This window comes from Diospyros lotus, chromosome 12, assembly GCF_014633365.1.
Source record: "Diospyros lotus cultivar Yz01 chromosome 12, ASM1463336v1, whole genome shotgun sequence".
NCBI lineage: Eukaryota > Viridiplantae > Streptophyta > Magnoliopsida > Ericales > Ebenaceae > Diospyros > Diospyros lotus.
In genome coordinates, this window is record NC_068349.1 from 35,074,722 (window position 1) to 35,135,669 (window position 60,948).

A 60,948-nucleotide genomic window follows, 5' to 3' on the forward strand; every position below is an offset into this window, starting at 1 on the left:
CAACGTCGAGGATCCCTCGGATGAAAGTATCCTAACGGCGATCTCCGCCGGCCTCCGAAAAGACGGAAAGCTCTACGAGAGCATCTACCGAACCCCGGTCAAAGACCTGGGGGAATTCTATGAACGAGCTTCCAAGGAAATCCGATGGGAAGACGCCTTCGGGACGAAGAAGCCCGTCGGGTCGAGAGAAGAAGTTGGGGGCTCCAGCCAGAGTAAGAAAAGGCACAACGGAGACGCCGGAAGAGAAGCTCGGGGGGAGCGCTCGAGCAATGAACTGTTCAAGCGAGCTCGGAAGGCAGAGGGAGATGAGCGACCTCATAGATCACAGCGCTTTGACAGCTACTGTGCCCTGTCAGACCCCCAAGAAAGGATCTTCGCCATCGAAAGGAACAAAGAGGAATTCGGGAAGCCCAACCCGTTAAGAACCCCAAATAAATTCCGAAACAAAGAAAAATTTTGCGCGTACCACAACGAGGCGGGTCACAACACCTCGGAATGCTGGGCCCTAAGGGACGCCATCGAAGATCTGATAAGAAGAGGTCGCTTGAAAGATTACGTGGTGCGGCCGACTAATCAACCAAGCCAGCCGCCGGTACAGCAGCAGCCTCCCACCGACGACGACCAAGCACCGGCTGTACGAACCATCTACACGATCCATGGCGGGCCCCACCTCGCTGGTTCCTCCCACAAATCCCGCGACAAATACATACGAGAGGCCAACCATGTCTTGCTAGCGAGATCGGGCGAACAGCCGGTTCCCGCGAAGCGGCCTAGGGGTAACCCAATCCCAGAGAAGATGTTTTTCTCGGAAGAAGACGCCAGAGACGTCCATTGGCCGCACAATGACGCACTCGTTATACGAGCCCAGGTCGGCAACTCCGAAGTGCGGAGGATAATGGTGGATACGGGCAGCTCGGTAAATGTAATGTACAGAGCATGCTTCGATCAGATGGGTTTGGGACCGGAACAGTTGGGTTCGTCCCCAGAGCCACTCTATGGGTTCACGGGAGACGCAGTGATTCCCGTCGGTCGGATCAGCCTTCCCCTCACCATCGGGGATGCGAACCGCCAGGCCACTACTTTGGCAGAATTCCTCATAATTGACTGCCCCTCAGCATACAACGTCGTACTCGGAAGGCCGGCGATGAACGACCTGGATCTAGTGACCTCAACCAGGTCGCTTACGGTGAAATTCCCGACCCCCGACGGTGTAGGGTGTGTACGAGGCGAGCAGCACCTCGCAAGACGTTGCTATGAGGACGCCCTGAAAATGGGAGCAAAGGGAAAGAAAGTAAATATCATCGCAAAAGTCGGCCCGCGATCAACCGGCCGATGGGAGGACCTGGATCCACGCGAGGTCGACTGCGAAAAGCCCACCGGTCCCATGGAAGAGCTCGAAGATATCTCAGTCGGCGAGGCAGACGAGGAAAGGCACCTCAAGCTAGGCAAGAGTCTAGCCCCCGAGGTAAAATCCCAACTTACAGATTTCCTTAAAGCTAACCTTGATGTATTCGCATGGAACCACGAAGATATGGTGGGAATCGCCCCAGAAGTCATGTCACACAGGCTCAACGTAGATCCAGGCTACAGGCCAGTACGCCAGAAGAGGAGGCCAATGACTCCGGAGCGTTATACCGCTCTTAAAGAAGAAGTGGACAAACTCTTGGCGAATAATTTCATCAAGGAAGCCCACTATCCGCTCTGGGTGGCCAACCCGGTCCTAGTAAAAAAGAAAAACGGGAAGTGGAGGACCTGCATCGACTTCACCGACCTGAACAAGGCCTGTCCTAAAGACAGCTTTCCCCTCCCCAGAATCGATCAACTCGTAGATGCAACGGCTGGTCACCGCCTCCTCAGTTTCATGGATGCCTATTCAGGCTACAACCAAATCCCCATGAACCCAACGGACCAAGAGCACACCTCGTTCATAACCGACCGGGGGCTCTATTGTTACAAGGTCATGCCCTTTGGATTGAAGAATGCTGGCGCGACCTACCAGAGGCTGGTCAATACGATGTTCGAAACACTGATCGGAAAAACCATGGAAGTATACGTTGACGACATGCTGGTAAAATCCGAGCAAGTGACGGACCACGTTTCCGATCTAAGAGAAACGTTTGGAGTCCTCAGGAAATATCAGATGAAGCTCAACCCGCTCAAGTGCGCCTTCGGTGTAGCCTCTGGAAAATTTCTTGGGTTTATGGTAAACAACAGAGGCATTGAAGCCAACCCAGACAAAATTAAGGCTCTGCTCGACATGAGGTCGCCTATAAGAAAGAAGGAGGTGCAAAGCCTCAATGGTCAGGTCGCGGCTCTGAGCCGTTTCATTTCAAAGGCAACTGACAAGTGTGCCCCTTTCTTCGAGCTTCTAAAAAAGGAGAAAGACTTCAGATGGACAGAAGAATGCGAGTTCGCATTCCAACAACTAAAGGAGTACATGGGACGGGCCCCGCTGCTCGCCAAACCTAAGGAGGGAGAGAGGTTGACCTTGTACTTAGGAGTATCCCAACAGGCTCTCAGCGCGGCCCTCGTTCGGGGGGAAGAAGGGGTGCAGCACCCCATTTATTACGTCTCCAAAAGCCTAATCGATGCAGAAACAAGGTACGCACCAATCGAAAAATTAGCTTACTGTCTAATAGTGGCGTCGAGGAAGCTGCGACCCTATTTTCAAGCTCATGAGATCGAAGTCCTGACCAAATACCCATTGAAACAAATCCTCCAAAAACCGGATACCTCAGGTCGTTTACTAAAATGGTCTATTGAGCTCGCTCAGTTCGACATAAAGTACAAACCAAGGACGGCGATAAAGGGTCAAGCGTTGGCAGACTTCATTGCCGAGTTTACTGGGCCAATTGACGAAGAGCCGGAAAACCTGAAAGGACCGTCCTGGGAATTATACGTCGATGGATCATCGAACGAACAAGGAGCGGGAGCCGGGGTTATGCTAATAAGCCCCGAAGGTCACAAAATCCTCTGCGCCCTGAGGTTCGGTTTTTTAGCCACCAATAATGAATCCGAGTATGAAGCCTTACTAGCAGGACTCCGCCTGGCAAAGGAAATACGAGCTGAATTCTTGGAGATTTTCAGCGACTCTCAACTAGTTGTCAACCAGGTGCGGGGAGAATACCAGGCCAGAGACACGAAGATGGCAGCATACTTACAGAAGGCACGCGAACTTTTAGCCACTTTCGAAAAATATGAAATGCATCAAATCCCCCGTTCCCAGAACTCTCATGCGGACGCTCTGGCTCGCCTAGCAACTGCCCGGGACGCAGAATTCTTGGGGGACATACCTGTCGATTTTTTGGCCACCCCGAGCACAGAACAACGAGATGAAACGCTACTGATCACGGTGCCCCAAAACTCATGGATGACCCCCATCTTGGAATATCTGCAAGACGGGAAACTACCGGAAGACAAGCTGGAAGCACGTCGCCTGCGAGCTCAAGCCGCCCGATATTGCATCTACGATGAAAGACTGTACAAGAGGGGATTCTCAGCCCCACTCCTGAGGTGCATTGACGGCACCGATTGCCAGTCTGTGCTAGAAGAAATTCATGCAGGCCACTGCGGTAATCATGCAGGGGCACTCTCTCTGGCACAAAAGGCCCTCCGACAAGGGTTTTATTGGCCCACCGTGAAGCAAGATGCCATAGAGACGGTCAAAAAATGCGACAAGTGCCAAAGGTTCGCCAAGGTTCCGCGAGCTCCGCCGGCCTACCTGCAGCAGATGAGCAGCCCTTGGCCCTTTGCCATTTGGGGCATGGATCTAATCGGGCCGCTGCCCACGGCTCGCGGAGGATGCAAACATGCCATAGTGGCAGTTGACTACTTCACCAAATGGGCAGAGGCCAAAGAACTCGCACAGATCACCAGTGCGAAGACACAAGCTTTTACATGGGATAACATAATCTGCAGATTTGGAGTGCCACAGCAAATAGTAACGGACAACGGAACCCAATTTACCAGCGAGCAATTCATCCAATTCTGCGAGTCAATGGGGATTCAAAAGAGTTTCACCGCCGTTGATCACCCCCAGGCCAATGGGCAGGTCGAAGCAGTCAACAAAATAATCAAGCAGACCCTGAAGACAAAGCTTGAGGCTAGAAAGGGAGCCTGGGTGGATGAACTGCAAACAGTGCTATGGACCTATCGAACAACAGCCCGAAGCAGCACTGGAGAAACCCCATTCTCAATGGCGTATGGGTCGGAGGCTATGATCCCCGCTGAGAATAAAGTGGCCAGCCACCGAAGGGCCACCTTCAGCTCAGATCGCAATAACGAGCTACTGGCGGCTAATCTGGACCTGCTCGAGGAATCAAGAGATGTAGCTCGCGTGAGGATCGCAATTTATCAACAAAGAGTGGCACGATACTATAACAGGAAGGTCCGAATCCGACGTTACAACGTCGGAGATCCGGTACTACGCCTAGTACTACCAGGAGCACGGGCGGCAAGCGATGGCACCTTAGGGCCTAACTGGGAAGGTCCATTTATCATCAAAGAAAATTTGAATAACGGAGCATACCATCTGGCAAACATGGACGGTCTCCCTCTCCCACGAGCTTGGAACGCAGAACATCTTCGTCCTTACTTCAGATAAATGTAATCGTTCTTGCCTATGCTCCGTCTTTTTCATTACGAATGACTTTCATGATTCTGGTCAGAATTTATGAACTTTCATTACACTTTATTCTTATTGGTATTCGATTGAATGCCCCCGTAACGAGGGGTCGAGAAGCCATGGTTTGCGAGCTGATGCCTAAATAACCTAGCCACGGCGCTACGGTCAACGGCTTAACCGAGCATTTACCTCGGTCCCTCCATCAGGTCGTGGTTTGCGAGCTGAGAACCAGTCATCTTGACTTTATGTCATGGTTCGGAACCTACTGAGCAACCACTTCCACAAGTAACCCCGAGCTTGGGTTCGCTAGCCGAGGTCCTTTTATCTTGGCTTAAAGCCATGGTCTGCGACCTACCTGGGTGTTCCCTCTCAGTTCAAATAAAACTTGTAAAAGCCACTGGGTGTTAGCTGAGGACGTAACGCGACCTACCTGGACACATATCCCGGCCGTACAAGTCAAACGAAATAACAAGCCATGGTGTGTTAGCTGGGGTCACTCTATGACCCGCCTGAACATATAACTTGGTGCTACAGGCTGCGCTTTCACTAGCTGGGGTCCTCCTATCTTGGCTTAAAGCCATGGTCTGCGACCTACCTGAGTGTTCGCTCCCAATTTATTGAAAACTTATTAAAGCCTCAACATGCCGGCCGAGGCCATGGCATAAGCTCATACCCTAGCAAACTTTGCGTATTGGACCCTATCAGCTGAGGTCCGTCTTAACTTGGCTAAAAATAAAGCATTCGCGACCTATCAGGCACACGCCCTATAACGAGCTTCTCAGCCACCGCATGTTAGACAAGATCACAAGGCCGTCCGACTTTACATATATCTCGGGAAGGCTCTCGTTATTTCGTCAAAACATGCCGAACGGGGTTTCCTGGAAACTGCCTAGGTATGAGTGTTCGCGCTGATTATTACAACTATCATCAACGAGCTGGTTAAAGAGCGTTAGTTTACGAGCTGATAAAACTCCGGATCTACCTGGACCTATTTTCGAACAGTTTATTATCAAGTTACATACTCAAAAGTTCCTTATCAGTGGACCTTTCAAAAATACGGGGGCTTTGTTGAAGAAATTTCAAGTTATACCGTGAAGAAGTTACTTTCAAGTCATGATTCGAGAATCGTCATCAGAGATAACTTGAATTCGCGAGGAAATCTGAGGCAACGTGCACAAAATGCCAATTTTTTATTATGAGATGAAGGTCACATTACAAAAAAAAAAAAAAAAAAAAAAAAATACATGTGGGAATCCTAGCTAAGAGGGGCGTTTGGTTCTGCAGAATCAACCTCGACAGGGCGAGCTTCAGTAGGTATGGTCGGCTGGAGATCGACCTCGACAATCCCGGCTGGGAAAACCTCGGCAACCTCCACAGGAGGCTCCTTGGCAGTCTCACCAGGTTGAGCCGCGGCGACCCCGGATAGCTCGGCCCCGACCTGAGGAGCTTGCGCTGCGATCAAAAACGAGTCAAGGGTATTGGCATCATCAGCATCTTCCGCGGCCTCGGCAGCATACCGAGCCACCTCCTCGACAGCCTGCGCACCGAAAAAGGAGAAATCCATCTCAGGATGGTTCACCCAAAGGGTGTACAGAAATGCCGAGCAGGTGTCAGATCTGGTCTCCCTACGAGCCGCGTCTATCCGCTCTCCGACCTCCGCCCTTATATCGTCAATGGTCCTCTTGGCAAGCTCCTCGCATCGGACGACACGATCATCCGCCCGTGTCCGCTCCTCCTTCGCCTCCTTAAGCTCGGCCTCGGTTGATCTGAGTCGCTCCTCAGCCCTCCGCAACTCCGCCTTCGCTCCATTTAGCTCGCCGGTGAGCCCGGAGTTGGCTTGCTCCCACATGTTCTTCGATCTGCGAAGCTCCTCGTCGAGATCTTTATTCTTCTGGATCTCCATCCTCAGACGCGTCAAGCAACCCTCCACCTCCTTTTGAGTGGCAAGAAGCTCGACCTGGAGATCTTTCTTCTCGTCCGAGAGCTTCGTTATTTCGGCCTTTTGGGCGTTCTTCTCGTCCTCAAGCTTCGCGATTTCGGCCTGACGGGACGTGCTCACCGACTGAAGCTGCTCCTCAAAATCTTTGTACTGAGCTCGGAGCTTCACGGCAGCAAGAGAAGTCTGCAAAAGAAGAAATGTTAGCTCATTAAAAAACCAAAGGGGTAGGTTAAGAAACCAAGGCACGAAGAATTCCTACTTACCACCAGGCTGTGACGGGCGACAAAATCACAAAGGGGGATTCCCTTTAACTTCGGGTCGTCAAGGGGCTTGGAGTTCGGACCCAGGAAATCGGGCACGGAATCCAGGAGGGGACCAACAAAGACCCCTCCTGGCAGGGCCTCCACGGCCAGCTCCTTCTCACGGACCCTGACCCGTTTGGCCCTGATATCCTCCCCCTGTTGCAGCTGGTCCGATCTCCGTTTCGAGCTGGCAGCAGGAGCGTCTCGAACCTCCACCGCAACCTCCTTCCCACGGGCTCCACTCGAACCATGGTCTCGGGAGGCAGGTGGCCGATGCCCCAACTGCAGATGAGCTTGCTTTGATTGTTGGGGCTGACGGGGCAGTGTTCTTTGCCGCTGCTCCTGCTGCCCCCCCCCGCGACTGCTGGGTTTGCTGCTGCTGGGGGCGTGACTGCGGCTGCGGCTGCTCCGACCTGCCATCCCGCGAGCTATAGCTCGGGGTTATGGAAGACGTAGTGTTCGACCTCGCCCTATGACGCTTCGGTTGGAGGAGCTCGAGATCAACCATATTATCGTCCTGGTCGGCTTCCCCTCTTGAACTGTTCGTCTCAGCGAACTGTAAGCCGGAAGAGAGAACCTCCGCACCCAAGTCCCTGAAATGATCTCCCTCGACAGTCTCGGTGCCAAGAGGAGGGGCGAGCTCGTATTCGCGAAGTAGCTCGTCCGAAAGCTCAAGAATCTCCGAGCTCGACTCCGCAGCCACAAGTTTGCCAAGGATATCAGTCTCCTCGGCCGATAAAATCGGTTTCTTCCCCCCAAAATCTGCATCAAAACATGAGCAAGTTAAAACAAGCACTCTCGGAACAAAGGAAAGATTCGTGAGAGCTCATCTTCTCTTACCAGGGGTCAGTGCGAAGCTACAATTCCTAAGTAGAGAAAGGGAAGGGCAAGACACGAAGAACCAACTGGACTTGTAATCGCCCACGTTGGACTTCCCCTTTGCTTTACCCTGAGGAAGGGCGGCCTTGTACGGAGAAGGACGGGCCGCCAGGTAATACAGCCCGTCCTTGGCATTTTTGAAAGAAAATAAAAATCTTATCAGTTTTGGGGAAGGGAGAGGAAGTTTGTTTATAAGGAATAAAACGGCCAAAGAAGTAAGTTGGGCATACGAATTCGGTGTTAGTTGGAAGGGGGCGAGCTTGACGTCGTTCAAGAGGGCGATAAGGTACGGGGCTATTGGGAACCTAAAGCCAGACTCGAGGTGTTGGGGGCTAATAGCTACGAAATTGGCTGGCGGGTAGGCTGCATGGGAGCTCGATGCAGGGATGTATACTCGGCAGGTCCTGGGGAGACGAAACTCCTGAGCACAAGTCATCACCTCGTGAAGCTTGGCCTTGGACGAGAATCTCTTGAAGACCGCAAGATCAGCAGCGATCTGATCTTGAACCTTCAGCTCGGTTTCCCGAGAGGTCGGGACGGCGACCTTCCTGCACCCCGAGCTCGCACCCCCAAGATTTTGGCCCTCCATAATGAGACAATCTTCGGAGCTCGAAGTGTCGTTTTCTCCTACGATATAATTGCAGCGCTTTTGACCTGAATTTCCACGGTGTTGGTCGGACATCTACAAAGGAAAAGAGAGAACAGTCAGGTCGCAAGTCGCGAACCAGACCTCAAGAAACTAGAAGAAAAACCCTAAAACGTCTCCTAGGTCTTCCAGGCCGAGCGCTTCGCAAAAAGGGGTACCGCCTAGGGCGGAGGGGCTGCAGCCGCGAGCCCGGTGTTCCATGAAAAGCTAATCCTAAGGTCATTGGACCCAAAGGCCCAGCAAACGACAAACCGAATCGTGCCGTTTCTCCAAAAATGAGAACGACATCGATCGACGAAGCCAGAGAAACCACCGACGGCTAACCAACGGTGGACGGCCTCACTAAAAGAAGAAGAAAAGACACGACAAACTTACCTAAAAGCTGCGCTTGACGACTGAATGGGGACTCGTACCAAGCACCGGACGAGAACGGCAGACGTCTGAAAGCACGGCGATAACGGAGGCCTCGAGAGAGAAAAAACAAGAAAGCAGGGAGGCAAAAGTTTGAGGGAGTTTCAAAATAGCGTGAAAGAAGAAGCGGGTGGACACTCCCCACTATTTATACTGACGGCCTGATCCATCCCAACCGTCGGATCAAATGACGACTTATCACATGCTCGGCATCCAGCGGCCGCACAACAGCTTGTGGGTCCCACGAGTTTAATCATGCGCAGAAATGGGGAGGGGGCGCGCATTAAATGCGCTGCCGACAAGGCGTGCTGCGTGGAACGACGAGACTTAAGGTGATTGGACAGAAGTTGGAGGGATGGAAGAACAGCTGGCACGCGTCAGTTCCCAGCACGAAGATCGTACCGCGAACTGGGGGGCTTATGTTATATGTATTTCCCGCATCTCCCCGCATGGGCCAGACTCGGTCCGATAGACCGGCCCAATCACCCAAGGCCAAGAAGGCCCGGACGACCTCGTCAAGGAAGGTCCAGCCTCCATCAAAGACCCGGAACTCGTAAAGCGAGCGTACGGCGAGCTCCCGGTAATCCCCCAACGAGCTCGGAGCAATCGACTAACGAGCTCCTGAAATATCCTCCAGATCGCTGGGCCATCCAGGTCGCTCGCCTAAAATCTCCAGCTCGCATGAGCGGCAAAGCTGCTGAGAAGTCAGAGGTAGGGTCCGATCACTTTATCTGTAACAGCCCATGCCCCTCGTAATGAGGATCCCACTCCCGGTCTTACGAAGGCGGTAAGAACTATTTGTCCCCCATTATACAAACACTGTATTTTTATATATTATCTAGATTGTAAAAGTCCCTCAAGAAAAATGGAAATAAAGGGGGCCATGAGGAGCAAAGAGGAGGGACGGAAAAAGAATAATCAGATACCGCCACTCTGGGAGAATAATCAGAGGGCGGCCGTGGACTAGGCATCGTTCTGGCCGAACCACGTAAAAGATTCTGGTGTACACGCTTGGAACTTTGGGGGAGGGGGGGGGGTTTTTTCTTCCTTCCTTCTCGGTATTTTTTTTGGATTGACTCACCGCGACCCAAAACGAATCACGGTCGGCCGAAATCAAACGTCGACAACTCATAAGTTAAATAAATGATGATTATGACTACTAAAAAAATCATAATAATTTAAAAAAGAGATGCTTTAAGAAAAATATTTTCTGTCCATGTCAAATTTGCCCGACACAAGCATGTAAGGGGGAGGGGGCACGCCCCTCCCTAATTTTGCCCATGTTGGACAAATGTATGTTGTCTGACATGGATGACATAATAATTTTGAATTCTCTAATACATATTAATTAGTTTTTTGTTGAGAAATTATATTAATATTATTTTATTAGTAATAACGCTACTTTAAAGTTATAAGTCTCACCAATCTAATTTATTTACAATTTTTAGTATAAAACTATTAGTAATAAATTATTATCATTAAAATTATAATATTAACACTATCATGAATATTGTATTGATGATAATAATCTGAATATTAGTATTTTAATATTATTAACAACATAATAATGAATTATATAATTACAAGTGAAGACATTCTTCAGTTTGGTTTGGGAGACACAAAAATAATTTTAAATATTTAATAACTGAATGCCGATTTCATCCTTCCTGGTCCTGGGGATGTGGTCAGCCCCCCAAATTCAGACCCAGAATCACTGTCCAAAAAAAAAAAAGACAATTTATATTTTTGTTCTTATGGTTTTATGTTTTTTTTTTTGAATTTTTTGTTGTTTTAATTATTTGTATTTTCGAATCAATTTAACATCTATATTTTAATCTCTATTTTTTTTTTTTTTTGTGTGATAACTCGAACTTTTTATTGTTTTGATTATATCTCTGGACCTGTATTTTTTAATTAATTTAATTCCTGTATTTTGACATGAACAGAGTATAATGTAAACTTTATCATTTTACTTAATTTTTTTTTTTACACATAAAAGTATAGAGATTAAATTGATTCGAAAATAAAGATCTAGAGTATGATCGAAACAATGAAAAACTCGAGCTGTCACACGAAAAAAATATAAGTATAAGGATTAAATTGATTCAAAAAATAGATTTAAAGATATAATCAAAACAATAAAAAAATTTAAATGACGTCCGCACGAAAAAAATATGAAAGTATATAAAAATATGAATTTGACAAAATAAATAAATAAAAGTTTAGTAGTAAGTTAGGGAGGGTTAGAGGTTTGAAAGTTGGGAGATAGATGAGATACTGTAATGCTATTTTATAAGTAATTTGATCATCACTCATCACAATTCAATCTAACAATAGTGTATTTAATCTCTCTTCTCAACCATCTAGGTATTGATTCCTATTGCGCTCGGATAGGATGTTGCTAGGAAGATGGCGCTCACGATAACGTTGTCAATCTCTTGTAAGTTTGGAGTTTTTATCTTTTAGTATAAAGTCCAATACTTATATTAGTGATCGACAATAAAAGATCAAGTATAATAATGAGTAAATGAGTTAATGTGTACATGGTATAACCGCATAAAGGATGATTCGAACATAATTTTCATTGGACTCCCTATTTTAGACATAGTCGAGCCCGATACATATATTAGGGGCTCGAGTCATGCTCATTAATGGTCTCAATGGCAAGTAATGGAATTGGAAGCCTTCTGAGTGACATTTAGCTCAACTCACAAGAATTGCCCCCACATGTCAATCCCTCATTGATCCATTTTTTAGATATTTATTTTCAAGGAGAACAGTACAAGCGCTGGCAGCTTGGGTTTTCTCAAGCTACCACCTAAAAGAAGCTTTGGGTTGATTTTGAAATATTTGTTTGGTGTGGGCGAACTAAGCTCTCCACAATTTTATTATATAAAAAAAAAATTCATTAATGACAGAAACAGATTTAGCAACCGAAAAGCATAATAACTAAAAGAATTTTAGTAACGAATTTAGGGACGAAATTTTTTTATTTTTTATTTAAAGATAATTTTTTTGTCTCTTATTCAGAGACGAAATCAGAGACAATTTTTTGTCTTCGATTTTAATGATGAAAAATTTTTGTTGCTAAAATTTTTTATTGTCAGAGATGGAAAAAAAATTTCATCTTTGAATTTTTTTTTTTTTTCAAAGAGGGAAGACCCCTCTAGTTGTTATTGATATAAATGATATAATTTGAAATTTAAATAAAGTAATTTGAAATTTAAAATTTTCAAATGCTTATATTTTAAATTTAATTATTTAAAATGATATTGTTTAAAATTTATAAGGATTTAAAATTACTTATTTAATCATTATAATGTAATAAAGAAATCTGAAAATTATAATACGTACATATATATATATACATATACCTAAATGAACATATATGCTTTTATAAGGTAAAAACATTTGTTTGATCTTCAATTTTATACTTTTTAATAAATTAATACTTAGTACTTTAATTTATTTTATAATAATTATTAAAATTTTAATTTTATTACATTTTTTTCCTTGTTAAAAATGTTGTCAAGAAATTATAAGGTAATAGATATATAAATAAAAAAATATAAAATATAAAAGTAGCTATTATTAATGACAATTATTTGTAATCATTGTGTCCTATAGTGAAAGAGTCAATCACTAGTCTCCACCAGCATAACCTAGCAGTTGAGACCATACATGTGTTGGTCATAAAAAACTTTAGATTCTAGTCGCTATATAGTCGGTCACATGTCTCGTATTTGATTCTCACTGTTAGGTTCCGTGATTTACATTTCTTACAGAAATTATGGAATTAAGTCAGGGGGTCCTTAAAGTAAGAAATTTTACTTTTTTGGTCCCAAAAAGTCCATGACTAGGTTCTTTCTTCTTTATCGAAAATCGTTGGATTTTCTTCTAAGTCATTTTTCTTTAATTGCTCAAAAAATTCTCACCAAAATGAAAAAAATAAAATTCTATTTGTCTACTAAAAATTTTACTTCAAATATCGTGTGTGTGTATATATATATTTATATTTATACAAAATCTTTAATATGTTAAGCAACAATGACTAATAATTGTTGTTTCTTTGTTTTTATTTTTTATATTGACTCAAGAATACAGGTCAATATATAAATAAAAAATCTGAACTTCTGAGGTGGTGTTTTAGAATTATATTTAGAACATAAGCTTAAACTATGTTACTATCATGCTTTCTAGTGAGTGGCAATCAAATTTTATAAAACAATACTTGCATATGGGTGGGGCCTGCCCGACCCAGCACAAAATGGGTCCTCCAGCCTGACAAAGTCGTCAAGGTTCAATTTTTTTTAAAATAAATTAAAATTATAAATAAAAACGTAGTCATGTATAATTTATCACATGTATACATGTTTTAGAGCAAAATTTATAATTTTTTTTACCTAATAATTTATAAATTATAAGCTTGTATTGTATTATGCACTTTAAAACTTTTTTCCAACAATTTAAAATAATAAAAATAATTTGAAGCATTATTTAATATATATTAGAACGTATATTATATAATCTTAAATTTGAGTTTTCAATAAAACATTTTTATTTTATTGTTAAAAATATTTCTTTAATCTTTTTAAAGATTTCCAAGATAATGACACAGTCAGAGTCAGAGTCAGCCCATGTGGCACAACCCACTGGGTGTAGTGTAGGCTCAGCACCCCAACACAGCCCATTATACACCCTCCTAAGCAAACCCATAAACTTTTTCTTTTTCATTTAAAAAATCCAGTTATTTACTTTAAGTGAAATTACCAAAGAGAGCATCATTTTGTTGTGCAGTCATATGATTGCATTTGCATTGTATCTGTATCATAAAATGTAAATATAATATATAAAACATTAATTAATGTGCAGCAATTATTCGGAGGGAGACACAGACACTAAAAGTCAAAAAATCCATTATTTGTAGGAACCAAGTCGAAGAAAAATTCTCATTACAGTCCAGAGTCAAGAGAAGAAATAAACAACAGCCGGCAAGCAACGGAACTCACTCATCTTCAACCTTTTCACCGCGCTGATTAGGACTGGATTTACAGATCAGGCAAGCCCTTGCCAGTTTGAGGATCATACGTCTTTTCTAGCACCAAATCCATGGGAGTATCCTTGGGGCCAGCTGAAAAACCCCCCCCAAAAAAAAAAGAAAATAACCACTTAGATGCAACAAGAAAACACCAGCAAAAGAGTAGAACAAGCAAAATAACTAAAATTACACAAGGAGAGCACATGCATAAAAAGGAAAATATATATGCGGGTGTTAAGAATGGCCATACCAATTGTAGGTCTAGGTGTAGTCCTTATCTTTAGGATCTCAGGACGAGGAATTATAGACCCTGATGCTCCTATCCCTCGAGAAATTCTTACTTTGCTGCCATCTTCTAGATACCTAATTCCTACCTTACAAGGTGTCCTGCATGTTCAGCATCATTATGCTTTCATTCATTGAACAAATAAGTGAAACCAATGACCATAATACTTGTGGTTATTCATTTAAAATGTTGCATTGCATACATCCATACCCTGTAACCGGATCAAGAACTTGAACATTCGACACATGGAGGGGGGCTTCAACTGTAAAAATACCACCCTCGTGCCCCTGCCCTTGCTTGATATGTTTCTTTACCTATAAATGCAACAATCATTTATGTAAACGGCAGCAACATATCACTAACACCAGTGAAAATGCAAAACACAAAAAGGGCAGGCAAAAGTCGAAAACAAAACAGAAGGTTAGGTGATTCTCACCAGATTTTTTCCCTCAACAATCACACGGTTTTGCGAGCGAATGACCCGCTTAATAACTCCAGTCTCACCTTTATCTTTGCCCCTTGTTATCATCACCTGAAAAGTTAAGACAGAAACAATACTCATTTAACTTAAATTATAACATACAGAAAACAGACCCATACAAATATATTGAAAGGATATAATCTCTCCCTTGTCCTCACATTATCTCCTCTGAGAACCTTCCAGTGGTGTATGAGTTTCTGAGCTGCTTTCCAACCCATTTCAAATTAAAACTGCAAGAAAACTTTATCCAGGTAAGATCAATGTCAAGGTCACTTATTGCTTTAATCAAAATTTATTTAAATTTCCTACTTAGTGCAAATAGGGTTTTGCGTGTTATTGTGGTGTTGTAGAAAATATTCAAAATCACATAAACTTGAAAAATAATATTCAATTTAGCACCCGAAACATAAATCATACCTACCAAGCACAATAAAACACATTTGAATCAATGGCACTCATCTCTCTCTCTCTCTCTGTGGCACACATCTTTGCAAATAAGATGGAGGCAAGCACTGAACTGTCATATTCCCAAGGGAAATAGAGGGGCAATAATGTAATTGAGTTACAATTGTTTGTTAGGAGATATTTTTAATTCTGTTGAGAGCACATGGGTTCTGTTTCTAGAATCTGCTTTTGGTTAGACAGCCTATAAATAGGCTTATAGTGTGTAGAGAATGGTATGATGAAATGATATATTAAATTCAGACTTCTTTCCTTACATTTATCTTCCCCGATCTCCCCTGTTTTCCCTCTATTCTCTCTGTTTCTGCTCAGTCTCTCCCTCCAATTCTGCTCTCTCTCTCCCGAATTCTTCTCAATTTCCTTCCTAAACCTAGCCCAACCCTAGGTTGTGTCATGAACTAAACTATCAAACCCCAAACCTAGAATAAATAGGACAGTTTTATTTTGTAAAGGACATCCCGGTGCTTCAAAGAAGTTACTCTATTGTTTATCAAAAAAGGGATGATTCCTGCAATTTGTTAAATATCACACTACAAACTGAAAAGTCAAGGTTTTACCAAATCAATCAAACATCATGCACCAAATCAAAAGTTAGAACACCTTCATTCCACAACAATTTCAGCTCATCTCGAAGCAGCTGCAAATACACCAATTCTACTTTTCGAATTAGACAGACCAGGAATAATGAGGGTCAAGAACATTACTTCTCTTTCATGCACATCCAAAGAGAAAGATTGTAAGGAACAATGACAACAGACAAAAAAGAATAAATGCGGTTAGATAGGCCATATGGAGAAAAACCATCAGCACATAAGCCTAATCTCATATTTTGGGGGTCTTGTGCAAAATCAGGATAGGTTGAGTCGAAATATTTCTACGCTTCTCTATCAAATGGATGAGATAAAACGCCAGGCTCTCTTGGGTTCTCATGATGCCATCTCATGTGACTAGTTGTAGCCATTGAAGAATAAAGTGTTTGTAGCCTTGACACAAGTGGGAAGTACCACATCTTCCAGGGTGTGTCTTTAACCCTACCTGTTCTAGTGGTTAATTTAAAATGTTCCTTGTCACAAAATTTACAACTTCCCTCATTCTCATCATCTTGGTAAAATAACATGCAACCATTAAGACAATAATCAATCTTTATACACACAAGCCTAATTTTTCCATTGATTTTTTTGCACAGCATAAATTAGTAGACATACAATTACTACTCGCCAACGCATCACCCATAATTTGCACCATGCGAATAAAGCAACCCTTAGGCATATTGTAATCATTCTTGAGATTTAAAATATCAATTGCAATAGATAACTCTAAATAATTTTCACATCCATCCCACAACAGACCTTGTGCAATTGACAACATCTCAAAGAATTTCTTTTTGCATCCGGATTGGGATCTTCCGTCACATTATGTTCATACCCAAAACTCTCTTGCTCAATATCCTGACTGATGCTTGGTCCAACAGCATCCATAATCATTGAATTCTTCTCTTTGTCGACCATGCCCATAGTATGAATTTTCTACTACTAGTGATTGCATTGGGGGGGCATTGGTTCTCCATGATTAGTCCAATAATAGTAATTTTTCATAAACCCTTTCCTCCATCACCTCCTCAACCAATATGTATTTCTTACAATTGCATTTTAAACTAAGACATCTCAACTTTCCTATCCTCTCAAAATGATCTTAAGCACATGCAATTCTATAAATTCAATTATCCCCTTAACAAATTCATTGATCAAATGTCAATTAACACTCAACCTATTATCCATCCACTTCTGGAGCTCAGGGACTTGCAGGTCACCTAAAGATTTCACTTGAGACACTCTCACGCATAAAAAAAATCATTATTATATATTAACAACAACAGATTACTAGAAACGACTTCCATATTTTTTACAAGAGATGGCAAATATTCCATATCTAATTCCATCATTGCATTTACTAATATACATACTATCAGATCATACTTGAGATTTTGGGGCCCTAAGTCGAAATGTAAAAATGGGCCCCTAAATTGCAGTGTACATTTAAATTTTATTTTTTTTTATAATAAAACATAAAAAAAATAAATATATATTCATATCATGTCAAAGAATAAAATAAAAAATTTAACAATTTTAGCATGGATAATTCAAATATTCAATCACAATTAACACAATTCAGCCAGGACAATCCCTAACTAAATGAAGTGGTCAAATAACAATTAGTTAAAAGCCTAAAGTCATAATTCCTAAACTCATTATAGATGTTAAATTAGCCAAAACAAAATAAAAATACACATTAAATAGAATATAATCAAATAAATTAACTTACCTCTAGTCTCTTAGTCTCCAGAGTATGAAGGGATGCCCACTGGCCAGTGGCCACTGCCTACCTGCCAAGAACAAGAACACAACACCAAAGATTGAACCAAAAGATTTTTTTGTCACTGGTATTGAATTTGAACCCGAACAGAACACAACACCAAAGATTGAACCAAACCTCAAAAGATTGAACCAAAGTGTCCCAATGGCAATGCAGAGAGGCGAACGACCCAGTCACCCAGCGAGAGCAAGAGTTAGAGAGCCAGAGCCAGTAGCCATAGATGCGACCTCCCCAGCTACCGACTGAGAGGCGAGGGCAAGCTGCGAGCGAGAGAGCGAGGGCGAGGCAGCGAGCGAGAGGCGAGGGCGAGCCGCGAGAGAGCCAGAGAGGGAGTAGGGTTTGCAGAAGGCGGTGATTGGGGGTGGGCTTGGAAAAAATTTATGGCCCCCCAAAAATGACAAAATTTATGGGCCCCGAAACAACCGCATCATGGGCCTCACCTCACCATAGGTCCGGCCCCTGCGTATTATCTAGCTTTCTATGTGATTGTCCCAAATTTCGTCTCTAAAATTGCTCTCTAAATATATTTTTTTTTATAATGATGTCTTGTCTCTAAGTCTATCTCTATTTAAAAAATAATAATATTTAAATAATAAACAAAATTTCCCTTCTCCCCTCTCTAATCAAGGAGAAGAAAATCTTTTGTAAAAAAGAGACGGACGTCTCTATTGAAAAAAATAATAGTAAAATAGTATTTTTTTTTTTTTTATATTTTTTGCATTTAGGGATGGAAGTAGTCCCCTCAATGTCAAGAGAAGGAAGAGATTTCATCTCTAAAAGAATTTAATATTAAAATAATAATAAAAAAATTGCCTTCAAAAATGAAAATACATCTCTTTCTAATTTCGTTTCTAATACAAAAAATATGTTAAAAGTAGATAAACTACTCCAATGTATGAAGTAGACTTGATCACGGTTCTGGAACCAACGATTTTAATTTCAATAGAAGGAGACAATTCGATTCTGATTCCCTTAAGATTTACTTTCGATTTCAATTCAAACTATTTTGAACGGTAGGAACTATACATTATATATCTAATTCTTTATTTTTATAAATAGAAAAAAATAAAAAATAGACTTAATTTATATAAATAAAGTAATTTAATTTATATCTACGTATCCTTTTAGGGTTTAAAATATTCAAGGGCTACGTAGTCTACCTACCATTTGAATTTATAATCTACTTACCATTTGAATTTATAATCTACTTACTTTAATCAAAATTATTTTTAGAAGTACCAGACTACCAATTATTGTGTCTTCAGTTGAAATATCATATAAATATTCATTATTTTTTTTCAATTTGAATCAGAATCGAAATCCAGGTTCTTTATTTTTAAGAATCAAAACTTAACTATAAATCTTCAATTGCGGTTCCAGTTTTTAAATCAAAACTAAAAAGACAATTTTAGTTCAATTTTAAAGGAACAATTTTGGTTCGGTTCACAGTTCAAACCAAACCATGGTCATGCCGAATATGAAGACCAACCATACTTCAATTGCAAAAATACAATCTATAATGTGGGAATCCTTTGAACAGGTACATAAAGCAAATAGTAGGGATTTATTGTAAAAAAAATAATTGAAACATATATTTTTACGAGTGGTTATTTATAGATAGGGTTGCAAACGAGCCAAGCCAGTTCCGCTCAGTGAATTTGAGCACAGACTTGAATTCGAGCTCAAGTTTGAGTCGAGTTTGGAAGCTTGGCTCAAGCTCAAGCTCGATTAAGATAGCCTGAGCTTGAGCCCAGGTCGGGCTTGGTTCGTCAATTCAATTTATGAGTAGAGCTCAGTCTCGAATTTATCATTTTTTATTTAAAAAAAATTAATAAACTAATGTACGATAAAAATATCAACAAATACTAACTTGATAATCAACAACTATACTTAAATCAATCGAATTGATAATCAACAAATATAAGATCGACATCATAATCAAGTAATAATAATTTATAATATCATTCACCATGCAATAAGATAATCAAATTACTTGTTTAGTTGTTTTCAAAATACAAACATAATCAAAATTAAAGCACATTAAAGATGTTTTCAATTTAACTTCAAACTAACTGCTCCAAATATCAACATGTAATTTGAAATTGAAATATTAATTAATAATCACAATTATATATCAAATCACATATATCAACCTACAAAATACTAACACATCAAAAGTCTCTAAGAATCACATGCCTTGTTTTGTTTCATGTGGCAAAAGAATCTCAATAATGTTATTCTATATATAAAAAGATAAAAATTAATTTATTCTATATATAAAAACATAAAAAATTAATAATTTTTACCAATATCAACTAACAAGTAAGGCCACAAATGACCCAAACCGTTCGGGCTCAATTCGGTGTTTGGCTCGATAAAAACTCGTTCGAGATCGTTCATTCAGGTAAATAACCAAAATTTGAGTCTAATATTGAAACTCAATTTATAAATGAATTAAACTTAAACTCAATAAATCTCGACTCGTTAGCTCGCGAACTGACTTGAATAAAGGCTCGTGAGCTAACTCGATCATAGGCTCGCAAGCTGGTTCGTGAATAGGCTTGTTTATAAATACATTAATAAAATTAATCATAATTTTATAAAAATATTATTTAACAAAAAATTATGAAAGTTTACATTATTATAATAATATCATTAATAGAATGTGTTGATAAAAAGATTTGTTGTGACTTAAAAATTAATTAACTAATGTATTGAGTTATTAAAAAAATTATTATTTTAATCGAGTAAAAAATGTTTAGTTGAGTAACAAGTAACAAATATTGTACTCGACTGATTTTTTCTTTTAGTCAAGTAAAACCTATACGTTTAAGGGATTAATCAATTATATACTTGTCTTACTAGAATATATGATGGAATAACATTAATTAAATAATCAAATAATTAATCAACTAAGTGATACATTCGTTGAGTAACTATAACATTTAATCGAATAATAAATCTATATTAAAATGATAACTTTATGCTTGTATCATTAATCGATTAAGAATAAATATTAATCGAATAAAATTATAATTTACTCAAGTATCAAAAATACTTACTCGAATAATTGTATATCGCAATCGCTTAACGAACGAACTCAAACAATCTTTTAATGAGTCGAGCACCTTAATATAATGTTATAATCATTGTTCTTGAATAACCAAAGAGTTAATCGACTAAGTGATATTTTAGTCGAGTAAAAAACTAAAATGTATCAGATAAAGTATGAGCTTCTGTACTTGAATTAATCGACAAAATGAAAATTATAGTCAAGTAAAGTCATAGTTTACTCAAGTATGAAAAAGATTTAGTCGAGCTCATGTTGAGAGTTAAGTTACTATATATCTCACTAGAGTAATACTTAGTTTACTCTACTAACATTATATTAAATTTCAAAAAATTAATCATTACAGACACAAACATTGTAAAATTTATAATAATTTTATCTAAAATCAATAATAATTCATAATACTAATAGTAGTGATTAGAATTATTAGTATTAAAGGAACATTCTAAGTATTATTAATTTTAAATAATAGTGATTAAAATTATTAGTTCATAATGTTGATTAGAATTATTATTATTAGAATCAATAATAATTTATAATAATGATTAAGATTTTTATATTTTATATATTATAAATTGTAAAACATACCCTATATACTTATTTTTCTAGAAAGTAGAAACCGTAATTTTTCTTCCATTTGCCTATGTATTAAAGAAGGAAGAATGAAGAACTTCAACTTACTGCCCACGCTCGCTGCCTCTGAACACTGCCTAAGTCTCTGGCCGTCGGCTTAAGAGGAAAAGTTGTCGCCTCTCTGAAGCCTCTTGTCGTCGCCCTCTCTCACCACGACCTTTTTCAACACCTTTCGTCATTGCCCTTTTTGAAGCTTGTTGCTGTAGGTCCGTTGCCTACCATTGTTGTCGCACAACCTTCTCTTAGTGGGTGGTTGAATGCCTTGTGTTGACATTCCATTTGTTGTAGGCTCATCTTCAATTCCAATTATGGATGTAATTGATGAAACATGCAACAAGATTCAAGAAATTCCAGTTGAGAATGTAGTGGATGTTCAAGATGATGAAGCTAAAAATCTGTTTGAGAAAAAGAAAAGAAATAAGACGTTTAAAGTTTAGGATGATTTCAAAGAACTTACACTCCCGGTGATTTGTTAAAGGTTGAATGTATGCATTGCAAGCATTATTTTGATATGACAAAGTCTGGTGCAACTTCGCATCTTCTTCGACACACAAATAGTTGTTTACAACGTAAATTGAACTCTAAGGGACAAAGACAACAACTTTTATCACTAATACAAAGTTTGCAGTGTCAGAAAGTGTTAATACAGTGGTAAATTTCAAGTACAATCATGCAAAGGTTAGAGAGATTTGTTCTCACTTAAATATGGTTCATGAGTTGCCTTTTAACCTTGTGGAGTATGAGTTGTTAAATTTATTCATGTGAATTGTCTCTCCTAATTATGAAAAGATAAGTCAAACAACTGCAAGAAATGATTGTTTTGCTAGTTATGAGTTCGAGAAAAAGAAAATTAAAGAATTATTGAAGGGTGTAAATAGAGTGAGTGTGATTACTAATTTATGGAAATCAAGACAAAAGATTCAATACATGGTTGTGACTTGTCATTTTGTGGACTTTAATTGGAAATTGCAAAAACGCATTTTAAATTTTTGTAATATTCTTACACTATGTATTAGGATTGTTATTTGTAATGCATTGCAAAGTTGCTTGTCTGAATGGGAAATAGAAAATAAGATATAGTTTGTTACAATGGATAATGCAAGTTATAATGATTGTATTTTTAGTCTTTTGAGAGACAACCTAGCTTACCAAAACAATTTTTCTAGCGGTGAAAAATTTTTTCATGTTAAATGTTGTGCACACATCTTAAATTTGATGGTACAAGATAGATTGTCTGAAATTCAAGATGCGATTTATGTTGTTTGTGAATATGTGAAATATTTTTCAATTTCTATGCCTCGTTTTCAAATATTTGGTGATGTTGCCAAACAGTTAAAATTGTCTAATAAAAAAACTTATTTTTGATTATAACACAAGATGGAATTCAACATATGCTATGTTAGTAACTATTTTGGAGTTTAAAGATGTGTTTATGATGTATCAACAAAGGGATCCACATTATACTTATTTATCTTGTGAGAAACATTAGAGAAATGTTAACAATTGTTTGTTCATTATTTGGCTTATTTCGTGAGATCACTAAAATCATTTTTGAGAGTGAATACCCAACATCAAATTTGTTTTTTCTTAAATTGTGGAATATAAAAACATCATTGGATGTAGCAAGTGTTAAATGGTGATGTCTTCATGAGTGCCATGACTATAAAATGAAAAAAAAGTTTGACAAGTATTGGGGTGACTATAATGTACTTATATCAATTTGAACTATTTTGGATCACAAAAATAAGATAAAGTTGATTGATTGGTGTTTCCCTCATAATTACTCTAGTGATGTTGTTGCTAGTCACTTGAAAAAAGTTTGAGAAACTTTTTACAAGTTATATGATGAGTATATTGAATTTCATAGATTAAGTAACATTGAACAAGAAATTGAAATTGAAATTGAAATTCATATGGTTGATTCAAGCAACAATCCAAGTGATTTTAATGCAAGTGGAAGAGCAAAATTTGATAGTTTTATAAAAAATGTTAACACCATTCAATTGGTAAAATTAGAGTTAGATATTTATTTGGAGGAATATGTTTACATTTATAATAAAGTTGGCAATACCTTTGATGTGTTGGACTGGTGGAGGGCGAATAATTTGAAGTTTCATATTTTATTCAAGATGGCTTGTGATGTCTTGTCAATTCCTATTACCACAATCGCTTCAGAAGTGATTTTGTACTGGTGGTCAAGTTATAGATCAATATCGTTCGAGTTTGAGAACATACACAATTCAAATATTGTTATGTGATGAGGACTGGTTCAGAGCTTTTTATGGCATCAAAAAAAAAAAAAGGCATATATTTTTTTATTTATTACTTGTTAGTAGGGCTGCAAATGAATCGAGCTTTTCTTTTTCTTTTCTTTTCCTTTTGATACCATAAAAAGAGAATAAAAAGCTCTAAACCAATCCCCACATAGCAAAAAGAATAAAAAAATAATAATAATAAATTATATTTACTTTTATTTTTCTTTTAATGCCATAAAAATCTCTAAGCGAGTCCTTACTGCATAGCAACATTTGAACTATGCATGTTCTCAAACTCGAACGATATTGATCTATAACTTGGCCACCAATACTAAAAGTCGCTTTTGAAGCGACTGTGGTAATAGGAATTGATAAGACATCACAAACCATCTTAAAAGCGACTGTGGTAATAGGAATTGATAAGACATCACAAACCATCTTAGATAAAATATGAAACTTCAAATTATTTGCCTTTCACCAGTCCAACACATCAAAGGCATTGCCAACTTCATTATAAATGTAAACACATTCCTCCAAATAAACATCTAACTCTAATTTTACCAATTGAATGGTGTCAACATTTCTTATAAAACTATCAAATTTTGCCTTTTCACTTACGTTAAAACCACTCGAACTATTGCCAAAATCAACCACATAAATTTCAGTTTCAACTTATTGTTCAACATTGCTTAATCTATGAAACTCAATATACTCATCATATAACTTGTATAAAGTATATCGAACTTATTTCAAGTGACTAACAACAACATCACTAGAGTAAATATGAAGGAAACACCAATCAATCAACTTCATCTTATTTCTGTGATCCAAAATAGTTCAAATTGATATAAGCACATTATAGTCACCCCAATACTTGTTAAACTTTTTTTCATTTTTAGAATCATGGCACTCATGAAGACATCACAATTAACACTTGCTACATCCAATGATGTTTTTATATTTCATATATAATTCAAGAAGAAACAAATTTGATGTTGAGTATTCACTTCCAAAAATAATTTTAGTGATCTCACTAAATAAGTCAAATAATGAACAAACAATTGTTAACATTTCTCCAATGTTTCTCACAAGGTAAATAAGTATAATGTGGATCCCTTTGTTGATATATCAGAAACACATCTTTAAACTCCAAAGTAGTTATTAATATAGCATATGTCGAATTCCATCTTATGTTGTAATCAAAAACAAGTTTTTTTATTAGACAATTTTAACTGTTTGGCAACATCACCAAATATTTGAAGACGAGGTATAGAAATTGAAAAATACTTCACATTTTCATGAACAACATAAATCACGTCTTAAATTTCAAACAATCCATCTTGTACCATCAAATTTAAGATATGTGCATAACATCTAACATGAAAAAAAATTTCACCGTTAGAAAAATTGTTTTGGTAAGCTAGGTTGTCTCTCAAAAGAGTAACAACACAATTATTATAACTTGCATTATCCTTATCCATTGTAACAAACCATATCTTATTTTCTATTTTCCATTTAGACAAGCAACTTTGCAATCCATCACAAATAACAATCCCAATATATAGTGGAGGAACATTACAAAAATTTAAAATCCGTTTTTGCAATTTTCAATTAGAGTCCACAAAATGACAAGTCACAACCATGTATTGAATCTTTTGTCATGATTTCCATAAATAAGTAATCACACTCACTCTATTTACACCCTTCAATAATCCCTTAATTTTCTTTTTTTTGAACTCATAACTAACAAAACAATCATTTATTGTAGTTGTTCAACTTATCTTTTCATAATTAGGAGAGACAATTCACATGAATAAATTAAACAACTCATACTCAACAAGGTTAAAAGACAACTCATGAACCATATTCAAGTGAAAAAAGATCTCTCTAACCTTTGCATGATCGTACTTAAAATTTACCATTGCATTAACACTTTCTGGCACTGCAAGTATTATATTAGTGATAGAAAGTAGTTGTTGTCGTCCTTGTCCTTTGGAGTTCAATTTACATTGTAAATAACTCTTAGTGTGTCAAAGAAGATGTGAAGTAGCACCAGACATTATCATACCAAAACAATGCTTGCAATGTATACATTCAACTTTCAACGAACCATCAAGGAGTGTAAGTCCTTTGAAATCGTCTCAAACTTTAGATGTTTTCTTTCTTTTCTTTTTCTCAAACAGATTTTCAATTTCATTATCTTGAACATCCACTACATTCTCAATTGGAATTCCTTGAACCTCGTTGCATGTTTCATTCATTACATCCATAATTGGAATTGAAGATGTGCGTGCAGCATATGAGATGCCAATAGAAGGCATTGAATCGAAAGGTGTGGGTAACATTTGTTATCCTAAAATAACATAAAAGAAAAATCTAAATAAGTATATAGACTACTAAAACCAAATAACACAACCACATAACCAAAAGACAAACAAAAATCTAATCACATAATCTAACCTCATTCTCATAGAAATGCATACATTCACTCAATCATGGATCCATATCAATACATAGCTATATATCATTCTAAGAGACAGCATTGCATATATTAAAAGCCATGTAATTTCATAGAAAACCTCATTCTCATAGAAAATCAATTTAACCTCGTTCTAAGAGGCAGCATTGCACACATTAAAAGCCATGTAATTTCCTTATTGGACTTTAGAGTGTTGGATTAAAAGCCATGTTCATTGAATTTCACCAAAATAGTAAAACGAACTCATGTCTACCAAAACTAAATCCACTCAGGCAATGAAGAGGGCCGCGGTGAGAGACGGTGGAGAGAGAGACAACAAGAGGCTTCAGGGAGGCGGAGGCTTTCTTTTCTGAAGTCGGCAACGAGAGGCTTAGGCAGTGAGAGGCGACAAGAGGTAGCGAGCGCGGACAGTGAGAGGCTTATGAACTATTAATGATTTTATATCTAAAACTGGATCATGCACGCGCACACGCGATATCTAAAATCGGGTCCTGGAGTGAATTTTTCAGTTACGGATTTCACTTCTTTGCCGATTCAATCTATCTGACCAATACCTATTCTCCAATTAATAGATGTCAACAGAGAGAGAGAGAGAGAGAGAGAGAGAGAGAGAGTATACCGGCCAGAAAATAGACGGCAGCAGCGAAGGAGATGACACGACAGGAACGGTGCGGTGAAAGCAATCGGCGGCTGTCGAGAAGAATTTCAGAATCAGCAAAGTAGGGGTGATCAGTGATGGATCGCCGGCAGCATCTATTGTAGATCAGAGAGAGAGGGGGAGAGAGATCTGGCACTGCTTGGATTTTTTCAATAGCTTACTCTTACAGGGCATATGAGCGCGGGCCATCAAACGATGTCATTTTCGCAATCAATTTAAAATTAAGATAAATTACACTCAACACCTTGAAAAAATTAAGAAGTGAGTTATACTAGAGGGCCAAACAACCTCACAGAGAGTCTTACAAAATAGGGTTAGAAAGACAAAAATACCCTCCATTGCACAGCCAAGCCCTCGCCTCTCTCCTCTCTCCTCTCTCCTCTTTCCCTCCCATGGCTACGCACAGAGCCCTCGCTCCTTCTTCTCTATCTTCTCCGAGCAACTGCCGACCACCGCGTCTCACCTCTCTCATCGCTAGCATCGTTGCCTTGCTGACCATCGCTGGTTGCAACGACGATTAGCGAGGCGAGGTGAGGCACGGCGACGAGCAAGGCGAGACGAGGCGCAGCATGGCGACGAACGAGGTGAGGTGCGACGATCGCTCGGAGAAGACAAAGAGGAAGAAGACGAGGGCTCTACAAAACAATCATGGGAGAAGGGAGAAATGAGAGAGGTGAAGGTGGGTGAAGGCATTTGGGTCTTTTTGACCCCCTTTCGGTAAGCTCGTCGGTAAGTCTGTCGAGCTTTCTAGCATTTTCCTTAAGAAGTATTGTCTGTCTATAATTCTAGCTATATTTTCTTGTACTTTCCTCATGCCTCATAGAATTTAAAAAATTTAATATAACAAAAATATTTTTACATTTTTTTCTTCACATCCTCTCTTCACCTTGTATAAAAAACTAGCTAGAATTCGATTGTTCATCGATCTCTCTCTTTTAAGTTAAAAAATAATTTAACTATTATTGAATTAAAGAAAAAGAGAAAGATCAACAAACTCTTGAATTTTGACCAATTGGAAGAAAAGGATAAACGGTGGGTGAGGTAGAGAATGAGAGTATTTTCATCATATTAACAAAAAAATAAATAAAGCAGTTAGAGGTGAAAAGTCAAATAAAGTTACTGTTATTTCTCAAATATTTAGGGTTATTTATTTATTTAATTCAATACAACATAAAATTATATCAAAATTCTTTAATGTGAAACCAATAGTAAACCAAAATATTAAAATTTAAATTTATGTCTAAACACAAGAAATCATAGTTTTTGAGGGCTCTAATGGACTACAACAATAAGAAAAGGCTTTTTTGTCAATAGTTATAAACCTAATGTGTTTTGTGTTAATTTGCCAAGTTATTTATCTTGGCCTTTTGATGTTCATTTTAAAATCTAAGAATTGTGATATTCAGTTTGATTTTTAGGAATTAATATCAAAATCAAGCCAATTGAAAATCTCATTCAACCCTTATATTCATGTAAACAATATCAGATATACGTAGTAAAATAGTATATTATTTACATACATCGATACTTTAATGATGCTCAAAAGGTATTGTAATAAGCTCACTTTTCCACATATTGATCAGAATCATGGAAGTTTCAGATGCTAAAAGGAAAAAAAAAAAAGAAAGAACAGAATCTGTGAAGTAAATTCTTCTGTGCTGTATTCATAGATCCCCAGATACAGATTCTTGGTGTCTGTTGGCTTCTGACAAAAGAAGTTTTTTCAACTAAGCTGATTCTTGAGAACAAACTAAGTGAATGTTCTTGAGCTCTATGCATAACAATGCAGACTCTGAACTTCTAACCATGGAGCCCTTGTGCTCGAGTTACTACTACAATCAAAATAATGACAATGGAGAGGAGCAATGAGGATCTAAGTTCATTATCCAGCTTGTTACCGATTTCAGCAGCCGGGTTTTTGCTGTCGGGAGGCTGAAATAACTTGTCTACAAGAGAGCTGAATTTCTCAATGAGTTCCATAACCATTGCTTTAGCCATGTCCAAAATCCACTTCACTATCTGTGCAGCTAAGTCGAAATCTTCTCCAGAGCTCTCGGGCCCTTCCTCTTTGGCTGCATTGATAGATAATGTTGCATGGCAGACATCAGTATTAGATACCCAAACAAAAGGGGTTAAGAGATATATAAAACTGTGATCATGAAAAATGGATGCAAACCTCTGCAGAGCGACTGCCTGAGATCCTGAACTGCCTTGTTGTTCATTATGGCATCCCACACTGCTTTATCGGATGATATTGAAACGACCATTTTCTACATATAAACACAGATAGAGTTCTCCATTAACATGATCAAAAGCCGCAAGTGCAGTTGTAAGAACAAAAATGTTTCCAAGACACTGTATAGAGAGGAAAAGAAAGAACCTGAATTGAGGGTTCTGTTTGGAGCAACCTAAAAGCATCATCAACTCTTCTATATCCCAAAGATTGCAGCATTCTTGGACTGTAAAGGGATATCATCTGGTGAAGCCAGTCAAATCCAGGCTTTTGAAAGCTCAGCAAGAAGCTGCAAAAAAGAGAGAATTCTTCAGAATGACAAATTGACAACTGATAGTTGGAGATTACATAAATAAAAAATATTCAAGGAATCATCACCAAAATTCTATGGGTTGGCAAAAAATCACAAGAGGAGAAAAACCCGCAAAGATGTCAACAAAGTCACTCACCTTTGAAGGTCAGATATGGCTTTATTGGCTTCAGTTGGAGATGGAACGGGGCCAAAAACAGAGTCATAATAAGACCAAACCACACTTTTATTTTCACCGGGGCATGAAGAATTGGTTCCGATTGGCCTGAAGGATGCAGTGGAATTGGCTGCCACTGGAAGGTTCAGATGAGAAGGACAAGAAGAAGAAGTGGGTTGGTTGGGAGAGTGAAGGTTAGTAGCTCTTGGTAGATTGAGGTGGTCAGAAGCAGCGGTGGCAGCCCCAACCCCACCGGCTACCGGTGGTGGTAGCATCACTCCTCCACCCATGTGGTGTTTCCTCTGAGCTTGAGCTTCAATCTTTGGGGATAAAACTCAGAAGCAGAAGAAATAGATATTCACTAAAAGAAAAGAGTAGTGAGTGGGTGGTGACATCAACATTTGGGATAAGGCCATTAGATTTAGAGAGCAAATGATGATTTTTTTTAAACTTTCTATTTTGATGGTGTCACACACACACACACACACAGAGAGAGAAGTGGATACTACTTTGATTGGTGCCCCCAAAAATAAACTGACCCACCTTTTCTTTTTTACTCTTTTCATCTTTCAAAGCATTAATTTAGCTTATGATTTTTCTTTTCTCTTTGAGCTCAAATAGGAGAAAATATTCGTATTTTTCTTCCATTTTCTTTGGAAGATCAAATGGAGAGAAAATGAGTTCAAACACTTCTTCAGTTTCTGATTTGGGTTTAATATCCAATCCCTTTTTTACCGTTGAATATCGAATGAAAAAAAAAATTTATCTACAACTTAAAACACTTCATACAATTAACTTGAATTTTCTTTATGAGTTTCTTTTCGTGAAACACTTTTATTTTTTTCGTAGCGATGCATTAGGAAAATAATTGAGATTTACTTGACAAAACAAATTTAATAATGAAAAATTTAAAATTTATACAACTAATTTAAACAGTAAAATCAATATTTATGATGATAAAAATTATTATGTTACTGGGAGTTCCCCCCCCCCCCCCCAATTTGCCAATGTTCAGCAAATTTTCAAGTGAAAATTTTTCTTTTATCATCATTATTATTTATTGGATTACACTCAATTACTCATGTACTCAACTATCTCATCCCTAAAACTACAATAAGGAAGTAAATTGAGAGATGTACCTGAGTGATCAAGATAGTAAACCTTAACACCACTAATGTCACTCACAAAATATTCCCCTAAAAAGAAGCATCATTATTGTTTCTTGTACATAGACCATCAAGCTCGTGACCCATGACGATAATTTTCTGTGCCATGGAACCTTACGGTGCAATGAATCTAACAAATTTTTTCGGAGAAGATAAGATTTTGGTGACAATGGTAAAATCAAAATGAACATCAAAGAGATAACAGGTAAGAAGCCGAGTCTCTTCAATTAGATTCAGAAAACTGAGTCAAAAGTCGAAAGTTCGGAAACAACAGTTTTTTTCCTCTTTCATGGGTTCGAATTGTAGAAACAAACTCTTTGCCAAGTAAGAATCCATGCAAAAACGACACTCCTCTAACCCTTTAAAGCATCTTGTGCACCTAATGCCCTTCCTTCCCCATAATCCATGGGAAAATAACTATGCATATGCAGTTCCTGCACCCAACAATGGAATGAAATGAAATGCTAAAGGAACTCTTGGTATTTACAGAACAAAAGATGATGATGCACAAAGCCTCTGCAGCACATTCTGATACTTTAGTTACAGAATCCGGAGACTGCAGGAACACAACTAGAATAGATCCCTTTTAGCAGATATGTAAATCAACAAAAACAGCACCCAGATACGTAACAAAGCAGAAGTGAAGCTGGCCACAGAGAACTCTGAAGGAAACACAGCTGCCAATTCATTCAGCTGCAACACAAGCCTTCTGGAAATACCAAGCTTGTTGGCTTTGTTCTCCGAAGCAAAATGATCAAAATTCAAAAACTATGCGAAGGCTTCTCGCTGCTTTACTGGTAGCTCCAGTTCAGGCTCGTTTTCCCCTAGCGGGGAAAAGTGCTGATCTACCATGTCCTTGGATACTTGTTCCAAGCTTGGGGGATACCACTGCATCCATTGCAAAACATGAATAATTAGAATCTGCTTGACTGTGAAGTTAATTTGAAATATTTGAGGCTTGCAAACATGCAATATCAAATTTTTATGGTAGAATTATAGTGCTTCTTGTTTTCCAGGCATATCGATCATGTGCAATCACTCAGTACCATCAGAACGGTGAGGGTAGAATTTACAGCATTATTACCTTAGGTGCAAGGTCCCTATCAATCATTCTTGCCCGCACACCCTGACAATAAAATACACCAAAAGTTGTCATAAAGGCCAAGTCTTTCCCCATCATATGTCAAGATAGGGAGTTATACCTCACAGAAGTCACCAGAAATCTGTTTAGAGATTGCATGAAGAGACATTCGATACTCGCGGACAAGACATTGATCAAGAGTCTGAAATCTACCTTGCCGTATCTAAAATAGATATTGATGAAAGATCATTTCATAAACAAAAGAGTGGTTTGGCAGAGGAAAGCTGGATGAAAAGATGGGAGGGCACATACAGATTGCAACGAAACCTTCAAGCTCAATGGTGAGGCAAGTTTTAGTTTCGTCAGGGTTGAAGTACACCAGTCATCTTGTGTTTTTGCTGCTTCACTTTCCTGAGGATTTTTATTTCAAAACATTCCTTAGTTTCGTTTTCAACTGTACAATTTCCAAGGTTTTTGACATTGTTCCTCAAATTTTATCAGAAATATGAAAAAAAAAAAATGGATTCCAGCAGTTAACTGGCATTATGTTATCAAGCTTTGTGAAAAAAAAAATGAAAACAAAAGTTGTAATTGATATTAAGAACAATAAACACGTACATGTAGATACAACATATGCTTACCAAGGCATCAATGATTTCTTCAACCGTGTCATGGCTGAAGCATTTGTCAACTGTTTCAATCCTAAACAAATGACAACAAAAGATCAGCTATATTAAGATTATCATAGACAATGTTCTGAAGGTGCTTATAAGACACAATATTTAAATTATGGAATGACAATGTATTCTGTTGGTTGTCTAGAAAAACTTGAAAGAATAAAGGGTCCACTAGACCAAGTGTCTTATTCCTTCAATTACCACATATAAAAGTGTTGGTCCAACATAAAAGTACTTCTATCACCAACCATGAAAAAATAAATGTCAAAAAACGATTTAGAAAATAATGGGATGAATTTGCACAGATACATCAGCCCCATTTGTTGAAATCTAAAAATCTAAACATCTTTTGTGATGTAATTGTTGTTGATTAATTGTAGCTCCTCTTGGATGTCTTTTGGAAACAAGTTTTGTTATTCCAATACATCATGATGTCAAGAAAAAACAGAAAAACAAAAACAAAAATGGAAATCAAAGAGGAAGCTAAGGGGTGACAAAAATCTAGTTATTTGATTAGAAATCTCAGAGATACTAGTTTTATCTTGCATCCTAAAGCATAAAGGGGCATTTTAAGGCAAACTAGTTCTGCAGAATGGATTTCTTGTAATACAAAATGAAGTCATCACAACGATAGGAACTCCCTCAAAATATTGATACTACAAATGTAAATGACATTCTATTTGTAAAACTAAGCACAGTCCAGCTAGATAAGCATTGTTGCCACCAAGAAGAGACGGGGGAAGCCAAACAACACACTTGTCAAAAGAACAAGGAACACAACTCTATGAATTTAATTACACAAATGAAGTTGGATATCCTAAAATTATCACCGTTCACCTGCGTTGTTGTATGGCATGGAATGTTAGAATGTTGGACATGTGAAAAAGATGAGCATGGTGTAACTGAGTTAAATACCAATTAGAAACAATATTATCCATATAAAATTAGAGTGGTGCCCATTGAACATATGATGGGGCACATTTAAGATAGTTTGGACATGTGAGAAGAAAAGACCAACAAAGACACCTATAAAAAAGAGCGGAGGAGTGGAAGAAGTTTGTAAACAAAAGAGATAAAGGAAGATTACACAAAACTTCGTGGGGAACTCATAAGTGTGAAATAAATATAATGGCCTTAGTGCCTCACAAAAAAGATGCTGAGGGGTAGAAATAATTGGCAAGCTAGAATCCATGTACCTGACAAACCTAGTGAGATTCTTGTTGTTGTAATATCACACTTCACCAATTGAAAACAAATGGCTGTTCATGCCTATTATAACCTCCAAAAGAAAATTCTCAACATCAGGTCCTATAAATATCATTACATCACTTGATCATGTGCTAACTTGAACCAGAAAACAATATACTATAAATTACAACCTGAAAGAACACCCAAGAGGGGGGAGAATTGGGTGTATTAAAAACTTTCACTCTTTTAATGAAAATAGCATCAAGGTTTGTTTATATTGATATCATTTTAAATATACAGTAACATGCAGATAGAAACTTTATGCACTGATGCAGTTAAAATAAAGATCAACCCTGATGATTTTAAGATGCAAAATAAATATTGGGAAACAATTTAACTTTGAGATAAAAAAAACAAATACAATTATGCTAAAGCAAAGAAAACTAAGTTTGAACTTCATGCAGTAAGTATTTTATTGAATAGATTTTACATATCGTCTAGTTTCATGCTATTTTCACTCTTTTAATGAAAATAGCATCAAGGTTTGTTTATATTGATATCATTTTAAACATACAGTAATACGCAGATAGAAACTTTATGCATTGATGCAGTTAACATAAAGATCAACCTTGATGATTTTAAAATACAAAATAAATATAGGAAAACAGTTGAACTTTGAGATAAAAAAACAAATACAGTTATGCTAAAGCAAAGAAAACTAAGTTTGAACTCCATACAGTAAGTATTTTATTGAATAGCTTTTATGTATTGAAACGTCTAGTTTCATGAGAAAACCTTTTGTACTTGAAATGAAATCATAAGAGCTGCGATGCTTAAAATAAACTTTTATTTTATAGTGGTTATTTATTTATGCTTAGAACAAAAGAACTGTTCTTAAGATATGTAAAACAATGCACAAGAAATCAAAATTATCATCATCAAAGCACAAGAAACATCCTCAAGACACAACAATTTATAGTGGTTCGGTTAAACAACCTAATCCACTACCTTAGCTCCTCACAAAGAATTTAAAACATTCACTAAGAGATTAGCCTTTAAGGGATTAACTACAACCATACAAAGTTTTTTCAGACTCAATTGAAACCTCCACTTCTCACAGGTTAAGTAGGAACCCTACCTTATACAGAAGTAGCTGTAACCTCTACTTTTGCGGGCTAAGCAATAACCCCAACTTTTTCAAGAGGTTCAACTATAATCACTGCCTTTCAAGGATGAGGTGTAACCTCTGCTTTTATGGACAAAGCAGAAACCAACATACCTTTTCAAGGGATGAGTTAGAACCCTTACAATCACTTGTTGGAAGGAAAAGTTACAAGGAAAGCTCACAAGAAGGATTCCCTCAAAGAATATGAAACAAAGCTCATGAGGGTAAATACAAGAATCAGTGAAAGGAATAGGAATTAAGTACTCCACTTTTCTTGAGCTTTGCTGGTAAGGATAGGCTTGATAAAGTGTAACCAGACCTCACTTGAGTTAGGAGATGTATATGATCATGAAGGCAACACTCAAGTAATGATATGGCCAGAGAACAAATTCAGCATGGCTAGACTTCAGCGCCTTTAAGCTCAACATCATCAAGGATATGGCTAGAAAGTCAGCTACATCATCTCATGCATTCCATGGCTTTATGTAGAAGCTTAGGGTCTTGAATTAAGCACTTGTAATCTGCACATACTCATAGCTTATTTGATTTGGCTGATAACAGTCAAATTAGTTAAGAGTTTTAAAACAAATATGCATATTATTAAGATAAAGCATTTTACACATCATATATAAACATATTTATCATTATATTATAAGAGAACATAATCAGGCCTCATAAAATAATGAAATAAAACTCAAACAGTCGAAATTGTCCTCTCTGACATCTCAAAATAATAGCTATAAAATTCAATTTCAGCTTGCCGCCACTCAACTGATGAAAAGAAGTATTCGAGTGAATTAACATAATATGCAAATGAAGATCTGCTTGAGTCGATTGAACTCAAGTTCACTCGAATGGTTATATCCTTGTAGTCGATAACTTTATAAATAGCAGAAAGCCATTCTCTATCAGCTCTAATTCATTCAACTAGGTGATACTAGATACTCAATTGATTGAATAACATTACTCGGAACACCTATTAGCCTTCAATCGATTTTCAGATAGCTATAGAAGGAACACTCGATTGATTAATTTTTGGTATTTCGACTTTTCATATTATTACTCAACTATATCAATCCTAGTAGTTGATTTGATAACAAGATAAGGAACCCTGCTCTCTATTATGTTCTAAGTATTCGATTGGCGCTTAATCTACTCGATTACGTAAGCCCAAATATGTTCTACTTCTACTTGATACCTAACAAGAATTTACTCGAGTGGTAGTATGAAAGATGATTAAATCAGTCTTCCGCACTTCATTTACTCAAATGCTCATAAAGTGCCTACTCAAGTAATTATGAAATCCAAGTTCACTTGAATCAAGCATAAGGGCTCAAACACTTATCCATCCAAATACTAACATATGATTACTCAAGTGTTGTTGTGAAAGAAGGTTAAAAACCATCTTTCCAATCACATTCACTTGAATACTTAGAAAGCTCTACTAGAGCAAAAATATAACATATTCATAGAATTGTTCTTAATGATAATAGATTAAGGACAAAACTTGTTATTCAACTAAAAGATTTCATTTTCTAGATTCAAATAAAAATTATTCTACTTAACTCATTCATCAAATCACAGAATATAACACAAAGATGCAGTAACTTGAGCATCATGATATTTCATTCATATTTACCAAAACAAGAACACACATAAGTCGAATGGGTTACCTATCATTCAACTAAAAAAGAATATATTTGATCTCTTAAAATGCATCTCACACATATATGTATATTGCATCTTTCAAATAACATTTTAAAAGATAGATAATCCAAAACATTATCACTTGAAAGCATTTGACAACTCTGTTCGAGTGAAGGAATAAGCATCACTTGATTGATACCTTAAGAAATCACAGCAGCTTAATGTTTGTGGTTTGATCCGATCTTAGATTGCCTATTTGATATTTAATATCAAATTCCTAAAGTTCTCCTATCTTAGATTGCCACATGTTTTGAACACTCAAAAAACCATGAGCTCCATGTGATACTCATGCATTATGAATATTTAGAATATCCCTTGAAATCTTAAACAACCTCTTTATAGATAAAGCAAGTACATTAACAAATAAGGCATAAAACAAGCTTAATCACAAATAGATAAAATACATTAACATATGAGAACATTAAAGTTTTGGAATAAAGAAATCATCATCAAAACACTTGACAACAAACTTAACACAACCCAAGCAAGAAACTTGTGGAGTCATCATGCAAGTGGAGCAGGTAGGATAAACTTATGAAGTCATTATGCAAAGAGACCCAAAAAAAAAGGAAGAAGCTGAAAAAGGGGGCAAAGGACCAAAGGCGAAAAAAGAAACAGTACCTGTGAAGTACACTTGTCCTTTCAAGATAAACAATGTCAGAATACTTTCCTAAGGAAGTTTCAACAACAGAAGGATCATCTGTAACCAGTTTGCCGAGCTGCTCCTCAATTAATGGAAGCCTCTGGGGAAAAAAGAAATTCATGTACACAAATAATTGCTTATAAACCAGGGAAAGAAGTATACTGCAAGAATAAGGGAGAAGGTCCAAGAGATCTGACATCCGAGATAGAATAGTGAGTTGCAAGCCCACAGCCAATCATTTCCACCCCATTCAGCTTGTCTCCTGTGAGAGCCAAATATTCCCCTGCAAATAAGAATATGAGTAGAAAAGTCTTCCATAAATTTCATAAATTTATCAATCAACTGTCCTAGCTAGTTCAAACACTCAATTCTTCTTCTTCTTCAATTCAAACACTGAATACAATGCTATGTTTTTTCAATATTTTCTCATTTTGGTCAGCCACTATAGCACATCTGTTGTTGTTGTTGGGGGGGGGGGGGGGGGGGGGGGGGGGGGTGCATCATGTATACAAAAATTCTAAGGAAATGAGAGACTTGAAATATTCCCACTGCAAACTCAGACTTGCTCTTGATGAATTGGCTCCTCACTTCCATCAAAAAGGTGGCAATCCAACATACACCATATGCCAAGCAAAAAGGATATTTATTTCAAGCCTTATACCTTTTCCCATTTATGCAAGCTGTCAAAATAGATATTATCATGAACATAGCAAGTGAAAGACCATCTCTTTTGTCACAATGAATAACAAGGAGGCTCAACTCATCAATGTTTTTGCCCTTTTACACGTGCAACACCAATTAAAAAGAAAATTAATCCATCCAAACCAGAAGATTTACTGTAAAATACCCCCAAGTGCTGTTGCCAAACAAAGAATAACTTGGAAAGAACTATGTAGGTCAATAAACCTTTTCCAGTAGAAGATGTTCACATGTGCCTACCAATAGTATGATTCATCTTCATTTTTTCTCATCCTTAAAAGAACTACACATTATATGAACTCTCTCAAAACCTCCACCATCCAACTCACCAACAGAACAATAGCCTACAAAATTTTACATCCCAAATCATCCCAGCACTTGTATGCATAAGACAGCTAACATGATACACACTGGGTGCTATCCCTTTGTTACAAGGAAGGTGACTATTAGAATAGATCAACAAACACATGGACGGAGGCCTAATAGGAGCCATGACTCACCCAGATTTAGGATTCCTCTTGACAAGAATGTACCAACCAGAAAATCTCAATCGAAAAAAAGAAAAAGAAAAAGAAGCAAGTTAAACCCCCAGCTAGGGGTGTGCATAATCTGGTCCAACCCAAACTAAAGCAGTCTGGTTTAGGTTTTCTACATAAGAATCTTTTTCTTCTTGTTGAAATAACAAATGGAGGAATAGCTTAGTTTTAAAATTTTGAAAAATATGGATGCAATTTGGTTTCAGTCTCTCTTACAAAATAAGAAAACAAAAAAGAAATAACAGCAAACCATAAACCATAAAATTATATTATTAACTATATTATATATTATAACCTATACTGCATAATATATATTATCATTAATTCATTACATTACCACCTTAAAAGCTAAAAGGACCATCAGGTCCATTATGATGATTTTATATGTTTGAAAATCATTGGATTTATCTTATATAATATTACAAGCTAAAGGTGTTCCAGCTTTTATTTCTAGGCTTTCAACAACTTTTTCTCTCCCATAAACTAAATATAAAAAGGATTCCTGACCATAACTTTCCTCACCACACAAACACATTAGTTTTTCATATGGTGTCCCAAAGATTGTACCAATTAAAACACAATGACTATAGATAAAAGAAAGCAAGCATAGAGATAAAAAAAACTAACCCAAGTAACCAGGCAGGTGTGAGAGGTAAAAGGATGCCCCAGCGTCAGGATGGAAACCAATTAATGTTTCTGGGGTAGCAAAGACCTGCACTTGTAAAGGCAGAGCATAATGTCTGTTGGAGTATATTTATTACTATGTATTTAAATTTATTTCTGCCAAAAACATCAAAATTCACACAAGTGATAAAAAACCATAAACCTACTGCCTACTGAATACAAAGATGCTCTAGTCCAACAAAAAGGAGAAGAAGGGGGGGGGGGGGGGGGGGGAACCAAAGGAAATAAATAGAGAAGAAAACAAACTGGCCAAAAAGAAATAGAGAAATATAATGTTCAGGAACCATGTCGCAGAGTGCGAGAAAAAGAGGCAGAAACATAATAAAATTTACAACATTAATCCAGATTTTTACCTTACACATTAAGATCTTTTACAATCCTTTCTCTTTCATTTTCCTGATTCAAATCTAAGATGGCTCAACAATCAATTTTGAATAGACAGCAAAAACCCTGTGCTGAAGCACAAGAAAACATTCCTCAGTTTGTCATACATGTTCTACGGCTTGTCATGTACCTAGCAGCTAGGCGTTACATTGAACATGTTGTAATAATTGGTAGCTATAGACGTTAGCTATTTTTTTTGATTGAGAGAGAAATTAGCTAGCTGGCGGCATGTGCTGGCAACGCTAACTGTCTACAAGTGGGTAGGCAAGTTGCTGATTCTAGAAGGGATTTGGGCAACCGTTTTTGGCACCTATTCCCAGCTGAGTAGTATAACTACTCTGCTTCAGCTCAATTGTAATCATCTTTGAATTGAATCAGCCCATTTTCCCTCTCAAACTCTCTCTCATTCTTTCTCCCACTCTCTAACCTTTCCCTCCAAATTCTCAACTCTACTTTCCCCCTCAACTTTCCGCGAGTTTCTCTCTTAATTGGAGAGAATTCTCACTGTCAGATTTCGGATCTGACACAGCTTCTTTATGTTGAGCAATTAAGGAGCATATCTGGATTGGATGAAAGAAATGAAAGAGCAAAGACAAATGGATGAATGACGACACTGAATACAATAGGGAAAAATAGAAAAAGATAAGAGGCTCTTTAGTTGTGAAAAACAGGCCTAGTTTTCTAGAAAATTACTCCACAAAAAATGAAAAATTATAAGAAACTTGTTCAAATACAAAGGGCCTGTTTACTTGTGGATTTTTTTTTTTTTTTTTTTTAGTTTCCATCTCCAATTTTCATCTTTGTTTTCATTTCTACAGAAAATCAGAGAAAAATGGAGAATGCATTCATTTCTATTAAATATAAACCAATTTTAGATTTCAGAAAACGAGAGAATGTGTTCAAAATCATGCAGAAGAAGAAATGTAGAGATCTAAGGCAAGGGTAAAGGTGAATGGTCAGGCAGCTTGATAAGGAGAGGAGCTATTGCAATTGCAGTGGCAGTGAGGAGGACAGCAAGAGAAAAGGCTAGTTGTGCTCGCCGTCATAGTGGCAAAGCAGTGGTGAAGAGGAGAGGAAAGTGTGGTGTGTGGATGGGTGCAAATGAAAAACTAGGAAAAAAGAGAAGCAAAAGGAAAAAAATTGTTGTTGACAGAATTCGAAGTAGCTCAAATTGTTAAAGTCTAATACAATTTTAGAAAACAGAAAATTTGTTTTCTATTCTCCAATATAGAAAAAAAAAAAAAAAAAAACAGTTTGAACACAGTTTTCAATTTTTTATCTTTGTAAAGATATTTTCTAGAAAACTACTTTAGTTTTCCACAAGTAAACAAGCCCAAAGCTTTTTAAATAGAAAATGGAGATTTGAAAGATGCGGTTCTCCAAAATTGAACTAAACTTGGAAAACTCCTAAAATGAGTTTTCCAAATTTTCTTTGCTAATTTGGAGATTTTGGAAAAGCATTTTTCCACAGATTTTTCCTAAATCATCTCCACTCCTCTCTCTTTTTTGAACATATGTTCCAATTTTCTAGATTAGAAATTAGTTTTCTGTACTTCAACTTTCAAACACATTTTCCAATTTATAGAAAATTAGAGACAGAAAACTGGAAAACCTTTTCTCACAACTAAACAGCCCCTTAAGGGATTGTTCATCTGTGGAAAAAGAGACCATTTTTTGTGGAAATGTCTCTACAGAAAATGGAAAACGTAAAATCGTGTTCAAAGAGAATTTTCCAAATAGAAAACCAGACATTGTATTCCCCAATTTTACAAATTTATGCAGACTGTTAGAAAAATTTTCACTACATTATTCACAAAAAAAAAAAAAGAAAAAAGATTGCTTCTCGTGTGTTCTAAATAAAAACATGAGTTTCCAACCCAATCAAAATCAATACTAACTGTGCTCACATTAATATCAATATAAATAATAAAAATACGAATTTAAAATTAACTACTGGTGAATAAGAATATTAAAAATATCAACAATATTAGTATTATAATAGTAAAACTATTGTTAACAACAATATTAGTGTTAAAGGTTTATAAACAACAACAACATATCCAGCCTTTATCCCACTATGTGGGGTAAAGGTTTATAAAATTATAGAGAATAATTATAATCCATACTCAATATGATTATTCACAGTTATAATATAACAATATCATTGATAAATTATCATCATTATAATTGTAATATTAAAAATATCATGAATATTGATAGCATTAATTTTATAATAATAATAATAATAATAATAATAATAATAATAATAATATAATTAATAACATTTTAATATTATAATATTGTTAATAATATGATATTGAATTATATAAAAATTGAATATATGCTTTCTATCATGGTTAATAATATGTATGTTTATATAGAAGTATTATTATGTTAAGTAATTTGTTTATAGCATGTTCTTGGTAATGGTGATGATTTTACATAATTCTATAATGCTATTACATGTGAAATTTTACTATAATTATATTATATTTTTATAATATATATTAAAAATGCATCTAACATTTTATGTAATAGTATTAAAACTAGAGGAAAAGTTTTATATAAGATAATTATAAGACCAATTTTGTTGTATGGCACAGAATATTAGGCCATAAGGCCATAACATGCACATAATATAAGAATAACAAAGATGAGGATGTTAAAATGGATGTACGGTCATATAAGAAATGATAAAATTAATAATGTGGCCATTTGTAATAAGGATAATGTGGCTCCTATTGAAGATAAGAAGTGTGAGGCACAATTAAGATGGTTTAATCACGTAAGAGAAAAATTGATATAAGCTCCTATTAAGAGAGTGGATGGAATGAAATGCATAGTCAACAAAAGAGGTAGACAGAGACCACGAAAAACTTGGTGAGAAGGTCTTAGTAATGATACGAGGTAAAATTACATCCACCACACTTGAGGTTTGACAAAAAAGCAGAGGCATCCTTAGCATTTCAAGAATGGCACCAAACACCCTATTGTTAATTTATTGCATAAGTGGACTATTTTGCCCTCACATTTTTTTTTGTTTTGTAACGTAGGAATCGAAGGAAGCACCGATATATAAGCCTTTGGTAAAGACCGTCACCTTCTCCCCTATAACCTACGGGCACCAACCCAAACCAAGCAATCAGGTCAGGCCGAGTAAGTCCGAGTCGAGGACCCGTGCTCGTAGCCCCCCGTGTAGCTACAATGATACCTACCGCACTACCCAGGATTCGAACACGCAACCTTGGCATATCCAGCACCTGGATCCCAAGTAATCAACCGCGTGTGCTACCCCGAGGGGTTCACATTTAAACCCCCGTATCTCTCTCTCTCCTCTCCCCTCCCTCTTTTTCTCCCAGATCAGGTCCAACGACCATCTCTTCTGCCAACAATGACAACGACAACGACAAACATCTTCGAACACCCCCTCCCTCCTATATATTACACTCGTATATTTTTCTTTCCAGTGACATGTTAATGTTAGAGATTGCAAAATTTCTTTGTAAATCAAACCAGTGGGGTTCGACATTTAGCAAAAGCAAACCCCAGTAACTTCAATTTGCAAAAAAAAAAATCAATTCACTAGTTCAATTTCTCTATATGTGCACCTTGAACAAAACTAGAACATTGATGTTTCTATCTGTACTCCCTTTCATCTACTATTCCTAGAGTTTGATTTGTAGGGTTCTTTACAAATCAAAAGCAAGAAAGGCAAAGAGGAAGAAGGGAAGAAAAATCCATTGTAGAGGTGAAAGAGAATGGGTTCCAAAGAAGAAGGGGCATTGTTGTGTCAAGACCCTAGGGTGTCCTAGGGTTTGAATAGGAATTTAGAAGAAGAAGAAGAAGAGAATTAGAGGGAGAGACAAAACAGATTAAGGAAAAAAGAGAGAACGAGAGAGAGAGACACCAATGAGAGAAAGGTAAAAGTTTATTATTCTTCAATGATAATCCTCCTTACTCCTGTGTAGGTCTTTTTATAGAGCCTCTAGTACAATCACCCACCTAACTAACATAACAGCCAAACCACTAGTTGTTTATACAATTCCAGATAATTAGCCCCTAACGGCTTATACAAGGTAAATGCCACTCAATTAAAATCCTACCCTAAGGTCGTGACAAATCCGCACCCCTTCAAACAATTCTTGACCCCAAGAATTGACATCGAAGACTATGGTTCAGCCAATCCCTACCTTCAATACTTGCTATCGCCTTCTCTTCTCCTTACTGTTTTGCCCTTCCCCTTTGAGTGGTAGAAGTGTAGCAGCATTCACAGCCTCTGGTTGTTCCACTGCTGCCTCAGTTGTTCCTTCAAATACTTCAGTCGGCATAAGATGCAATTGTGATTCCTTCTCGATAATCACTTTGCACTCATCGATTTCTTCATGGGAGACATCCTCCTCTTCTTCTTCCTTTTCCCCTTCCATATTCATCAGTTGTCTTTTACATTGATGGTCGGGGCTAAATTTGTCTCCACACCTAAAACATAGCCCTAGTTGTCTCTTCTGCTCTATCAAATTACCCTTCATGCCATTATTATAGGGTTGTGTTTTGGCTGCCTTTGGATTAAGCCCTGCAAGCAAAAACCTAAAGTTACCACCTCCGTACTGCCTGACTAATAAACTCGGCTCGTAGGGAACATTATGCTTCTTGAAAATGGCCTCTAAGGTCATTTCTTGCAACCTAGCTTTTTCTGCAGCCTGCCCCACCGTCGTTGGTGTCATCATCTTTACCATGGGTCATAGCTCCTCCTTCAACCTAGTCACAAAAATTGATACCACATACTGTTCGGTAAGTCCGGGTTGAATTGTACGTACTAATGATCTCAATTCTTTAAAATGGGCAAGGTACTCCATTACAGTACCTTCTTGCTTCAGCTTACTAAATTCTTCAATAATATCCATCATCTTCTTCTCGTCGAAGCGTTCATAGAGGCCATACGAGAAAGCTCTCCAACCCCCTTGCAGCCCTCCATCTTGGACCCACCCCTAGTATCAAGAATCTGCTACTTCGTTCAAATAGACAGTCGCTAGAGTCACTTTTTGATCCTCCATGGTCTGATAGAGATGAAAGAATCGTTCGCACCACCTTGGGCTCTTTCCCTCGAACAGGGGTATCTCCAGCTTTGGCATGGGTGCATGGCCGTGCGCCACCAGTTGCACATTCCTTCCCAGATTTTCTCGAACTAACAGCTGCTCCGCCTCCTCCAAAACTCCTTCTGACCCTGATTGATTGCCATGATGTGGCAAGATCGACTCCAACGCCTGCCTTGGTGGAAATTCCGGTGGCAACCGAAACTGAGACATAGAGGCCAACATATTTAAGATACTATTGATCCTCTGCCCTTGTTGTTCCACAGTTTCTTGGCAGGATAGATTCTTGGCATCTTTCGACTGTTTCTTGTTGCTTTTCCGATGCCGCTTGCATGACTTCCTTCCACTTGGCTAATTCTTCCCTCATTTGGCGCATGGCCTCTTGGGTGTGATTCATGCCAAACTCCATGGTTTCCAACCTCACCTCCAGTTGCCTCAAGCGTGTTCCGTCAACCATCGCTTCTTGCTCCTATATCACACTGGGCCCCGCGATTGTTGGCTCTTTTCCTTCCGCACCAAAGCGGCAATTGACCGCTGCTGTCACCACTTCCATCGCCGGACCAACTGACCCTGCTTCCTCTTCCCTTACTTGCTAGAATCATAGTTGTGGGCCAACAATTCTGAAATTCACTGTCATGAGACTACCTCCTGCTTCACTCTTTGTTTCTGACCCTCAAGATCGTCCGGCTTTGCTCGGGTCTCCTTACCCAATCACCAACCCTCCTAAAATGGACAAAATCTTGATCCGCCAGCCTTGTAATTTTTGTAATCACCAGAATTCACTACTTCTTGAGTCGCCACCTGTGACTCAGTCAATTCCACCCCAAACTCATTGTTTCACCAGTTTCGCGTCCATCAGTAAGCTTTAATCAAGAACGCCTCTTACACCTGCACCAACTTCGTGTCCGTCGTACTACCTCGTCTTGGGTCGCACCTTGCTCGCGTCCGTCAACCCAGATCACATGCTTTCATCCGTCTATTCTGCCTCCTGTAATCAGGCCAGACTTGCTAGTAAATTCCGATGTCAAGCCTCAAACTGAACCCGCTGAAATCTGGGTCTGCTATTGAATTCTTTGCCACCGGAATTGCCGGAATTACTATTAGAACTAGTTAGATCCACAACCAAGAACGTTGGCTCTTATACCATTTGTCAAGACCCTAGGGTGTCCTAGGGTTTGAATAAAAATTTAGAAGAAGAAAAACAGAATTAGAGGGAGAGACAAAACAAATTAAGGGAAAAAAAGAGAGAGAGAGACAGCAATGAGAGAAAAGTAAGAGTTTATTATTCTTCAATGATAATCCTCCTTACTCCTGTGTAGGTCTTTTTATAAAGCCTCTAGTACAATCACCCACCTAACTAACATAACAACCAAACCACTAGCTGTTTATACAATTTCAGATAGTTAGCCCCTAACGGCTTATACAAGGTAAATGCCACTCAATTAAAATCCTACCCTAGGGCGTGACATGTTGTTACATCTCAAGAGATGGGTACTTATCATGTATCGCGAGATAAGGAGAGGGTGTTAGTGTAATTATGCTATACAAAGGATAGTAAGTAGTATATTAGAAAGTATGCTTTAAGGAGTTGTAAATTGTTTGTTGCTACATTAGGGAGCTGGTACATTCCCGGCAACGATAATTTGTTACCGTACATGGGATGAATTAGATCAGCTATATATATGAGCTGATCATTTCTCCATCATCATTAATGAATATTCTTAAAAGTTTCTATTATCACTCCCTTGTCTTTCCTCTCTCTCATTCTCTCTATTGCTCTCTCTCTCTCTCCCCCCATCCTTCTTGGTTATCATTCTCGATCGTCCAATTGATCGAGTAAACCAGTTAGACCCTCGGGAGCTGACATTTGGTATCAAAGCAGTGTTCTTGGGCGTCAACAGAGTAGGAGAAGATTATCAATATGGCCGAGGGAACGAGGATGAAGCAGATGGAGTCCCAACTACAGCGATGGCGGAAATGCAAATAAGAATGGGGACTCTCAAATCCTAGATTGGAGCAGGGGTGGATGCTCGGATTGATCAAGCCATGGAAAGGTGGCGAGGTGAGAATCGGGTATAGAGTGCTCTGCTTCGTGAGCAGGTGATGGAACAGATGCACTAGATCATGCGGATGTTCGCATCCCAGCAGCCGATAAGTCTTTCGCCCGAGTTTCCTCAAAGAGAGCGGTCAGAACCTATCCTTCAAGGAGTAGGAACAAAGCACCGACCAATAGGAACGTCGGAATTTGAATTTGAGAGGGAGGGGACCGGAGATAATATAAGGGAAAGAAGACCAAGAGCTCAGGCTAATCGTTACCAGCAGAGCTTCCCGGTACCCAAACTGGAGATTCCACTTTTCGATGGGAAAAATCCGAGATGGTGGATAAGGAGGTGTGAGCGTATGTTCACCCTATATCAAGTACAGGAACAATAGAAGGTTACCTTGGCTTCTGCCTACCTAAACAATATGGGTGGCGTGTGGTTACAAGGATGGGTCGCAGTGAAAGAAGGCAACTCGTGGAGTGAGTTTGCTGACGACTTATGTGAAAGATTTGGAGATAGGAGTATGAGGGATATAATTGAGGAATTCAACAAACTTAAGCAACTAGGTACGGTGCAGGCCTACCAAGTCAAGTTTGAGGAGCTAAGATCTTTAATGATGGTGCACAATCCCCATCTGTCGGAAGAGTACTTTGTATCGAGTTTTATTAGTGGCATCGGGGATGAGGTGAGCCGTGGTAAAGATGATGCAACCAACGACAGTGAGACAGGTTGCAGAGAGTGTGAGATTGCAAGAAATGATGATTAAGGCACTGTTAAAGAAGCAATGTAGCCAAGTGAAAGGAGTGATTTCAAGAGGATGGCAGTCTGGTAACAGGACTTTAGGAAGAGAGGTGGGGCACAGTGGCAAGGGGGTCCTAGCATTACCTCCTGCAGCCCCTAATCCAACAAATGGAGGGGGGTTAATAGAACAAATACGCTAAGCGAACTTATGTTATAGGTGCGGAAATAGATACTTCCCCGAACATAGATGCAAACGCCAAATCCTGTTACTGGAAGGGGAAGATGAGGAAGAACTAGTAGACGAGACTTTGGAGGTGGAAGGAGAAGATCAAGGAGAAATCTCCCTACATGCACTGAAGGGATTGGCACACAGCAAGATCATTAAGGTGGAAGGGAGAGCTCACCATTGTCCACTAATGGTACTCATTGATAGTGGAAGTACCCATAGCTTCCTGGATGAAGGTATGGCAAAGAAACTGGGGTGTGAGGTCTCGAATTCTCAACCCCCTCTCAGTGATAGTGGCAAACGGGAATAAGGTTTTAAGTCGATCCTCATATTTGGGATTTTGCTGGGAGATGAATGGGGAAGAATTCGTGGAAGATTTGAGATTGTTGAAGTTAGGAGGCTACGATGTGGTACTTGGGGTGGACTGGATGAGAGGGGTGAGCCCTATTAATTTTGATTTCAACAAAATGGAGGTGACCTTTGAAAAAGAAGGAAAAAGAAGGGTACTCAAGGGCAGTCAAGAATCAGGAATGTGCAAGATGATAACGGGGAAGGAAAACTTGGTTGTGGATGCATTATCGAGGTGCTATGAAAAGGGACACGTTGCCCTCATATTGGTGGTTCTAGATTGGTATCGTGAAGTGGTTTCAAGCTATGAAATTGATGAGAGCATTCAAGAGCTTCTGCAGCAACTGGTGGTGGATCCTAATGCCAAGCAAGGATATACCTTGACTAACAGCCTTATCCGGAACAGAGGAAGGTTGGTGATAGGGAAGGATGAAAATTTGAAGAGGAAGATTGTGGAGGCACTTCACAGTTCACCAATTGAAGGACACTCCGGCATAGTCACTACCTATCACAAGGTCAAGCAATTTTTTCATTGACCAGGGCTAAAAAAGTATGTGATGGAGTTTGTGCTGAGTTATGATGTCTACAAAAGGTGCAAATTAGAAACAATGGCTACTCCGGGATTGTTACAGCCATTAGATATACCAGGAGCACCTTGGGAAAGTATCTCAATAGATTTCATTGAGGGCTTACCCAAATCGGAAGGGCGAGATTACATTATGGTAATAGTGGATAGATTTACAAAATATGCCTACTTCATAGGGTTGACACACCCCCTACCCAACCCAAGAGATAGCTAAAGTGTTTTTGGACCAAGTGGTGAAATTACACGAAATTCCTAAATCTATAATATCGGACCAGGATAAAATTTTTACTAACCTATTGTGGAAGGAATTGATGGGCTTATTGGGGATCAGACTCAACATGTCAACGACCTATCATCCAGAATTTGATGGTCAGACCGAGAGGGTAAACCAATGCTTGGAGACATACTTACATTGTGCCTGCTTCCTACAGTCGAAGTCTTGGCATAAGTGGCTCACATTGGCGCAGTGGTGGTATAATTCCAACTACCACAACTTCATCAAAGGTGGTATAATTCCAACTACCACAACTTCATCAAAAGGTCTCCTTTTGAAGCCCTGTATGGGTACAAACCAACTTTGTTGCCAAATCTGGGAACTCCTCTACAGTGGCAGCCTTGGATGCATACTTTCAATAAAGGCAACAAGCTTTCCAGACACTCAAAACAGAATTGGCCAATGCAAGGAATCATATGAAACAGTTTGCTAATAGAAGGAGAAGTGAAAGGGAATTCCAAATAGGAGATTGGGTATATTTGAAGCTTAAGTTAGGCCATCTAAAAACCCTACTCAGGAAGCCCAGCTCAAAGCTCAGTCCGAGGTTTTATGGACCCTTTGCAGTGCTAGCTCGTGTGGGGAGTGTGGCCCATTGATTACAGCTACCTGATAACTCCCATATACATCCGATCTTCCATGTATCACTACTTAAAAAAGCAGTGGGGCAGCAATCCATCAGTCCAATTTTACCCTGTTTTCCATATTCAGATGACAGCACAAAGGAACCTACAGCTATAATTGACAGAAGGGTCATTTACAAACAAGGGGCTCCCATCGTTCAAGTGCTCGTGCAATGGTCTAACCTACATCCTGACAACAATACTTGGGAATACCTTCCGGATATTCTCAAGCAATTTCCTCAAGCAGCAAGCCTTCTCAACGTTTCTTGAGGACAAGAAGATTTTGAAGGGGAGGGTAATTGTCATGTATCGCAAGATAAGGAGAAGGTGCTAGTGTAATTATGCTATACTAAGGTTAGTAAGTAGTATATTGGAAAGTATGCTTTAAGGAGTTGTAAATTATTTGTTGCTGCATTAGAGAGCTAGTACATTCCCAACAATGGTAATCTGTTACCGCACATGGGACGAATTAGATCAACTATATATATGAGCTGATCAATTAGGGAGCTGGTACATTCCCAACAACGGTAATATGTTACTGCACATGGGACGAATTAGATCAACAATATATATGAGCTGATCACTTCTCCATCATCATTAATGAATATTCTTGGAAGTTTCCATTCTCTCTCTCTCGTCTTTCCTCTCTCTCATTCTCTCTATTGCTCTCTCTCTCTCTCCCCCCATCCTTCTCGGTTATCATTCTCGATCGTCCAATTGATCGAGTAAACCAATCAAACCCTCGGGAGCTGACAGTACTCTCTCTCTCTCTCACATGCACACCAATAATGGGGTTTCAAAAACCAAAGCTTCTAGATAACCCATCACTGGCCCAACACTACCTGTTTTTATTTTTAGTTTTTAAAATTTCTTTAATGGCTTAATACATACGACGGCCCCAAAAATATGGAGTTTGGTCCCTAAAGTGCAGAACGTCAAGATTCGGTATCTCAACTATTAAAAATTATTACTTTTAAGTCCTTATCGTGACTGAGTAAACGGATATATCATCTACGCACCAAGTAAGATGCTACGTTACATAAAAAAAAAAAAACCATGTCAGTAAGACACATCAGATTAGGCTTAATACATAAATATGACATTTGGTCCCTCAACAATTAAAAAATTTGATATTTGGTCCTTGATATGAAAAAAATGTCAAATTTTCTATTAAAAAAACCTAAAATAATTTTAAAAAGACCTAAATTTCATTAAAAAAACCTAAAAATAATTTTAAAAAGACCTGGATTTCATAAGAAGGCTTAAAATTTTCACAAAAAAGACCTAAAAATATTCAAAAAAATACCTAAATTTCATAAAAATACCTAAAAATTTCATAAAAAAAGTATTTTTTGAATATTTTTAGGTCTTGTTTTATGAAATTTTAGATCTTTTTGTAGGTTTTTTTTATGAAATTTAGGTCTTTTTTATTATTTTTAGGTCTTTCTTATGAAATTTAGATCTTTTTTTAAAATTTTTAGGGTCTTTTTTATGAAATGTTTAGGCCTTTTTACAAAATTTAAATCCTTTTTTTATCAAATTTAGTCTTTTTTTCATGTCAAGGACCAAATGTCAAATTTTTTAATTGTTGAGGGACCAAATGTCATATTTATATATTAAGACTAATATGATGTATCTTGCTGACGTGATTTTTTTTTATGTGACATGGTATCCCACGTGGCGTAGATAACAACTCCATTTACCCTTAGTCACGGTAAAGACTTATAACAACAATTTTTAATAGTTGATAAACTAAATCTTGTCATTTTGCACTTCAAGGACCAAACACCACATTTTTTAATTGTTAAGGGGTCATTGAATGTATTAAGACTTCTTTAATTCAAGAGGAAAGAGATGAGAGAAAAGGGTAAAGGGTATTTTGGGAATTTAAAGAAAATTAATAGCAATTTTATAACAGTAGGGAGGGAAGTGATACGCAGTTGATAATGTCAAGGGAAGTTTCTGTCATTTCTTATACATCAGGGGTGTCTTTGCTTGTTTGTCAAACCTCAAGGGTGTCTACTGTAATCTACCCTAAGTTATAACGGCCTTACATAAGATAAAACCATGAATAGAAATGACTAGCAAGCTAGATTTTATGTAACCGGTCCCACATAGTGGGATTAAAACTTGATTTGTTGGATATATTATTAATTTATTATGGCAATGTATCTAAAATGGTACCCTCGCATCATACAGTACCAATGGTAAATCCGAAACTGTGTCCAGTACGATACCAAAAGTTATGTTTTCTATAACCATTTTAAACACATTTGAGTTTACAAGATAACAAAATAAATTTTTATATTTAACAACTGAATGCATTTTTTAATTTTTCCTGAAAAATGAAAACCAAAAATGAAATTATTTCTATAGCTAAACAGGCTCTTAATGTGCTCAAGAAATTTAGAGTGAAACCAAAAAAAAATGCAAGATTAGGAAATTGCCTAACTAGATGATGCAGTAATGGTCACCCTGCAAGGCAAGAGAGAAGCCAATTACTGTGGATGAAGCTATGAACAAGCAGATAACAACAGAGGAAGGTACAATGCTGCCAGCCAGAGCTACATTTGAAATGGCTTCACTAAGAAGCTAGAATAAGCATTCTTAAGACTCAAACTTTGTACTAATTCCCTTCTGATGTAAGATGGAGTACATGTGATAATTACCTTTTCATTCTCCTTCCCTATAAAAAAAATTTTGAAATATTTCTTTATAATCATTTTCTCCAACCTTACCTTTCATTAGCCAACAAGAACAAGGTTTCCACCTTCTCAATCAAAACCAAACAACTAAAGGGCAATTTGATAAAACTTCCAATTTCCTATTTTCAATTTTGTTTACTTTATTAGTTATTAAATATATGTAATAATTCAGTTTAATTTGACAAAAATATCCCTAACCTAGAGCATTAAATTTGTTGTCCATTCGCCCAGCAACCCACTGGCTTGTTGCTCAGAACCCAGATTTGGGTACAGCTAGCAAGTTCTTCTCTTGTTTTCTCTCCTTGTCTCCTCCCCTTCTTTTTCTTCTCTTAGTTTGGCGTTGCCAAATCTGGTTTATTGAAGCCAAAACTAATTTCATTGAACCAGGAAGCAGAAGAAGAAGAAGAGACCATCCATGAAGCTAGATAACAGTTGGAGGAAGTTGGCCAAAAGAAAAAAAAAACAAAGAAAGAAAAAAAGAAGATGGTGAAGAAGAGAAGAAGTTGGGAAGTCAGGGAGTAGGGCTTCATTGAAACCTAAAGAAGTTGGGGAGTCACGGGAAAAACAGAATTGAAATGAAGAAAGGAAGAAGGAGAAGCCAGGGGATGAACAGAAATAAAATGAGTGCACCTGAGAGGGTGCATTCATGTTTCCAAAAATTTCCAAATCTTTTGACTTAAAAAAAAAACAGGCAACCAAATACCAGTTTCCCAAATCAGTGCATTTAGTAAATTGGTTGTAAATCAAAAACTAAAACTAACTCCATCGAAGATAAACAATTTTCTTGAGTAATAGAAAATGTAGAAGCAGACCATTATAAACACAGACAATTAAGAATATGAGAAGAAAAGTAATAGTAATCACAAGAATATCTGACACATACAGTTTTATTAGTTGCAACCCTGAACATCCCAGGTATTGAGACCCCAGCTCCACCACCCATAGTTATCCCATCCAAAATTGCCACCTAAATAGAGAGATTTTAAAAACACAACTGTAATTGTAAAGATTAAAGACTAATACAATCAAATGAATGAAATTATTCCTTATCCATTCTAGCAAGAACTAAACCACAAACAAAATTGGAAAGCTTGAAGCCAATAATTTTAACACACAAACATCAGGTCTCAAAAACCCAAAGTTTCTCAAGCTCTTGGGAATTATAGGATAAATAGTAAAAACTGCATGTGATGCTAAAGGTACTTAAGAACCAAATAATGACTACCAAAATTCTTACAGTGCTTTTTCCTCTTTTCAGCAAGCAGATCTTTTAGATCTAAATAAAATCAACAACAAATCATATTGGTCCTTCAACTTGAAAGAATATATATCCACTACAAATCATCTTGGTCCTAGATTAAGTATTCTTCAGAACCAAAGGTCCTAAAACAGGCAAGCTTCAGAAATTTTAGTACTGTGAGAAGAATCCAAAACAAGGCAATTCCACATTCAATCATATAAGCGTTACAGCCAACAGAACAGAAGCCTCTAGTTAGTTTAAGTAGTATCGAGTAAAGCCCTTGACAAACTAAACATTTCTCTCTTTACTTACACTATGTACCACTAACAATTTCCAGTAATCCCAATTATTCATGTCTTTGTTCCATTTATTCCCGTACAACTACACCATGTACATTAATTTCCAATGCCTCAACTTTTTGCAAAACAAGTCAAAAGGCAATTATGCTAAGCACGTCCTTTTACATGATCTAGGAAACTGTAGGAACTAATCAATTTGGTTATTTACCAAAAATGATCTATGGTCCTAATAGAAAAGGCAAGAAAATGTCATAGCTCAGTTAACTCAGTGGCAATCTCTTAGTTCAAACAAGTATCATTATCACTTCTTTTGATGGAGATAATGATATGAATCTTAACGTTATTAACAAAAACAGAAAACAGTAAATTGACTTAACAACATGCGGATTAGAGTAGTATCGATGCTTTATCTCCTCAGTCAATCATTTTTTTCCTTGCTTTGATTCCACAACCCTCTTAAGACCTAAACATGGCATAAGGCTCATGAACAAGGTAGCCCTTTTCTACAAGATAATAAACCTAGGCTCACAAAATCCTGTTGTAACCAGCCCAACAAATTAGAGGACGTGAATTTGATAATCATATGGCATTAGAAAAGGCTTAAGGAAAAATCTGCTTGCAAAAGTCATTGTTATACATATACTATGAGAATTTAGCCAAAAGAAACAAAGAAAAAACACTAAGAAAGACAAAATGAAAAGGTTTCAAAAGTGCAGCAAGGAGAAACCGTCCAAAAGAAGTAAGAGAGGTCATAATCAATGTCGGTGGCAGTTTTGGGGGCATTAGTATTATACAAAGAGATTATTTATGGTGGTGGTTCAAGGTTGATGGGAGTGGGATGTAATAGGTTCATCATTCCTTTAATGAATCAATAACAATGCAATATTCTGCTTAATGACAGAAAATGGTTATGTATATTATGTTAATCTGTATAACAAATACATTATTCATTAAACCAAATTCTTGTATGAGGGTAACATTAGCATTTAAAATTTTGCAAAACTATGGCATCAACTTTTCCCTTCCTAATCATCTAGCAATCCTTGAAAGAGTGGAGGTCTCTCTGTGTTGTTGGAAAAAATAAAGCAGTATAACGTAATTTCAAACTCTTCAATGACAGATCCCTAGAAATGAAGAAACCTTAGGGAAGGTTGTGTAATCTACCTAAAAAAAACCATACAAGATCCCAAAAGCTTTACGTCAATGTTATGTATAATAAACACAGCAATGGAATTCATGCACAAACATTTTACAGCCAAACATAATGTCAGGCATCTAAATGTTATGGTTCTCATGGTTATCCATGCCTGCCATATCAAATGAATAATCCTGAATGGTCCATCACAATTAAGGCAAAACCTCTAGACAACTACTCATTTCATCCATTAATGCTCTGGAAGTTAGGAATACTCACATGTGGCTTCAAATACGTGCCTAAGTGGTATATAAAAGTATATAATATTCTAAAGAAATCCTTTGAGTCTTCCATTTTCCCTGCACAATGTGAAAATAATGATGTAAAACTCTTTCCAGAAGCAAATGAAGTTCTAGAGATCCTACAAAAATATAAAATGCATAGTGAAGTAAGAGGAAGAAGATATCTTGTTATGGGTTTTTCAGAGAATGTATCACTTCCAGTTAAATAAGAAATATATTTGACAATTTTATTCAACTTATGAACTCTAGAAAGACACAAACACTAGCAAGGGTTACTCGTGCATAGGGGAAAATGGAGAAAATTATAGAAGAGGACAATGATTTGAATTATGTCCTTAGAACTATATCAGGAGAGTACATAAGTGGGGTCTTTTGGAAGGAATTGGGGATGGAAACTACTATAAGATCATGTGATATAGAAGATATGGACCATATTCTGACCAAATAACAGGATTTCATGATTTGGTAGGACCTCAAATCATGATATATAGCATTTCAAGGCATCATAGAAAACCAACAACAAACACATCCTCCTGCATTCAGAATCAAAACTCCAACAGCCTGCAATAGATGAGTACATGTTTTATTTCTGTCCTTTATTTGCTTCTTCTTTCTCCTTTTCCTCCTCCTCCTTTTCCCATTCAATACGAATTAAACAATCACTCTCACATTCCTTGTTTGGAGGAAATACATTTATAAACTTGTGTAACAAGAAAGTAGTCCTCCTCAACAACTATGAATTGAAACAGCATGAATTTGAGCATGTATGTATACACTCACACACAGATGGTTTCAATCACATCAAAAATACATTGTGCCCTGCAAGGGAGAGATCTTTCTCTTTTTTTTTTTTTTTTTTTTTCTTTTTTGATAAAATAGACTTTCCATTCCTCTTAATGCTTCCCTTTCCACCATGGTAAAGAGTTAAAGACACCCCGTGGGGTACTCCCTTACTGGTAGCAATCACTTTTCCCATCTCTGTTGGTTTCTACAACCTTCAACCATAACAGTTCTAAGTTCCCAAGCCCCGGACCTTTTTCTCGATAAGTCCTTCTTAGTTCAAGACATTGGTCTCACTTAAGGATTTGAGATAAGTTACAGGTAGCCATCTTACTCCATCTTTAAAATGCCTTCCAGTTTTTTATTTAAAGTACCTCATTGTCATTGAATGGAGTTGAGCCAAATTTTTTTATTTAAAGTAATTAATTTCTTCTTATTTGTCTCCATCCCTATTCTACCTATACCAGTAAAATATTTTAGGAGCTGCAAACCTTCCTCTCCTCAAAGCCTCAATCCAAGCACATATTGTCTAAAAATGTAACATGCATGTTGTTGTTAGGACTTACAAACCAGGAACAACGAGAAGGATACACCACACAAATCCTTACACACTTGCGGAATTAGAAATACAATAAAAGTAATTAGTCATAACAGAAGAATATTCTTGACAGAAGAATATACAAGAACAATAAATGAAAAAGATCAAACCACAAAGAGATCGAGATTTATCCTGATTCGGAATGCCCTTAGGCAAACCTACATCCAGCAGTCCCTACATCCAGCAGTCCAACACCCACAGAGCAATCTTTATTCAGTCAAAAATTTGATCAGTATATCAAGCTCTCTCCTTCATCTATATACCCGAGTACAAAACCCTCATTCTCTCAAAAATACACAAGAACTAAATCCTTATCACTTAGCCTCTCTTTTCTCAAGAATGAAACAGCACTCGATCACATATGAAAATTGAGAAATCCCCTTGATTCTCTCGACTGCCCCCTGCCCTCTTATTTATAGAAAGGGCAGACACCCCAATGAAACTAACCGACATTGGAATATTACAATTAGACCCCAAAAACTAAGTAAATTACCCTTTTATATTTGAAACGTATGTCAGACTCGGATCTGACAGTAGAATTCCTTCCGTAAATTGAGAAAGAAATGTGAGAGGAGGGAAAGATTGAGAAGGAAAGAGAGAGAGAGAGTAAGTTCTAGAATCGGAGAGAGGGAGAAAATGAGAGCGAATTGAGAAAGGGAGGGAAAGAAAATTGTGGAATAATCCTCACGTGATTTCCCCATCCTCGACCAACTGTTATTTATAGCGAAATACAAGATGGCACGGCAGTAACTAACTGCCTAGCGCGCACCCACTTGAGGAATTTGAATTATTCCTCTACATAGCTATTACAATACTGCCCATACCATTCTAATTACTCATATAACCTCGGCCTATGACAACGTAATTGTTATAACTTCCAGCCAATAAATCACCAATACTTCACTGATCTCCTATTGCTCAAACTTGAGGCAAACTCAACAATGCACATAACAATCACCATGTGTTCATCTCATTCTACTGTGTGAGCAAAATCCTGAAATAGCCAATGTTTTCCACTAAACTTTCAGCCATCATTTTTTTTTCTTTTAGGCATCTTTTAGCTATGAATAGTTAATGAATTGAACCTATATCAAAGCTTGGATTGTTTGTCATCATAATTTTCTTTAATTACAACACAAGCCAACCTTGCACACCAGGTAATATTAGTTTGCCTAATACACAATAGTAGTTTTTTCTGACTTAATATATAAAACTCAAATGTGCCTCTTCCATATATTCTATTACTTTAATACATGAGTGGGAGCCCTCTTGAACAAGTAATCCCCATGATCATTTTGTCAGAACAAAGAGATCAATTTTGGCATCTCTAATTCATCTTCTTTTCCCCCCTCATTTCTGGTCCTCATTACAGTGTACTCAATGTAGTGAATCGGACAACTCAACCCGCCCACTTCTGCAGTACAACTCCCTTTTGCTTCCCTTAGAAACTATAGACACCGTATAATAACTTTATACTAGTTTCATTACCTCCAACTCTATAAACAGCAAACGGCAAGATCTCATAGTTTCAATACATTACTGTTTCAACTTTCAACTAATTACATTAAACCAACTTTTCTGTGAGTACACAACACTAACTTCTTGGAACCATTTAAATTACCTCAAAATCTCAACTGCTTAATAGAATTATTAAAGTGTTACCTTGGTTTATCAAATGATATAAAGAAACAATATCACCACCAGCACAAAATGCCCGGCCTCTGCCCTTCACAAATTTAGAACAATGTGTAAGTTGCTTCTATCATGGCTTCCCATAATACAAAACCATAGAGAGCTATGAACAAGTGTAAGAAGAATTCAATAACCGAAATCATCAGAGAATGTTTACCTTTAACACCACAATACTAATATCAGGGTTACCTTCCCAGCTTTCATACAATTTCAGTAGCCTAGCCCCCTTAAGACCAGAAGCAAAGACATTGTGAATCAAATGCAGAGTGTATACAAACCAAAAATTCAAAACAAGATAGAGGCATCATCTCTGTGGTTCAAACTTTAAGCAACCAAATACGAACATATGCTCGTGTACGAGTGTGGGTATATATTCACAAGAGATATCTGGGCGAAACTTTTGTGTGCTTCAAGAAGAACACGCATCATGTTTTCTTCTAAAATCAAAAAAATTACATCCCATTTGGGTTTTCCTTTTTCTCAAATTATCTTTTCCTTGATTTCAAGTGTTTTTTTTTCCTGAAAAAGAGGACTTCTAGTGAACCTTCAGTGTTGTCAAACAATATTCTTTTGCGGAATAATTTAAGGGCAATCACTGGCTATAAACCCGCGTCCCTGACAATGCGTGCTAACCAAGTGCCCGTTGAGATTATGATTGCATAAATACATGAATAGAGGGGGAAAGAAACAGACTATGGTGGTGTTGAGGGCGTTGAGGGCAGAGGGTCTGTTGAGAATTGCAGTTCTGGACCAGGCTTTGCCTTCAACAAGTACCTGATGAAACAGTTCAAAATATGAGGGTTTTACATAGAACCTAAATTACATGGGTTAAAATGAGCGAGAAAATGAAAATAAAATGTCATCCGAGAGAACTCACGACGCTGTCAGGGTCTTCGTCGGAGAGAGAATTGCTGGAAAGAGAGCTGAGGCTCCGGCGGCCGGAGATGACGGCGGAGCTGCGAAGACAGCGCCTGATCAGAGAAGATGCGCAACGCAAGCTCAGCATCTCACTCCTCTGCCTCTGCTTCTGCTCGCCCCTTCCTCTTCTTCTTCTTCTTCTTCACTCTTTTGCGAACACTGGATATTAAGTATCCATAATAATAAATCCTAATAACACTTTAACTGTAAGATATCATTCACATTATTAGGTCATAATTTTGATTTATTATCCTCCGCAATGAGTTAAAGTCTCTTATATGATTTACTTTTTTTTGTTAAAATCAAGAATATGAGTAACAAAAAATCACACAAAAGTGATAATTCCAAATATCAATAATAATAAAATTTAATTTTAAAATAACATAAATTATTCAAAATTCAACTTAATCATTATATTTGAAAGTAATGTAATGTTAATATAATAAATATATAATTAATGAGGTATTTTAACTTTTAAAAAATTATCATTTTTATATAAACACTCAATAAAGTCACAAATAATCAATATTGAGTTACGTTGAGGGTTAGATATTGATTACAAAGTGAGTTTTTTCAAGTGACAATAATGTAGAGTAGGCTTGGGTCAAGGCGAATTTTTTTATGTAAAGTTTGGTCTCTTTGGAGGATCTTATGTCGGGCATTAGGCCTATTATGGATCTCAGTTTAACTTCTCAAATTTTAATCAATATAGGGCATGTTTGTTGTACCTTAAAAGCTACAACTTTTAACTTATAGTTTCAAAGAAATAGGTATGTAGTGTTTATTTTATCTTTTAAAATTCTAATTTATAGCTTCTACTAGCTTTTAGAAGAAGTAGAAACTGGCTTTTTCAAAGCTAGGGTACCCCACCTTCTATAACTTCTGATTAAACAGTTATATTTTTTTGACAATTTTGCCCCTATTTTTAACAAAGAATTACTCTTCTGTCCACGCAATCAAGGGTCTCTCTTTTCCACATTCATCTCTATTTTCAAATATCTTATTCTCTCTCGCCATCTCCCTTTCTTTCTATACACTAATTAATTTTTTTATAACACTTGAAATTTATACATATACACTAATTAATTTTTAAATTATCATTCTATAACTATTAAGAGTATTATGGACAATTATACAAAAATAAGTTATTTTACAACTTACGGTATCAAACACCACAATTGTTTAACTACAACTTCTGAGAAGTCGTAACAAATAAGTTCACAACTTATTTTAAGTTTTAGAAACTATAATCTAAGAAATTATAAACTATAATTTATTTAATTAAGCTGCAACAAACGGGGTCATAAACCTCTTAGTCTTTGCCTTAATTTAGACCTTATATTTATATCCCTTTTTAAGTAACGTTTATTAAAATGAGTAAAATAAAGTTATATTAAAATAAAATTATAATACTTTTCGAACTAAGATATAGAATGGTCAAGATAAGGATGTGAAGTATTTCAAAATTTTTATCAAACTATTTGTTAATTTTTTTAGAATACATTGGAGGACATGCATTATTTTTTTTTATCTGTAAAGTCCAAGATATACTTTTATTGAGAAGAAAATATGTATATTTGAAAAATAACATATAAGAAATCATATGACTTCTTTTTTAATAATAGTCAAATAAATTTAACAAACACATTAAAAATAACAAAAATCTGGAATGTTTTCTATATCTTATATTTTTTAATTTATATATTGATTAACAAATATTACCTTAATTAAGAGTTACTTTTAACTATTTAACTTTTGAGATTGAGATATCCCATCATTAATCTATAAAACGATTTTACAAAAACAATGACAGAATTTTGTCATAGATAATAACAATTTTCCACTAACCAATTCTCTCCATGACTGAGCTAACCTAGCATCAGTTTAGCATAGATTTTTTTTTTTTTTTCCTTCTTCTATCATGTTCTATCTTTCTCTTAGAAAAAATATAATAAAAGGAACCAAAAAAAAAAAAAAAAAGGCACTAATCTTCATTGCCAATATTGGGCTAAAAAATTGACAACTTTGAGTCATTAAGGTAAGTATTATAAGATCTCTTATATGTCATTTGAGATAAATAAAAAACTTATTTATGAATATAAATCAGTGGCTTAAAGTCTCTATCTCTTCTTATGTTTCTCACCTACCTAGCAATTTAAGAAAAAAAAAAAAAAACCCTAATAATT

At 37.3% G+C, this 60,948-nt stretch overlaps 3 protein-coding genes across 4 annotated transcripts; all 3 read right to left on the minus strand.

Moving 5' to 3' along the window:
* Nucleotides 1-13,700: 13,700 nt before the first annotated feature.
* On the minus strand, nt 13,701-17,797 carry LOC127813985 (uncharacterized). 2 transcript variants are annotated; one of them, XM_052355183.1, is made up of 7 exons: nt 17,559-17,797; nt 17,391-17,451; nt 14,765-14,847; nt 14,562-14,657; nt 14,336-14,439; nt 14,090-14,226; nt 13,701-13,932 (listed from the first exon to the last, which is right to left on the minus strand). In XM_052355183.1, the coding sequence occupies exons 3-7, from the start codon at nt 14,822-14,824 to the stop codon at nt 13,850-13,852; spliced, it is 480 nt and encodes a 159-aa protein (XP_052211143.1). In that variant the 5' UTR covers nt 14,825-14,847; nt 17,391-17,451; nt 17,559-17,797; the 3' UTR covers nt 13,701-13,849. The 2 variants fall into 2 exon arrangements, with proteins under 2 accessions (XP_052211143.1, XP_052211142.1); XM_052355182.1 differs by having other exon boundaries at nt 14,765-14,836; nt 17,559-17,796.
* Nucleotides 17,798-28,006: 10,209 nt separating this feature from the next.
* On the minus strand, nt 28,007-29,620 carry LOC127787056 (uncharacterized). The gene is made up of 4 exons (XM_052314904.1): nt 29,219-29,620; nt 28,917-29,058; nt 28,713-28,806; nt 28,007-28,608 (listed from the first exon to the last, which is right to left on the minus strand). Exons 1-4 carry the CDS (start codon nt 29,524-29,526, stop codon nt 28,337-28,339), a joined length of 816 nt encoding a protein of 271 aa, XP_052170864.1. The 5' UTR covers nt 29,527-29,620; the 3' UTR covers nt 28,007-28,336.
* A 1,217-nt stretch (nt 29,621-30,837) lies between these two features.
* LOC127786916 (3-hydroxyisobutyryl-CoA hydrolase-like protein 1, mitochondrial) lies at nt 30,838-58,916 on the minus strand. Its single transcript, XM_052314682.1, has 14 exons — nt 58,722-58,916; nt 58,538-58,618; nt 58,002-58,070; nt 57,815-57,878; nt 54,752-54,831; nt 52,682-52,765; nt 38,726-38,810; nt 37,061-37,146; nt 36,842-36,963; nt 32,125-32,185; nt 31,796-31,894; nt 31,605-31,706; nt 31,487-31,528; nt 30,838-31,290 (listed from the first exon to the last, which is right to left on the minus strand). Exons 1-14 carry the CDS (start codon nt 58,848-58,850, stop codon nt 31,171-31,173), a joined length of 1,224 nt encoding a protein of 407 aa, XP_052170642.1. The 5' UTR covers nt 58,851-58,916; the 3' UTR covers nt 30,838-31,170.
* Nucleotides 58,917-60,948: the final 2,032 nt, after the last annotated feature.

What these genes read in the sequence shown, in the direction of transcription:
- LOC127787056 (XM_052314904.1), bottom strand. Translation starts at nt 29,526, where the DNA reads ATGGGTGGAGGAGTGATGCTACCACCACCGGTAGCCGGTGGGGTTGGG. An exon ending in AAACAGAACCCTCAATTCAG is followed by an intron (nt 28,807 to 28,916) that starts GTTCTTTCTTTT and finishes GTTTATATGTAG; the next exon opens with AAAATGGTCGTTTCAATATC. An exon ending in CAGGCAGTCGCTCTGCAGAG is followed by an intron (nt 28,609 to 28,712) that starts GTTTGCATCCAT and finishes CTATCAATGCAG; the next exon opens with CCAAAGAGGAAGGGCCCGAG.
- LOC127786916 (XM_052314682.1), bottom strand. Translation starts at nt 58,850, where the DNA reads ATGCTGAGCTTGCGTTGCGCATCTTCTCTGATCAGGCGCTGTCTTCGC. An exon ending in GGGTTGCAACTAATAAAACT is followed by an intron (nt 38,811 to 52,681) that starts GTATGTGTCAGA and finishes TTACAAGTGCAG; the next exon opens with GTCTTTGCTACCCCAGAAAC. An exon ending in AAGAAATCATTGATGCCTTG is followed by an intron (nt 31,895 to 32,124) that starts GTAAGCATATGT and finishes AAAAATCCTCAG; the next exon opens with GAAAGTGAAGCAGCAAAAAC.
- LOC127813985 (XM_052355183.1), bottom strand. Translation starts at nt 14,824, where the DNA reads ATGGGTTGGAAAGCAGCTCAGAAACTCATACACCACTGGAAGGTTCTC. An exon ending in GTTCTTGATCCGGTTACAGG is followed by an intron (nt 14,227 to 14,335) that starts GTATGGATGTAT and finishes CTGAACATGCAG; the next exon opens with GACACCTTGTAAGGTAGGAA. An exon ending in TACACCTAGACCTACAATTG is followed by an intron (nt 13,933 to 14,089) that starts GTATGGCCATTC and finishes GGGGTTTTTCAG; the next exon opens with CTGGCCCCAAGGATACTCCC.